The 71634-nt window shown below is 33.9% G+C and overlaps 1 protein-coding gene across 1 annotated transcript; it reads right to left on the reverse strand.

Annotated features, from left to right (window-relative positions):
- Positions 1-3418: 3418 nt before the first annotated feature.
- On the reverse strand, positions 3419-60227 carry eepd1 (endonuclease/exonuclease/phosphatase family domain containing 1). The gene is made up of 7 exons (XM_073822133.1): positions 59154-60227; positions 34999-35050; positions 14990-15100; positions 10867-11001; positions 9187-9322; positions 8765-8959; positions 3419-3917 (listed from the first exon to the last, which is right to left on the reverse strand). Exons 1-7 carry the CDS (start codon positions 59984-59986, stop codon positions 3721-3723), a joined length of 1659 nt encoding a protein of 552 aa, XP_073678234.1. The 5' UTR covers positions 59987-60227; the 3' UTR covers positions 3419-3720.
- Between the last annotated feature and the right edge of the window lie 11407 nt (positions 60228-71634).

Here is a 71634-nt window from a genome sequence, read left to right on the forward strand (position 1 = left end):
CACACATATATATATATATATATATATATATATATATATATATATATACACTATATAGATATATTTTAAAAAACTATAATAAAAACTAACATTACTAAAGTTTAACTAAAATTAAATCAGAAAATACAAAAATAAAAATTCTAAATCAGTATCTCAGTGAAAACCCCAGTTTTATTTTTAAAAGTTTACCTTCGCACAGTTCTTACTATAAGAAACATTCTTGTCAGATTATAAAACAAAATGTAACCAGAGTGAAAGAATCATCTCTCGAAAAAAGGAAATACAGGTTTGGCAGCCAGTACTTGTATTAAAAGGGGAAGCATTCAGTTTACACAAATCCAGGATCTTCCTATAAAATGCAAACATATTGATCAGACGCATGTAGTTAGAGTCAAAAGTTCACACTACGCTCTTAAAAATAAAGCTGCTTTAAAATGTTCTTCACTGCGATGCCATAGAAGAACCATTTTTGGTTCCAGAGAGAACCATCTCGTTCTTACCTTTTTATAATCTGAAGAACCTTCTTTCACCACAAAGAACCTTTTGTGAAACAGAAAGGTTTTTCAGATGTTAAAGGTTCTTAATGGAACCATTTAGACAAACAAGTTCTTCTATGGCATCGTGAAGCACCTTTATTTTTAAGAGTGTAGGGCTGTCACTAACGTTTATTTTGATAATCACGTAATCTGTTGATTATTCTGATTAATCGAGTAATTGGATTGGATTTATGTTGTTGTGGCAATAAAAATAGACCTAAGCAAACAATAGCCTTTAAAATGACTTACATACATAATAGCAATGAGGCAATAATAATTAGTTCAAATTAGGGGTGGAACGGTTCACAGAAGTCACGGTTCGGTTCGTACCTCGGTTCAGACGTCACGGTTCGGTATGATTTCGGTACAGTGGAGGGAAAAGCAAAACAAAAATGCAGAAGGCAATTAGATGTATTTCCACTCACATACCCAACAACCGCTGAACAACGGCAACACACAGTCCTCGTCTTTTCCACCACTCTCTCGCCTGTACTACTGTAACTGACTGGAAAAGCGAAGTTTTCCCAAACTTGCGATCTAAGGGGCCGTTCACATGTCGCGCCTAAAAACGCGTGAAAAACGCTAGGCGCGCCGCTTTCTTCCTGATCAGCTTGCGCTCCGGAAGCGTCTGCCGTTTCTAAGCAACCATCAGCTGCGCTCTAGCTCCAAGCCTATGCGTCTCCATGCATTGTTTCTTCTATTAGCGTCAAAATAATGGGGGCTTGACAAATCATAAAGTTCAGGAAATCCCTGGACCACAATGATGGACCGTTGTGACAGCTGACAAAAAATTGCTGAGTGCCAGAGAATGTAGACGGGCTCTGATAGACCGCATACATAGGCGGAGCTCGGCTGCATCGACGCCAATCAGAGCTTCAGAGCTAAAGCGGGGCTAAATATTAGCTGTCCCTAAAGAACCCGCGTATCTAACAGTAGTTCCGCATTACATTAATTATTTTGCAGGCAAGTTTTTTTTTTTTTTTTTTCATACCGTGTATTCTCCGTTTAAATTCATGCACCGAACCGTGACCCCCGTACCGATTCGGTTCGAAACGAATACATGTACCGTTCCACCCCTAGTTCAAATAAAGAATCAAAAGCAAGTAGTCATATGGTTTTATTTAACAAAACTGTTAAAATACATAATGTATTGTAAACAATAGAGCTAATGTCCTTTAGGCATTATTGCAAATGACTGCATAGGGTGTCAACGGCCTGATTATTGTTTTACAGTTTATTGCGAGATCTATTCCTTGTTTAACACTGACTAAACAACATTTCATTGTAATTGCATTCAGGAACACCTTTACTGTGTGTTGATCAGACACACCACATGATTGTGCTCTGACTGATTTCACTGGGACTATTTTTAGTGTGGACCTATTTTTATTACATATTTTTTGTAAACCAATTAGTAAATGCATATCTATGGAAGCCCGTTACCACCACAAAATTTTTTTTTTTAAATTTATTGCGACTTCTCACAAATCAGAATTTTTTCACAGAGTTGTAAGATACATGCAATTGCGAGCAATAAAGTCATAGCGAAATATATACTTGCAAATTTGAGAAATGAAATCACAATTCTGACTTTTTTCCTCAGAATTCAGAATAAACTCACAATTCTAAGTTATAAAGTCAAAATTGCGTGATATAAACTCACAATTGCCAGGTATAAAGTCAAAATTTAGAGATAAAAACTTGTAATTCTGACTTTTTTCACATTATTGTGAGATATAAACTCACAACTGCAAGTTATAAAGTTGTAATTTCAAGATATAAACTTGTAATTCTGTGAAATTACATCAGAATTGTGATATAAACTCACAATTGTGAGTTATAAAGTCATAATTTTAAGATATAAACTTGCAATTCTGAGAAATTACGTCAGAATTGTGATATAAACTCGCAATTGCGAGTTATAAAGTCAAAATTTAGAAATATTAACTTGTAATTCTGACTTTTTGTTCACAGAATTGTGATATAAACTCACAATTGTGAGTTATAAAGTCATAATTTTAAGATATAAACTTGCAATTCTGAGAAATTACGTCAGAATTGTGATATAAAATCGCAATTCTGACTTTTTTCCTCAGAATTTAGAATAAACTTGCAATTGCAAGTTATAAATTCTGAATTTAGAGATATAAACTTATAATTCTGACTTTTTCACATTATTGTGAGATATAAACTCACAATTGCAAGTTACAAAGTTGTAATTTCAAGATATAAACTTGTTATTCTGTGAAATTACATCAGAATTGTGATATAAACTTGCAACTGTGAGTTATAAAGTCAGAATTTAGAGATATAAACCTGTAATTCAGATTTTTTCACAGAACTGTGATATAAACTCACAATTGCCAGTTATAAAGTCAAAATTTAGAAATATTAACTTTTAATTCTGACTTTTTTCACAGAATTGTGATATAAACTCACAATTGTGAGTTAAAAAATCGTAACTACAAGATATAAACTTATATATGCCAGAAATCATTAGGATATTAAGTGAAGATATGTTCCATGAAGATATTTTGTAAATTTCATACTGTAAATTTATCAAAACTTAATTTTTGATTAGTGATATGCATTGCTAAGAACTTCATTTGGACAACTTTAAAGGTGATTTTCTCAATATTTTGATTTTTTGCACCCTCAGATTTCAGATTTTCCAGATCTCCATCAAATATTGTCCTATCCTAACAAACCATACATCAATGAAAGCTTATTTATTCAGTTTTCATATTTTTTTTTTTTGTGGTCCAGGGTCACATATTATTATAAATGTCTTTACTGTCACTTCTGATCAATTTAATGCATCCTTACTTAATAAAAGTATTAATTTCTTTAAAAAAAAAAATCAAATAAATAAATCACTCAGGTTGTAAATATTCATTTATTGTTTAAAAAGTTTTGGCACACGTCATTTGTTTCTTCATTTCACTTCATTGTATTTACATGTTTGATAAATCTGTGTTTAAATATATCTGTCATTATATTGCTCTATTATATTAAAATCATCTATTTCTTGCTATAGAATCTCTACTGTACACTGAACAGACAAAACCAAGGCAATCACGGTGCGCTTCTCGCTCTCTTCATCTGTATTCAGACAGTCATTGTGCATTGGGTCAGTCCAGACATGTGTGACCTTTTCCACGGTGACCATGCAAAAGGTCAAAGGTCATCGCTCGTGTTTGGACATAGTGTCTCCTCTCTCCACCACCGCCACTCGGTTCCCATTGCACAGGTGCTCCTTCAGCATGACGTCCACGAAGAACTCGGCCACGATAGGACAGTGTTCGGATGCCACCCCGCCCCACGACCAGTTGTCAGGAATCCAGGGATTGGTCAGGCCTTCACGCACTACCCAGCAATGACCTGAAGGGGGCAGAACAAACACATGCAGATATAAGCAACAGTGCTGGCCATAAAGCTTGGAATTATTAGGAGTAGTAAAAGTCTCTTATTTTTTTATTTTTTTTACCAAGGCTTTATTTATTAGATCAAAAGTATGTTAATATTGTGAAATATTTTTACTATTCAAAATAACTGTTTTCTATTGTAATTTACTTTAATATGCAATCTATTTCTGTGATGCAATGCTGAATTTTCAGCATCATTACTCCAGTCTTTAGAGTCACATGATCCTTCAGAAATCATTCTAATATGCTGATTTTCTGCTCAATAATCGTTTCTTACTATCCATGTTGAAAACAGTTGTGCTGCTTCATACTTTATTTCAGGATCTTTGATGAAATAAATATTTATTAAAAATAGAAATCTTTTGTAACATTAAAAATGCCTTAACTGTCATTTTTGATCACATTAAGCACCCTTATTATTATTAGCAGTAGTATTAAATGTCTTAATGACAACTTAACTTCAAACTTTTAAGTGATAGTGTATTAGTTTCCACAAATATATGAAGCAGCACAACTGTTTTTAACACTGATAATAATAATAATAATAATAATAATAAATGTTTCTTGAGCAGCCAATCAGAACATTAGAATCATTTATGAAGGATCATGTGACACTTGAAGACTGGAGTAATGATGCTGAAAATTTTGCTTTGATCACAAGAATAAATTACATGTTAGAATAAAGCTGCAAGCAGCGATTACCAGTTCAAGTGCTTTAAGGCGTTTAAGCTCATATGAAAAAAGACATTTAGCAAGCCTAATTCATCCACCTAAAGCAATGATTAAAAAAGGCATTTTTGGCAAATCCAGGTATTAATCACAGAAATATTATGTTCTGTAACATTTATGACTGTTATAACGCCAGCTGTGGTCTGTTCATCTTAAATCTTTGCATGCTTGTTTAGGATCTGTTGCATGTGCTCAGCAGGTTTCGTGAAGTTTTGAGCTTTCATTTAGGCTTTATAAGATTTGGGTTAAATCTGAACAGGCCCCTTTTCTAAACGACCCGTTACAGCTTCCCAAGGGATACATTTCAACATTTTTATCTCTAGGTATTATTGACCTAGAGAGTCCAGAGAGTTGTACTGCAGTGTTTTTTTTTTTTACAGATTGAGCAGAAACGCTGAAACTAGTTTGCAAAAGTAGGTTTTTCACATCATCTCAATCATTTAACACACAATTTGACTGACAGCATTGGTTCTAGAGGCAAAGTTGTCCAGAATGAGAAGCTCTATCGTTTGATACAAATATTATGCGTATGTGCAAAAAAACACGCAACGTTCAGTCATTGACACTCTTGAATAATGCATTATTGCCCCCCAGTGGCTGATTTCCTTCAAATTTCTCTCCGATTTTTGAGGCTGTGAGTCAAACAGGCCCAACGAGTTTTATTCCGATTGGCCTCTGTTAACCATGTCTAATAGGTGCTCAAACTTTGTCGGCCTATGGCAGCCATGTTCCTTGAGATGCTCAAATGTCCTTGTAGACACTTGTGGCACTTCGGACCAAGACCGTGCACAGTGATTTTCATGTTGATAGGACAACTGGTTGTGTAGATATAGCCATTTTTTATGTTTTTTTCCTCTTATAGCACCACCAATTAGCCAAGCTCCAAGATTTTTTTCCTGTGACCTCAGATTAATGTTCATATCTATCTGCAAATTCCTGATTTTGGTTAATAGCAACCTGTATAACATGTTCATCTATTTGTACATTTCTAATTATAGTTAATAGCACCTATAAATTATGCTCACAGTACATTCATTTGTAAACATTATCCATAGTCTCCCCCTGCACATATCTCCTATAAGTGCACTTATAACTTATACCTTAAAATAATATCCTGCACTTGCTGCTTATTGCACTCCTGATTAGACCTAAACTGCATTTCGTTGCCTTGTACTTGTACATGTGTAATGACAATAAAGTTGAATCTAATCTAATCTAATCAAGCTCTTACAAAATTATTCTGAGTTTGGAGAAGATATCTCATTCCCTTCAGAAGTTATAGGCATTTTACTAAAAGTGGCCCTGCCCCTTTAAAAAGTTTTGGCGTCCCTTTGCGACGGTGAGTCAAAAGTTCAACTTTTTTTTTGATAATTATGGATATTCACTCTCCAGAGAATCTTTCTGCACTGCTGGTTCTGATCGGGCGAAAAAAACTAGGACTACTTCGCAAAAGTAGGATTTTCAAAAAATCCTTAATACAATAAGACACTTGAGCCTGCGACTGACAGTTTAGGAGTTATGAGTGATTTCGTACTTTTGATCGCTGTAGCGCCCCCGTTGGGCCGATTGGGGTGTGCATTGGTGACGTTGTTGGTGGTGTGAGTACTACCATCCCTCCAAGTTTCAAGTCTCTACGACTTACGGTTTGGTCTTCACGATCAGTTTTACGTGAAATTTGCTGATCCTTGGCCATTCTAACAATTACAACAGGGTTTCAGTGCTACAAGCTTGAACCCAGGGCCGGAGTGGGACTCCTTTTCAGCCCTGGAGTTTCAAGCCTTAGACCGGCCCACTTTAGTTCACGACTGACTATATTAAAATGACGTCATTTCCAATTCAGTGCAAATACAGTAGCCTAAGTGTTGCTTCACAGTGAAGATTTATTTGAACAGTTAACACAATATAATGTTTAACAGTATCAGTATCTATTTTCTGTTAGAATTAATGCTCATAAATATCCAAACCTTGAAATGAAAAAATATCAAATAAATACAAATGTATATTAAGCTATATGTATAAAATAAAGATTAAAAGAAAATGTATTAAACTTTCTAATGACACTATCATGTCTTTTTCAAGTAAACCGCTGCTTTATAAGTTCAAATATTTTTCATAAATGAGAACATTAAAGGGTAAATGTCTAACACTATTCTTTTAAACATCACAATGTCCTTTTCTGCAATATCTGAATATATATTCTGTGCAAAATTGTTCAGTCCTTAAACACAAATAAAGAATAGAACAAGTATTGCACTGTCCTACCTGCCCATTCTAGTGTGTTGGGCTCATGACTGGTGCTTGTTAATGTTACGGGGCCTGGCTCTTCACTCTTAGCAGCAAACTGGACTAGAGGCTGCTGCTGCTGAAGAGCAACAGTACAAGAAAAGGTTTGATACATAAACATGAACGGTGATTTGCAGACATCGTTGTTTTGCACTGCTCCTAACTAGCTTGACGTTAACCAGGGGCGGACTGAGACAAAATTTCAGGCCGGGAAATCTCACACTTATCCAGGCCATCCCACACCAAAATTTGAAACCCTGGACAACAATATTTTTCATCATCACATAAAGAAAAGTTGAAATCAACTGGGTAAAATAATTAAATGCTATCTCTTGAACTTCCAATTTGCCTTTTAATCTCTTTTAATCTCTCTGTCTCTCATGTGTGTTTACTTTTTAAACAAATTTTCTTGTATCTTGTGTCGCTTTTTTCATAAACACATCTCGACCTTTACAACCACCTATACAGTGCAGATCTAAGGTTGGTCTTTTTTAAAGAAGACAATCAGCAGATTATTGCAGAAATACTGAGACCTTTTTAAAGACATGTTTTTGTCAAGATTGTAAAAAGTTGTGATTTTGTAAAATGACACTTGACATTGCTGCTAAGGGGGAGGAGACAGCCACCAGGATGGTTCTTGAGCTTCTAAGCTTTCAAAATTATATATAATTTATGATTAGTACTAAAACATTTGATAGAAAAAAGGGCAACAGAAAAAAGAGGGCCACTACATTAGGACCATGTGTTATTGTCGTAATGTTAAAATTAAAACAACAAAAATTAGCTACATCTTGAATATATCTTTATTAAAAAATCTTAAAACTAAACATGTTTTGCATTATCATGGGTCATGTTTGGCCCTAAGGAAAATTAACCATGATATTATTGAACCTATGGTAAACATAGTAACCATGCTTTTTTTGGGGTTTTTTTTAGGATTGATTCCCATTAGTATAATCATAATTTTATACCATGGTGAAAGTATAGTGTAGCAAAACCATTGTATATTGTATAATTATTGTATACCTATAGTAAACATGTTTTGTAAAACCACAGTTAATTTTTATAAGGGTAGCTCCCTAAACCTGTTTTAAAACGATATTTTTTATAGATTAACATTTGTTAGCAGTTCAATACTTAAGTAAACAAAGACAAAACTACAATAGTCTGTTTACAGATGTAACAGACCTGCGCTTTAGGTCCTAAACAGGACAGATTTGTCTCTCTGCTCCACCTGGGCACTTCTACTTCAGTCTCGCGTCGTTTTGGCGGACGGCGGACGCGCGGATGCGCGGAGCGCACGCGAGACGAAACGCGTGCCAGTCAAGACTAACCGATTTATGATTTACTAGAGTTTTATTATTGAATGGCTAATTCTGAAATAACCACTTTAGTACATTAGGCCGGCAACAAAAACAACAACAACAATATTAAATAATAATAATAAAAATTGGAGGGTAGCGGGCCAAAAATTCTCCCGATGGACAGTCAGCCCCTGGCGACTGCTGTGAGTGCAGGCAGCTAGGGACACCGGCCCTCGCGGCCAAAAAAACGGACCGGCCCACCGGGAATTCTCCCGGTCCTCCCGATTAGCCAATCCGGGCCTGCTTGAACCCCTAAATATATGACAACAATTTTAAATTGTAATAATATTTCAAAATTTTACTGTATTATTGATTAAGTAAATAAAGTCTTGGTGAGCACACAAGTCTTCTTTCAAAAATATCACAACAATCTTAATGTTCCCAGGTGTTTCTACACAATTAGTGTATTAAATTCTAAACCACCCACCTGTGTAGATCTTTTTGAGGGAGCGACTGGTCCAGATGTTGTCCAGACAGCGGGAGCCCTGCGGTGTTCGGGTGCTGATGTTCGTAAAGACGGATGGCGCGAGGAGGGTGGATAGTTTTTCCTTCCTCAGGCACTCCATCTCAGGGCTGTCGGGACCCATGCCAAAGTGTCCCAGCACCAGCAGCTCTCTCTCACCTGCATCAGCAACACCAACACATAAATCATGAGGGGTGTTGTATTCATTTCCGGTGTTACTTAATTTCCGTCCCTGCACTAGAACACACAGTATCAGTCAATATACAACACAAACATGACCATAAAGAGCACGCTTGCACCTGATAGCAGCATGCAGCTTGCTGACACAGAACAGATAAGAGTGAGTCCTGCATTGATGATGCACGAAGTGTCATGTTGGAACAGACCTTTGAGAGTTTCCTGGATACCAGCACTCAGTCGCTGAGCCTTGAGCTCATCACACATGCTTTTTCTCTTCTGCTCTGGAGGCGACGCCGTTGCCGTCAGGTGCAAATTGACCAGCGTGAGCTCAGACGATCCAATCTGGTTATAGAGAGGAATGAGTGAGATTTGTCATTTGAATGATCAATTATGAATTGAATTATCAAGATAATGTATGTAAACACATTATCAGTTAAACAATTAGCTGAGATAAGAGACAGTATATTTAATTACACGTATGATGAAATGCTTTTCATAGAAGTCTCTTTTGCTCACCAAGGCTGCATTCATTTAATTAAAAATAAAGTAAAATTTTGTATTATTATTAAAAATGAAAATGGCTGTTTTTATGTGAATATTTTTTACAAAATATTCCAGTCAAAGCTGAATTTTCAGCATCTTCAGTGTCACATGATCCTTCAGAAATCATTCTAATATGCTGATTTATTACAGTTGATGTCAAAAGTTTAGAATCTGCAAAATGTTGATTATTTTACCAAAATAAGGGATCATACAAAATGCATGAATATCTGAATACAATATTTCACATAAAAGATGTTTACATACAGTCCACAAGAGAAAATAATAGCTGAATTTGTAAAAATGATTCCCTTGTTTGTCCTGAACAGTTAAACTGCTGTTCTTCAGAAAAATCCTTCAGGTCCCACAATTTTTTTGGTTTTCCAGCCTTTTGTGTATTTGAACCCTTTCCAACAATGACTGTTTGATTTTGAGATCCATCTTTTCACACTGAGGACAACTGAGGGACTCATATGCAACTATTACAGAGGTTTAAACGCTCACTGATGCTTCAGAAGAAAAAAAACATGCTTTAAGAGCCGGGGGTTGAAAACTTTTGAACAGAATGAGGATGTGTAAATTTTTCTTATTTTGCCTAAATATCATATTTGTTCCATTTAGTAATGCCCTTAAGAAAATACAGAAGACAAAATAAGTTCAATTAACCCTGATTAAGCCCTTCTGGAGCATCAGTGAGCGTTTGCAACTTCTGTAATAGTTGTCCTCAGTGTAAAAAGAGGGATCTTAAAATCATATAGTCATTGTTGGAAAGGGTTCAAATACACAAAAATGCTGGAGAAACCAAAGAATTTGTGGGAACTAAAGGATTTTTCTGAAGAACAACGAGCAGTTTAACTGTTCAGGACAAACAAGGGACTCACGAACAACCATCACTAAACAAAAAACAGCTGTGGAACATTCAGGTAACAACACAGTATAAAGAATTAAGAAATATCTTATTCAGGTACTAAATAAAAGAATGAACACACATTTTGCATGATCCCTCTTATTTTGGTAATATAATTAACATTTTGCAGATTCTGCATGGGGGATGTAAACTTTTGACCTCAACTGTATTATTATCAATATTAAAAACATTCCTTATTTTTGTGGCAACATTTTTTCATTCTTTATGAATAGAAAGTTCAAGTTCACTGTCTGTTTTTATCAGTTTAATGAATCCTTGATACATAAAATGACCAATTCCTTTAAATAAATGACTCCAAATGTTTCAACAGTAGTGTTTGGGTAACTTAAACAGCTCAAATAAACCATCTGAGGGTTACCATGAAACAAATCGCTTGGCATCAATACCACATAAAGAGCTGTATTGCAGGTTTACTTACATAAAAATGTCCCAGGTACGGCTGAGGGTGAGGATGTTTCCCATTCCCATTAGTGGCAGAATTTTCCAAGACAGTGGCATCCTTCATTTCGATCCCAGAAGAGCAGTCCCACAGGAAACCAGAGTACTCAGCAACCTACAGAATTACAATACAGTCTCAATAGTGACCAGAATCTGACAAATAACATTTATAACCCAACAACCATCCTACTATACAACAGAAATAGCACATTAGAGCACCATATAAGGATCCTGGACAACTTTTGCACATTTAGTTGTGTCCATGCAGGGTCAGAAAGCTCTCAGATTTAATTAAAAATATCTGAATTTGTGTTGTGAAGATGAACGAAGGTCTTACAGGTTTGGAACGACATGAGGGTGAGTAATTAATGACAGAATTTTCATTTTTGGGTGAACTATCCCTTTAAAGTCAGGATGGATTCTGATTGGCTATCAATATTTTCATGGAACAAATCAGTTTAAAAGTGATCCCTATCATCTGTGTCATTATTGTTCAGTTGTGGTGTTAACTCAGAATGATTTTTTTTTTATCTTTATTGTTATAATTATCATTCTTGGTTTGAACAAGCCTCCCCTGAGAACACAAGTATGAAAAAGTACATTCAAGACATTATCTTGTATTCTTGAAGACATTAAATATTTCCTGGGTTCTAGGGAATAAAAAAAAAGATACAGGTTTGAAGAAAGAATTTTAATCAATCAAGTACAGTGTCATTATATAAAAACTATTATTACTATTTTTTTATGAAAGTTATTTTTATATATAAAACTTATAACATTTTAATTAGTTAAAATAAAGCTGAAATAAAAAATATAAAGATTAGATAAAAAACAGATAGATATCAAAACATTGTAATAAAGCTATTAATTTTTTTTTGCATTAGCAATTCGTTTTTTTACACTGAAATTAATACAACTAAAATAAAGATCATTTAAGAGATAAAAGAAAATCTAATTAAAAATGACAAATGCACATAACAAAATTACCAAAACTACAATTAAAATAACAAAAAATGTACAAATAAAAGTGAATTCTAAATATTAATAAGTACTATAATAGTGAATAACCATACTAAAATAGTTATAAGAGATTATATTTACTTTAAGTTTGGGCTCAGTAAGATTTTAAAATATTTTCTAAAGAAGTGTCTTATGCTCTCCAAGGCTACATTTATTTAATGTAAATTCAGAAAGAAAAAAAAATCAGTAAAAAAAACAGTAATATTGTGAAGTAATATTACAATTTAAATGTTTAAAATTAAAATGAGAACTGAAAATATCAAAAATAAAAGCTAAAATATTAAATAAAAAAAATATAATATATAAAATAATTTACTCATCCCGATGTCATCCTAGATGTTCATGTCTTTTTTCCCTTATTTAATTATTTCCGTATTTATCATTAAGAATTAAATTCTTTAAATTGAATTTATTTTTAAATTTTCAGTTCTCATTTTAATTGTAGTTCTAGTAATTGTGTTATGTGCATTTGTCATTTTTATTTGTTGTTACGTTTAGCTTTTGAATCTTTATTTTAGCTCTATTCATTTTTTTTTTTACATTTCAGCTTAATTTTAACTAACTAAAACAAGTTGCTTTAGTTTTATATATAAATATTTTTATATATAAATTATATAAATATATATAATTTTCATATAAAAATTATACCACTGTACTTGATTCATTCAATTCTAAAAAATTCTTTCTTCATTTTCCTTCAAACCTGTATATTTTTTTATTCCCTAGAACCCAGGAAAATCCTGGAATGTTTTCCTCAAAAAATTTATTTTCGAAGAAGAAAGACATGAACATCTTGGATGACACAGGGTGAATAAATTAAGCAAACTTCTCCTTTAATAAACAGTATAGTTGTAAATTACAACAAATACAATAACTTTTGCTCCAATACCCTTCAAAACAGTGTCCGCCAGACAAGACAAGTGAAGTGTTTCCCGTCAGCACAACAAGACACGGATCCCGCAGATTTGCATAGATAGTGAGTGTATGAATTGTGAATTGTTCATGTGACTGTGCGTGTTTAGCTAAAGGCCAGAGGATCCTCGTGTGTCAGTTTGGTTTTTACATGTCTTTGTGTCTGATGTCCCATCTATATGCACAGAGAAAGCGCAGATAAGAGATCAGGGGAAAAGTACACATCGCTCGCGTGCATCACAACACATCTCTATTGAGAGTGTCAACGGGTGCGGGTTTAACAGAGTTTGTATTGAAAATGAATGGTGATGGTGCTCATTGAGGTGGAAATGAGAAGCAGGATTCGGTCAACACAAACAAAAAACAGGAACTGGAATTATTAGAAGACTTACAGACACTTTCTTTCTCTGAAAGCACATTGAGGTAATCAGATATCACACATAACTCAACTAGAGGAAAATATCCGGAATAATACATCCCAGAGCACTTTGATTTATAATATTTACAGTAATGCTTTGTGATGAAGAGCAGATTTTATATTCTCCTGCGAAATGTCTTGCATTTATCCTACATGAAGTAGTTTCAGTGGAGTTTATATCTGCCACATGTTTCCTGTGTGGGTAAACAGCACTATCCAGAGAACATCTTGAGTTTGGCCAGACACATCCAGAGATGCTCGAGATCTATTGTGTTATGACTTTATTTGTGACCCTGGAGCACAAAACCAGTCTCAAGTATCACGGGTATATTTGTAGCAATAGCCAAAAATACACTGTATGGATCAAAATGATCGATTTTTCTTTTATGGCAAAAATCTTTAGGATATTAAGTAAAGATCATGTTCCATGAAGATATTTTATATATTTCATATCATAAATATATCAAAACTTAATTTTTGATTAGTGATATGCATTGCTAAGAACTTCATTTGGACAACTTTAAAGGTGATTTTTCTCAATATTTAGATTTTTTTGCACCCTCAGATTTCAGATTTTCAAAAAGTTGTATCTCAGCCAATATATAACATATTGTCCTATCCTAACAAACCATACATCAATGTTCTGAAAATTGTTTTTATATATAAAACTATTACAACCGGTTTTAATAAGTAAAAAAAAAAGCTGAATTAAAAAAAAAAATGTCCAAATTTTTAGACTTAAATTAATTAAAACGAAAATAAAGACAAATGCATATAAATGCACAAATTACTAAAAAAAACTGGAAAATGTAAAAATATAAGTGAATAAATAAAAATAATATATATTAATAAGCACTATAATATATATATATATATATATTATAGTGCTTATTAATATATATTATTTTATGAAATATATATATTCTATGAAAAAAAAAACAAATGCATTTCTAATTTTTGCAATTAGTTTTTTTAAACACTACAATTACTAAACCTAAAATAAAGACAAAAATTTTTAAAGGATAACTATTGCCAAAATGCAACCTGGGCTGTTTTTTTTTTTTTTACTGTAAACAGGACAAACTTATATCTAAGAGCATAATTACGACAAACGAGCCGTTTTTGAGATTGACCGTGATTTCGTTTTGTGGTCAATGGCCGGTGAATGGGAGTACTAGGGGCATAACTTTGAGCGCATCAATCGATATTTTTACAACACTAAGAAGGCTCGACACACCATGAAACTTTGCTCGAAGTATCGCCTGGGTCTCTACACATGAACTCGAGCATTGAGAACATTGTTTGTGTACACCGAGTTTACTAAAAAGAAAGGTTTTGAACATCTCACTTTCACTGTTTGAGTTTCCGCTCGCGGCCGTCTTGCCAGTCAAGAGGTGTCGATCTCCGAATGCGAGTGAATGGACTCCATAGGACGAAATATTAGGCTTATATGAGGCTCTTTTTACAACTAGAAGGTTAATATTGTTTTTCACTTGCGACAAAACAACGAATTAGCCGTGCATTTATATGGAAATATGCTTTAGGAGCTATCCATCTTTACTCTCCGCACATTCGGAGATCGACGTTCTATCCTAACTTTGTCCCTAAAAGGCAAGTGTAGCTTAAACCCTGTATTTTATTAACTTTCAGTGTGCTGTAGCAGCAGATATTTGCTAGTTAAACATTAAGTTTGTATATATACTGTATGTGTGTGTATACTGTGTATATATGTGTTAGAGGGAACTAAGCTTACGTTACTGGACTGTCCGGTGGGTTTCTCTGAAACGGCACATTTCCACAGGCCTCTGGCACTCTTCCACTTGCGTACGCTGCAGAGAGTGGGCTGATTCAGCTCTGCACAAAACTGACACAAACAAACACAAAGTACAGCTGATTAGCAGTAAAAAAAATTATAATGAAAAAAAAAATGAGGATGAGAGTTACACTTCCTTATGGGGACTCCCCTTGTAAGCAGTAATAAAAAAAGGTCAATAAATGCGGTCTGATTTTGCATTATTTTTTTCATGATCCAACATATCTGCAAAACGTCCTGAAATTGAAGTCTTTGTTATTTGCATATGCATTTTTCTTGGGTCAAAGGAGAAAAGCCAAATAAAATATGAAATATTATCACACAAAAATCTTACATTTGATTTTCTTAGAAGATTTAACACAGTATAACTGTAATTCAGTGCTTCCTATAGGCCTCAATGACACCCCTAATACAAATAAATAAGAAACATTGGTTTCTGCTAATCTTAAAGGAATAGTTCACCCAAAAATGCAAATTTTGTCATTAATTACTCCTCATCCTCATGTCGTTCCAAAGCTGTAAGGCCTTCATCTTCACGCACATGGACTATAGTAACGATGCAGGTCAGAAAGCTCTCAGATTTGATCAAAAATATCTGAATTTTTTGTTCTAAAGAACCTGAGGGTGAATAATTAATGACAGAATTTTCATTCTTGTGTGAACGATCCCTTTAAGGTGCCTTTACATAGCCAAGTTAAGGTTGCTTTGTGACTCCTCAAAGTTCAGTGTAAAGATGCAAAGCCAGGCTAAATTATGGCTGTTCAGCCACACCTCAAATCCTATTATTAAAGTGTATAGTTATTAGTGGTGGGCATAGATTAATTTTTTTTAATCTAGATTAATCTCACTGTAATCTTGGAATTAATCTAGATTAATCTAGATTAAAATGGCTAATTTGAATTCTGCCGAAGGCATTCAGAATATGTGTGCTACCCAAATAATGACTAAAAGTAAGTCTTTGAGAAGGGGTTTCTCAAGCCAGGTGGCGCATTAGACCAGGGGCTCATCTCCTTGTTTCCAAAATGCATCACAAACTGCTTGACAATTGCATTTACAACACAATTAACTATACAAACTTGTGTAACCAACTATTCCTACACTGCATGTACTTCTGCGTAAAAGGCTGCGCGACGTGCGCGTTGCAGTTCAATACACAGACGCGCACGGGCATGGATATCTGCGTGCATAGTCTTCGGTTAAACTGCGTTGCTTTTAGAAGCGTCAATTCAGTTGTTGCATACAGTTTAATGTCTTTATTTCAGGATTATCAAAGTACATTATAACTCATTATAACCCAACCCAACTTTGAGAATAGATTAACGGCGATATTTTTTTTTATCGCCCGATAAGAGTCTCACGTTAACGCCGATAACGGCCCACCACTAATAGTTATAATTGCTTTGTAAATGCATTCATGCCACATTTGAGCAGCATTAAATAGTCTGTGCCACCTTTGCAATGTAAATTTGCCATTATAGAGTGCAACTGTCAGGCTTTAGAATGAATTCTCCATTAATTTTCTCCAAACGGGAATTAATTTGTTGATAAATTTGAAACAGACCTGCTGTGAGCTACAAGGTTGTTATTTGATAGTATATAGATTTAGTGTTTTTAGGACTGCCCCCTAATAGTCAACAAGTAGAGGCTCAGTTGACCAAATTTTTATTAGTGGCTTAGTCGCAGAAAAAAAATCCGCAGAATGTGGCGAAGTCACGCAGTCTGTGACGGACCAATCGTTATTGGCTGGTCTATGTGGTAATATACAGTAGTCAACATTTGAAGTGGATCAAAAAAGTTAATCAAAGTTGTCCTAAGACAAGAATGGGTATTCGTTTTTGTTTTAGGACAAATTTGATGAATAATTTGTCCTAAAACAAAAACGAATACCCATACTTTTTTGATCCACTTCAAATGTTGACTACTGTATATTACCACATAGACCAGCCAATAACGATTGGTCCGTCACAGACTGCGTGACTTCGCCACATTCTGCGGATTTTTTTTCTGCGACTAAGCCACTAATAAAAATTTGGTCGACTGAGCCTCTACTTGTTGACTCAAATATGGCTTTGTAGTAGAAACTTTACATGGCTGCTCAATCTAATGTTAACCTAGAAAAATGTGAGCTAAGTGTCTTTTGGAAGTGTGTAAGCTTACAGATGGCAGGCTCTTAAAATACTCTGTCATTTTTGGTCATACAGATAAAAGTAGTAAATCTTTTAAATCTGTAAAGACTCTACATTTATTTATGTGCACTCAGAATAACAACCCAACATTGCGCTTTTGTAAAATAATGAAAGCAAACATGATGCGCTTTCTGCCGTCACGGTCTCTGTGAACTTGAGCGTGAAACTTGGAAACTCTGTGTATACTTCCCATACAGACATGAAAAATATATCTATAGAGAGTGAAATGTTCACTTTCAAATGAACCAATTCAAATATTCTCCAATTATGTATTCCGTATGAAACATGCATAAAGGCGCATTACTGCGAAGATGACGAGCCAGTGTCACCGACTTCATCTCTTAAACCTAAAACAAAGAAAGCACTGGTTTATGAAATTATTAAAACGTTAATGCAGTCTCCTAGCTGTTTTTCCCTGACAGATTCATAATTATTATATCTGCCGGTGCACTGTGGCAAGCTTTTTTGCGTGCACTTGAGTGCTTATGTAGGCAACTAAAGGCTCATTATTATGATGTACAGTGGTGTGAAAAAGTGTTGGCCCCCCTTCCTGATTTTTTATTTTTTTGCATGTTTGTCACACTTTAATGTTTCAGATCATCAAACTAATTTAAATATTAATCAAAGATAACACAAGTAAACACAACATGCAGTTTTTAAATGAAGGTTTTTATTATAAAGGGAAAACAAAATCTAAAACCCTCCAAAGTGGCTGAATTACAACAATTCTGCCAAAATAAGTGGGCCAAATTTCCTGCACAGCGCTGTAACAGACTCACTGTAAGTTATAGCAAACGCTTGATTGCAGTTGTTGCTGCTAAGGGTGGCCCAACCAGTCATTAAGTTTAGGGGACAAACACTTTTTCACACAGGGCCATGTGGGTTTAGATTTTGTTTTCCCTTTATAATAAAAAACTTCATTCAAAAACTGCATGTTGTGTTTACCTGTGTTATCTTTGATTAATATTTAAGTTAGTTTGATGATCTGAAACATTAAAGTGTGACAAACTTGCAAAAATAAAAATAAAAATCAGGAAGGGGGCCAACACATTTTCACACCACTGTATATGGTTTATTAACAAACATGCAACTAAAAGTTGGCTAATACTTAAAATTAACGACTACTAGTTAACCAGAAAAATCTTTAGTCGAGGATACCTGGAGGATAATGCATAACTCAGGTCTTTAGCGACCTGGGACGTCATTTACTACCCTCTCCCTCCTTCATTTTTTTTAAGTTTGGCATCAGCTTTCTTAGTATTCCTCAATCTATTCATTATGAACAGTGAAACAAGAAAAAAATAATAAAATATTTTTAAAAATGTCTATTTTATAATTATTTTTTTGTAAAAAGTGTATAGTGTCGCTAGACCCGAGGTGTGTAATAGTGTAAGTATATTTTACACTATCATTTGATGGTTGATGTGGTGAATAAGCTGCCAGTGATCAAAATAATTATTTTGAAGTCATTGAAAAAACAATAGTTTTGCTAATATGGTTGAGATCGCAAATATGAGCCAGATGCTTAATGTACTGTGGAAGTGCGCTCTGAGGATGATGGCGATGGTACAATCATATGCTCAAATTGAACCCTTCGAGGTAACAAAATATGCTCTTTTATTCTTCTGTAATGGTTCTTAAAATATCAAGAGAGTTTTTTACTATTGCAGCAGTCAGAGATCCATCCGTGCTTGATATATATGTCCAGTTGCTAAAGACCCGATTGGCAAAACAGTCATGCACTTAAGGGTTAATCTTATTTTTAAAATAATCATGTTTAACAGCTGGATTTGTGTTTAAAAAATACAGTACAATTACCCATTAAGCATTATAGAAAATTCCACCAATCAGAGAGCTGCGACAACTAAATCAGGCCAAAGGAAACCACAGTCTCGCTATCCTGTCAAAATACTTAATACATATTTATCAAAATTTTACAATAAACCTAAAATATATTACTTCTATAATTAATACATTTAAATGTATTGTTTAAAATCACATTATAAACAACTGTGAAATACCATTTTTTGGTTATTGTCATCAACAATGTTTTGTGGGACTGTAGTTCTTTTATTCGCTAAAGCCTTAAGTCTTGTACCTTTGACTTTTATTTGATTTTTAAATAATTTTTTGCTTCAAATAAAAGTTTGTAATGTACCTTGTGATTCACCTCATATCTGGTAGTTAGGTGCAACCAACCAGCAAGTAATTCATAACCAAATAGAAGTACTTCCACTTGCCATTGTGTGCTACCCTGGAAATCCAGAGGTCTCGCGAGAGCACAATTTAAATTGTCTCTGCAAGACACTCTGGCATCGAGCAATGATGCAGGTTACTGCAATACGTAAGCAATAGTGGGAACCAATCAAATCGGTGTATCTGATGTAGGCGGGCCAGAGGCGAGCTAAGCTCATGATGACAGCACTGCGACGTCCGAATCATATAGTAAACTTTGAAAGATCGCTGTCGCTACAGATGAACAACAAGTTGTTTGAAACGGCTTTGGCCGCTACAATGAACGAGTTAGACTTGGCTTTCCATATAAAAGAGGAACAGAAAACAGAAAACTCGAATCGTTCCTTTGCAAGAAGGACGTTTTTGCTGTTTTGCCGACTGGATACGGCAAGAGTTTAATCTATCAGTTCACGAGTTCACGCTTACATATAATTAGCCGGAGAATAGTAGTGCATGTTTGGCGTGCTGTCCGGTGAAGGGCTCCGAGCTCGGGAGTGGCCCGAACCCAGAGTACGTTACCCCCCAATAGGAGTAGCGAGAACTCGGAGTGATGAGATGGGGTGGTGGAGGGTTACTGATAAACCATCGAGTGAATTGAGGTGAGTCAGCTGTATTTAAACCTATGGCGCTGATTGACTTGTGATGTTTACGCTAAGCATCTGACGCGCTTCTCCCGAACTTTGTTAATGAAACATCATTTAGCTCTGCTGGTAGCTATGCCTGTATTGTTGTGATTGGTCGTGGCGTTATCCAATTGCATGCAGTTAGAGTTTCAAATGCATGCTTGGTGCTGCCCCTCGAGTTAGGCAGTTTTCATTGCTCGATCCCAGACCCTTAATCTTAATAGATTAGGGTCTGGATTTTTCCAGGCTAATTGTGTGCCATTCTTCTTATTTTCAGGTCTATCGATTTATATGTACAGGAATAATTTATTGTTTTAAAAAAGAAAATTCTGCCAACATTTACTGACTCTCATGTTGTTACAAATCCATAAAAGCTTTGTTCATCTTCGAAAACTCAAATAAAGATATGTTTAATGCAAGCAGTGAGATTTCTGTCCTAGAATTTTCATAAAGAACCTAAAAAAAAACATAAAACAATCATGTCTGTTCAGAAGACTTGGATTAAATGGGCTTATTCATAAAATAAGATTTAAATGTAGCCTTTTATTGACATATATACATCCTGCAAGTAAAGCAACCATGTTTGACCATGGTTTACCATATTTGATGAGCTCTATGTGCTCTGATGTGCATTAAATAATGTTTATATGCGAACCTAAATTAAATCTGTTTTATCTCCCGATATGTTTTTAAGGCGAGACACTGCAGGTGAATAGAGTAAAAAAAAATTAACAAATAGTTATCACCTTACTTACCCAGGTAACTGATTACATTGATAAATGCAATGTATTTTTTTGAACACTTTTGGGGGAATAAAATGTTGTATAAAATCAAGAAAATTATATATGTACAATTCCCTCTGTAAAAACCTTCAGGATATAGACAGGAATAAAAATGTAGTTTGGTGTGTGTAAGTGCTACTGAAGTGGAGATTTATGGCTCGGTGTAGGAGAAAACTGCCTTTAAAAATATGTATTGTAATGGAAATCTATTGACAAATAGATGAAGTGCTATAAAAGAAACACTTAACAGTGTCTTTTGGGTGTTTTCTTTCCACTAGTCTGAAAAAACACTTTATGAAACACCAAAATCTTAAACTTGAAAGGTGCATGAAAAAACTGTGTGTCTCCCCTTAAGTTTAAAACAACATGAGGTTGACTAATTGACGACAGAATTATCATTTTTGTGTGAACTAACCTTTTCAGTAGGATTTAGATTTGCAATTGTTGCTGAACAATCAAATGATCAGTCAAATGATTTTGAATCATTCCTTTGTGCTTTTCAAAGAATTTAAGGACATTTCCCTACTGGAGAAACTCGAAGCAGCTTTCTGATGGAGGGTTTTACATTTTGATCATCTCACATCAAAGAAGCCAAAGCCTTGGTAAGTTTGCAAATCGATCTGCGAATCTTCTAGCAAACCCAACCTGGCATTATTCTAGCAAAGAGTACGTGCCGAGTGCGTCCGCAGGAGCTGGGAAATCTGATAAGTACATCTGACATTCCCATTACCTCCGACCCCCCCGGTCCTGCTCTATAATTAACCAGGAGAGTTTCCTGCAGGGTACCAGGGGACAGAGCCAGAGCTTCAACAGAAACAACACTATCATCAGCTGATCTGTAAAGAGCGCCGGAGGAATGTAGGCTCAACAAACCTCTCCACTGAGGTCAAAACAAACCAAAACGAATCCTTTAAAAAAAGTGCCAAACATGTGTCTGCTCTGGATCTTGTCGTGCGGGTTCTGGAGAACTTGTTTTCCAGTAAATCTGTAAATAGCACAATGAGGGCCAGGTGTCCAGAAGTTACTGTAACTGAAGACAGGTGATGACGCCAAACAGGGCTTTGGCATTGTGCTCGACAATGGATTGGCTAAGGCAGGTACAATCTCATTTACACTGAGAGCTTGGTTATCGCTCAATTAACCAGTGGATTCCCACACATTATGATGGGGATGATGAACACTAGTGAACATGAACCATTACGGACATCACTGTTTACACTGGCAGCTGTCACTCTTCATCTCTGACCATTGCATAAATAACAGTACTAGCTATAAAATGTGTTTAAATAGCAAAAGTATTGGTGAAAAACTACATTTTGTAAAATTCCTGAAGTGAGATCCACAAGAGAAACAGTGTTATTATAGTATTATTTATGAATATGTATATATTTTCAAAATATAAATGTAGTATAAAAAAGAATGTAGTATTCATAAATATTTCGAATTGGCTAGTTCATTTCAATCGTTTTTCTTCTGATCTGAGTTAGTTTTAGCTGAAATTAGTTTTAGCCTTAATTTTATTTTATTTCAGTTTGAATGATATTAGTGCTCATTTAATGCTTTAGTACTCACTTACAACAAACATATTTCGGTTCGTTCCAAAGGTGACATAAAAAAAGGTTTATTTTTTCATTTAATACATCTATTTTGTTTTGTAAAAAAACTGTGAACTTTAACAGTACTGAAGAGAAGCTAAGTTATAACTTAATAATAATAAAATAAAATAACTTAAAATAAAATGAAAATAATAAAACAAAACAAAACACAATAAACAGTAATAAAATGGAATAACTTAAAATAAAATGAAAATAATAAAACAAAATAAAATACAATAAATAGTAATAAAATAAAATAGCAATAAAATGGAATAACTTAAAATAAAATATGAAATAAAATAATAATAAAATCAAATAACTTAATATAAAATGAAAATAATAAAACAAAATAAAATAAATAGCAATACAGTTAAATTAAATGGAATAACTTAAAATAAAATATAAAATAAATAATAATAAAATCAAATAACTTAAAATAAAATACAAATAATAATAAAATAAAATAAATAGTAATAATATAAAATTAAACAGAATAACTTAAAATAAAATATAAAATAATATAAAAATAAAATGAAATATTTTTTTTAGTTTGTCATTCTAAACATTTAATGAAATTAGTAGTTTTTTCATATATAATATGTATTTTAATGCAAAATTTTGTTTGGCTGTTATTCATCTCAGAATAATTATTTTTTAGATCATTTTAATTAGTTTTAGCTAAAATTAGCTTTATCTTTAATTTAGTTTTATTTCCGTTTTAATTAATTTTAGTCAATGATTTTAGTACTCAAACTTCGTTCAGTTAGTTGCAAAGGTGACTTTTTTTTAAGTTTAAGTTTTTTTTTTTTAAATCAAATACATCTCATTTTTAATAAAAACAAAAAAAGTGAGTAACAGGTAAAAAAACCAGTGAACATTAACAGTACTGAAGAGGGTTAGGCTGATGTTAAATAAAATAAAATGAAATAATTTAAACAAATAAATATAAATATATAAAGAATATTAACATTAACAGTACTGCAGAGAAGTTGTTACAAATAAAATATAATAAAATACATTACTTTTTTTAAATAGTGAACATTAGCAATACTGCATTCTAATGCTAAAAAATAAAATAACATATATTTTTTAATATTTAAATATATTTTATATTTTACTTCAGTTTTAATGATTTTATCATCCAGTGCTTTAGTACTCACAACAAACTTATTTCAGTTACTTTAGTTTAAGTTTTTTTTTTTTTTTTTTTGGTAAAAATAGTGAACATTAACAGTACTGCAGAGTTGTTTATGTTAAAAATAAAATAAAATTAAATTAAATATATTTTAAATATATACATTTTTATTTTGGTAAAAAAAATTGTGCTTTAAAAATTTAGCTTTTACTCGCAACAAACTTATTTCAGTTAGTTTAGTTTAAGTTTTTTATCTTTTTTTTTTGGGTAAAGAACTGTGAACATTAACAGTACTGCAGATAAGCTAATGTTACCAATAAAATAATACAATAAAATGAACGAATGCTCTTTAGAGTTTTATTTAACTATTTATACCAATCATTTACGTACTGCATGAAATATATAACCTTTATAACCTAGAAAACCTTTGACATATGGATCAACTAACATGGATGCATGAGAGTGATTCACAGTTATATTTGTAGATATTTTGTATAAGTTTTCTGATAACAATTTATAGACTAGGATCATAATATTTACATATTACTCAGTGAGAAAATGCAATAACAGTCTAAATATGAAAATATTTATGGCATCTCTTGAGTCATTTGTTCCTCATGCCACCCACATATCGACCTCAACCAGGATACAAGGATCGATACTGTTTTCAAACCCTTTAGAAAGACAGAGAAAGATCTACAACAACAGATATGAAGCAAATGCAAAGAACGCTCAGCTTCACTACACAGCTGACTGACAGTTTCCATGAGAGCATGCAGTGCACTATTGTGATCCAACTGAGAGAAACACACACAAACGGAAAGACTGAGTAAGATGAAGAGAAAGACAGAAGCGTGAGTGCTGTTCTTTCGAGGGCTTTGTTAGCGAGAGCTCCAATGTGCCCTCTAATAAACTCACAGTTGAGCCGATGACTCAGTTCTGAGGGAAGTCGCTTTGGTCATGAGGAGTTTGCTGGAAATATGCATTTATAGCTAAGAAACAGCTAAACCACAAACTCTATGGAAACCAAGACAAGCTATAAACAAACAGACCAAGAGTCCAAGATCTATACGCCAGTGTACTCTAGACTACATAAACAGACCTACACATATAAAATCAGCATGCAATGACAATTCACCCGATTTTATAAATGCACAACCAGCCAAAAGTTTTTGGACAGTAAGATTTTTTTTCTTTTTTTTTTTTTTTTTAAGGCGGCTTACCAGGCCTGCATTTATTTGATTCAAAGTACATTTTGAAATATGTTTTACTATTTAAAATAACTGCTTTGTATTTGAATATATTTTAAAATGTAATTTATTCCTGTGATTAAAGATGCATTTTCTGCATCATTACTTTAGTCTTCAGTGTCACATGATCCTTCAGAAATCATTCTAATATGCTCATCTGATGCTTAGGAAACATCTTTTTTATTATATCAATATTTAAAACAGCTGAGTAAATTTTTTTCAGGATTCTTTGGTGAATAGAAATATCCAATGATTAACATTTATCTGAAATAAAAAGCTTTTGTAACATCATACACTATACCATTCAAAAGCATGGAGTCAGTTTTTTGGGGGGGAAAGAAATGATAGAAATTAATACTATTATTTAGCAAGGATGCTTTAAATTAAGTGACGATAAAGACATTTCTAATGTTACAAAAGCTTTTTATTTCAGACAAATGCCGTTTTTCTAACTTTATATTCATCAAAGAAACCTGAAAAAATTCTATAATATTAATATTAAATTTTTTTGGAGCAGCAAATCAGTATATTAGAATGATTTCTGAAGGATCATGTGACACTGAAGACTGGAGTAATGATGTTGAAATTATAGCTTTGAAATCACAGGAATAAATTACATTTTTAATATATTCTAATAGGAAACAGTTATTTTAAATAGTAAAAATATTCTAAAATTTTACTGTGCTTTGGATCAAATCAATGCAGGCTTGGTGAGCAGAGGAGACTTCTTTAAAAAACATTTAAAAATCTAGTGTATATTTACTTTTATTACTTTTTAAATTAAACTATCGCGTATGCTGAACGTTTCTTACAACTGAACTCAAGCTCACATTCGGATCTGCCTCGATCCAATCTACAACATCACGATTCTTCCAGGAAAACAGACCAAAAATACTGACGAATCTCTTGCTGGAGCACATATAAAATGCACTTAAAATAAGAAAATGTAAGTAACTAAAGTAGTAGGGATGCACCAAAATGAAAATTATTGGCCGAATCTGAACAAAATTACACACTGGGCCGAAGGCCAATTACAGAACACGTTTTTTTGAGTTTTACCAATGTATTTTCCACCACTGCATAAACTAAATAGCCAATATTTGCTTTTTACAATTTTGTTTAGCTTTTCAAAGAAAAAAATCTATTACAAAACAACAATTTAAAATATTTAACACTGAACATTTGTAACATTCTAGTAGACATTATAGTCTACCAACAAAGCACAATTTAACCTAAAATTAATACGTTAGTAAAATAATATTCTTTAGCCATTTTAAAGACCCCCTTCTTGAACCAGGCATGTGTTTTCTATTGTACAAATAAATGCAGCCTTGCTGAGCAAAGGAGAATGTTATAATAAAAGTATTTATAGAGCTGTTGTTATCATTGTTTTTTGTCTTCATTTTATTTTACAGAACAATAAAATTACAATACCAACAATTATGAATGTTGACTTTTATTTTGGCGGAAACCCGCAAGAAGACCTACTTTTTGCTGACAGCAGCAGATTTATGAATGATTCTCATCACACAGATTTTCCTCGCGCTTTCAACTTTGAACCCTGGCTAAGGAGCTCATGCAGAGCTGTCAGACTAAATACAATTTGTGCGTGTATTAGACAACATAACAGTTTATTTACTAATGGTTTAAGGCCATTTCGCGATTTCAGTCATCATACAGTAACTAGCAACAACCAGCCATTTCTCTTCTCATGGAAGACATGCGAAGCGATACTAAACAGTCTCTCGCTGTCGGTGCTTGTAATGATTTTTGCATCTTTCTCAAACAGTTTTAGGTGCTTCCACACTGCCAACATGTTTGCTGCATTAATGCGCTCTTTCAACACTAAAGAGCTTTTTTGCTATTTTCGGTCGAATTATTTTGGTTGCCGAACATTTGGTGCATCACTAAAAAGTAGCTGTAAGATGATGGTTTTGCTGGGCTGTGGCCTAAAACTAGGCTACAGACTATCAAAAAAATGAGGCCTTCATTATGTCCCAACTTCTTGTTTCAACATGACATATATGGTGAAATATAAATCATTTCCCGTCTTAGCAGTTCTAACATTAATCAGAAGTGTCAGCATTCCATAAACACTGTCTGTAATTCCATTATTTCCCAAAAGATTTCTAAACAGAGTTCATGTCAGACTACAGCAGGAGTCCAGAGAGACATTCAGAAGCCCACGCCATCCCATTCTGGGCAAGAAGTCAGAGAAGTGTGCCTTTCCATCTCTGTCCGTCCAGTCAGCATTTGCAAAAGCAGTGTAGAGGAAAGAACATCACATCGGGTTCACTGCGGCATAACAACAGCAGACAGCAGTGCTGTTAAAATCACTCATTCATGCCCGCCATGACTCGCGGCTACACCATAATGGCATCCAGAAGAAAAATAAACAAAGAGAAGGAATAAACAAACACTGCAACAGAGGATAGTTAATTGTTCATTGTCAGACACTTTTATTCAAAGCATTCAGTATAAAAAAAGTAAGTATTTAAATTAATGACATTATGTAGCCAGCCTTTTTTTTTTTTTTGCAAATACAGGTAATTTAACATATTATGTTTTGTAATGTTTATGACTGTTAAAGCCCTAACTGTGGCCCAAAGCCCCATCTCCTTAAAACTTTGCATGCCTGTTTAGAATCACTTGTCGCATGTGCTCAGCAGGTTTCGTGATGTTTTGAGTTTTCCTTTAGGCTTTATAGGATTTTGTGTGAATTTGGACAGGTCCCTTTTCTAAAAGCCCCACCGTTATAGCTTTCCAAAGGGTAAATTTCAATGTTTTTTTATAATCATTTATCTAGAGCAGTGTTTCTCAACTCCAGTCCTCGGGACCCACTGCTCTGCACATTTTGTATGTCTTCCTCATTTAAGGCACCTGATTTTGATCATCAGCTCATTAGTAGAAAGATTCATGAACTGAACTGAGTGTGTCAGACTCAGAAACATACAAAATGTGCAGAGCAGTGGGTCCCGAGGACTGGAGTTGAGAAACACTGATCTAGAGAGTCCAGAGAATTGTACTGCAGTGCAGTGCAATGCAGATTGAGCAGAAAACCTAGAACTAGTTCGCAAAAGTAGGTTTTTGACATCTTTTCAATCATTTAACAAACAATCTGATTGACAGCAGTGGTTCTAGAGACAAACTCAATATCAACCCCAGTGCAGGGCTCTACGCTTACTTTTCTTGTTAGGAGCACTTAAAAAATTTAGGAGCACAGTCAAAATTTTAGGAGCACAAAATTTTAGGAGCACACTCTAAACAATAATCAAAAAAATCTGATAAAAAATTAGCCTTCCCATTATTCGATAGCAATCTTTCCTTCGAAAGCCACATTTCTAGCATTTGCAAAACCGCATTTTTTCATCTAAAAAATATATCGAAATTACGACCTATGCTCATGATGTCAAATGCAGAAACTTTAATCCATGCGTTCATGACCTCAAGGATAGATTATTGTAATGCTTTATTGGGTGGTTGTTCTGCACGCTTAATAAACAAACTCCAGCTGGTCCAAAATGCAGCAGCTAGAGTTCTTACTAGAACCAGAAAGTATGACCATATTAGCCTGGTTCTGTCCGCACTGCACTGGCTCCCTATAAAACATCGTATAGATTTCAAAATCTTGCTAATAACTTATAAAGCCCTGAATGGTTTAGCTCCTCAGTACTTGAGCGAGCTCTTATCGTATTATAGTCCCTCACGTCCGCTGCGTTCTCAAAATTCCGGCAATTTGATAGTACCTAGAATATCAAAATTAACTGCGGGCGGCAGATCTTTTTCACATTTAGCGCCCAAACTCTGGAACAATCTACCCAACACTGTTCGGGAGGCAGACACACTCTGTCAGTTTAAATCTAGATTAAAGACCTATCTCTTTAACCTGGCCTACACTTAATACATTTCATAATCCAAATCCGTTAAAGGATTGTTAGGCTGCATTATTTAGGTCAACCGGAACCAGGGACACTTCCTATAACACCTGATGTACTCGTTGCATCAGAAGAAGAATGGCATCTACGCTAATATTAGTATCTTTCCTTCTTATTCCGAGGTCACCGTAGCCACCTGTATCCAGATCAGACGGTCACTGCAGTCTCCCGGATCTAGTCCGTGCCCATCAGCACCCAGAGATATCCTCTACAGCCCTGAATGTCAGCAGAGACCAGATCAACTAGATGAGCCCCAGAGACAGATCATCAGTGAAGACCTCATCACCTAGACAGCCATCGCAAGACAGCGAAAACCAGATGAGTCCTCTCCAATCTGATTTTGTGGCAACTTGGAACTCTTGCATCTACATTAATATTAGTCTGTTTGTTTCTTATTCCCAGGTCACCATAGCCACCAGATCCAGTCCGTATCCAGATCAGATGGTCACTGCAGTCCCCCGGATCCAGTCCGTACCAAGAGCAGATGGTGGATCAACACCTACATCCGAATGTCAGTGGATACCGTGTCAACTAGATGAGCCCCAGAGACAGATCATCAAGAAAGAACTCCTACCCTAAACGGCCACCGGCACAAGGCCATGGGAACCAGATGACTCCTCCCCAATTTGACTTTGTTGCAATATGGAACTCTTGCATTACTATTGACATTTTGTATAAATAATCTTGACTTGACATTACGAGGTGATATTTGACTCCTTAAGGTGATTTACAAGGGAAATCAGTTTTTAGCCTTTGTTTTTATCTTTTTACCATATGTTTAACGAGGCGGCATGAGTGCAATGAAATTCATAAATTCATGTTGAGATTAATGTTTTAAATATAAAATTTTGAATACAGAAATATTAAAGATTTAAATATCTGAAAAGATCTGCCACCAGGTAGCGGCAAGACACTGATTTAATTACTGAACCATATCATTCATTTGATTTGTTCGAATGGATGGTTCGTTCAGGAATAAAGCAAGTGACTGTCTTTATGAATGGGAAATTTAATTATTTCACTAGATTTGTTTAAAAACAAACATTTAATCCATAAACAAAACACTGCTGTGTTTGAATGGAGATGCGCAGCGGCTCAGTTGTGACTTGTTTCAAACTACTTTGGACGATGAAATAGAGCAAAATCAGACAGTAGTGTTATAGTCAGACAATGTAAGTCACTTAAATAATAACTTCTTGTTTATTTAACTGCTGTAGTAAACCAATATCTCATTTACAAACTCCCTTAAAAATTATCAAAAGCTGTCACTCATCTTAGTTCGCGATATTACAAAGCTCTATTATAATCAACGACGCTCACTACACTGCACAATCAGTCTCTTATTTACACTCTCTCTACACTTTGTTTATAAAATGACTCGTGAGATATGTCTGTGATGCTCAACGTTGCAAAAACGTTGCAAAAACACATAGAAACCTTTGAAGCTCCCCTGAGCGCAAACACAAATATGCTGATAGGGTCAGTCGCACATGGTGCTCCGAAATATTTTTTCACAGTCGCACGTAGTAATTTTTAGTCGCGAATGCGAGTGAAATGGTCGCACTGTAGAGCCCCACAGTGGCTGATTGCTTTCAAATTTCTCTCAGACCTTTGAGGCCATGAGTCAAATAGGCTTACCAAGTTTCGTTATGATCGGCCTCCATTAACCATGTCTAATAGGTGCTCGAACTTCATCAGCCAATGGGATAACGCAATTGTTCTTATAGACACTTGTGGCGCTTTGGACCAAGACCATGCACAGTGATTTTCATGTTAATAGGACAAATGGTTGCATAGTTATAGCCATTTTTATGCTTTTTCCCTCTTAATGCCCACCAAGTGGCCAAGCTGATTTTTGCCCTGTGACCTCAGATTGAGCTCTTACATATGTGTTCTGAGTTTGGCAACGATATCTTATTCAGTTCAGGAGTTATAGGCATTTTAATAAAAGTGGCCCTGCCCCTTTTGAATCTTTTGGCATCCCTTTGCGACTGTGAGTCGAAAGTTTAACTTCTTTTGATAATTATTGAGATTCACTCCCCGGAGTATCTTTCTGCACTGGTTTGGTTAAGATTGGATGAAAAACCTAGGAAAAGTTTGCAGAAGTAGGTTTTGTAAAAAAAAAATCCAAAATACCCAAAAATTCAAATACCGAATCTGATTAGTGATGGGTCGTTCTTGAACGATTCGTTCATTTTGAACGAATCTTTAATGTGACTCGGGAAGAACGAGTCGTCTCGGGGAGTGATTCGTTCAGTCGCGTATGCGCAATTGCGCAACTATGAACGAACGACTCAAACCCAAAGGCTCGAGAAATGAACTAATCAATTCTGTTTCCGGCTCAGGCAGCATAGTTAAAGCGTATGAGGCTGACACGTGATGAACGAACGACTCAAACCCATACAGATAGAGGTGAGGGAGCTAATCATAGACTGAAGACCCAGGTAAACAATGAATTAACCTTTTCTTTTTCTAATAGTATTATAGTTTTGTCTTGTTTGTAGTGTAATCAACGTTTGTACAAGCAGTACACATGTGTTATGGAAGTAACACGTAGCTTTTTACACTGTAAAAAGTTTGCACCAGTTTCAACTTAAAAACTTAAGTTTAGCAGCTGCATTAAAATTTTAAGTTAAATCAACTTTAAAGTATGAGTAATTTTAACTCATAAGTTAAATCAACTTAAAAGTACAAGTCATTTTAACTAATTTTATTGTCGTGAGTTGAAATGAATAGTAGTTTTAAGTTGATTTAACTTAAATTTTTAAGGCAGCTGCTGAACTTACGTTTTTAAGTTGAAACTGGTAAAAACTTTTTAAAGTGTAATTATATTTTGGTAAAATGAACGAAATGAACGAAATGACTCGAAAAAAGATTCGTTCATTTTGCTGAATGAGACTCAAAGATCCGAGTCGGTAAAATGATCCGAACTTCCCATCACTAAATCTGATGCATTTTGCATGCATTTTGTCAGGCGTGAGCCAAGGATTCCAATGACATAAGACACTTGAGCCTGCGACTGATGGAGTTATGATTTTGTACTTTTGATCGCTGTAGCATCCCCATCAGGCCGAATGGGAAGAGCTTTGGTGACTTCGGTGTGAGTACTACCATCCCTCAAAGTGTCAAGCCTCTACAACTTACAGTTTGGTCTGCACAATCAGTTTTACATGGAGATTGCTAATCCATGACCATTCTAAAAAACTTAAATACATGAAAGTTGCCCTCAGCTTAGTGTCATTGATAACAGTTGCTCATGTCGCCTTAAATAGCTTATTCTCATTAAAATGTAATTATTTTAGGTCACACTGTCATTGATAATCACTGTCAGTGCATATGCCACTTCACAGGGATAATTGCCCTGGACCTCAAGGACCCGATGGTGATCAGGTTCATGGCTCGCACACTGCAGGGATTGAACCAGCAACCTTCTAAATCCCCAACCCCTAAGTTTAAACCACTATGCCACTCTAAATCAACAAGGTGTGTCCCAGAAAGACAAGCAGGAGAGCTCTCTACTCTGCAGCGAGGGAAACAGAACAGAAATAGAGTGCGAGTGAAAGAGGAGATATATGGGTTGACTTTGCCCTAGTCCTCTTACTGACAAACTGCTGCTCTGCTAACCTACTTTACCAGTCTATTCCCAGCATCAGGCAGCACGGAGAAGACCTCAAACGCAACACGCACACAGCACATACACGCTTTGTGTACATATTTAAAAAAAACACACCTTAAAATAGAAGAGAATCATGATTTTTAGTAGGTTAGGTTGAAAATAGAAGAGAGGAAGGTTGAAAGTAAAAAAAACACACTTCACTCTTTGTACTCTCAAGATTGTAAACTCTGAGATTACATTTGTATTTGCATATTTGTTAGGTTATTAACACTGACCGGAGGAGTATGAAGTGAGCATGTTACCTGATATTAACTCAGCTTAACTTTGGTGCATTGACCTGTCACTAATGTCACCTCAAATGTCAGTAGAGTTCAACAGCGCTGCTGGCACACATTTTCATTGGTGTTGGTACAGGAAATATATATTTTTGGCTATAGAGATTTAAGGGCGATGAACCATTTACCGACCCAGTGTTTACAAAGCAAAAGAAAAGACAGTTAAATGTCCCTTTCAAAAAAAGGTAAAACAATGATATCGGATGTTTTTGAAGTTGGAGGAGAAAATGAGATGGAGTTTTTCACCCAACCTTCTTGAACCGAAGTACACAGATAAAGAACTAACCACGCATGACCTTTCTAATGTGATTAACTAATGTGTGAAGACACACATCTGTGAGATGAGCATTTGTGGTTAAAAAGAATAGAATAGAAATAGAAATTTGTAATTTCTTTTAGAAAATGACTGACCATTTAAAAATAAACGTGCTTCATGATGCTATAGAAGAGCCTTTTTTGTCCAAATGGTTCCATAAAGAACCTCTAACATCTAAAGAACTTTTCTGTTTTACAAAAGGTTCTTTGTGGTGAAAGAAGGTTCTTCAGATTATAAAAAGGTAAGAAAGAGATGGTTCTTTGTGGAACCAAAAGTGGTTCTTCTATGGCATCGTTTTTTTTGTTTTTTTTTTACTATGAATTGTGCATGACTATTTAAAACATACGTTGAACTGTGGGCTTATTGATTCAATAAAAGCACATACCCTACGCAAAACCCACCTTCCTTAGTTACTGTTGACATGTCCAATAAACAATGCAACTCTCACACTACACAACATGTTCTCACGCAGTGAAAAATACATTGTGGAGCAAAGAGGAAACTGACAACATGCTGATAGACAAAACAGAGCAGGTCACTTCTGGTATGTAAGAAGGTCTTAGCTTTAAAATGCCTAGTTTTGCCATGAAACTCTAATTGATGATATCACACAGTTATACGACTTGGCACAAGCTGATTGGTTCACATTGCATACGCAACCAATGAGCTTGCAGCCTTACGTTTAAATGGCTGGTAGCAATCACTTGGGCATTTTGCAGAGCACATTCAGAGTTTCTCTAAAAAAAAAAAAACCTTCACCTCCCCAGCTCCACCTGTATGGATCTGCTATGAGTTATTTTATGCCATTTGTGCAGCAGCAGTATGTCTTAAATACTCACAGCACCAAAATAAATGAAATAAGTCTGCTTTTTACGGTTTATAAGTTATTGCTAAAAATCAATTCCCCAGTGGAGAACATTTATGGGATATTTACCTCCAGAAACATACAGTTGCACTCTGTTTTGACATTTAGTCTATGTAATTGTCAATTTGAACATTTTTAACAGCTGGCATGAAGCTTTCTGAACATAGCAGTCGGCATTTACTCCCAACATCTGAGCTGCTGAAGATGCAGAGGATTAAGGTTACTTTCGTTTTTGAAAGGAAAGTGCCGATCCCGATCTACATATGCATTTTATGTTTTTTTTTTATGCATCTTTGCAAATGGCCTATTTTAATAATGTGCTTGTTAGCAAGTTTTGCAGATAAACACTGTTAAACATGCTAAAGAAAACATTACGGCTCATTAACCCATGGCAGAGAGGGGCGGGGCGAGCAGAGCTCATTAGCATTGGGTGGAAACTGTGCGTGTTATGCCTCCTTTAAAAAACTAAATAAACATGAACATCAGGATGGGTTTTATTTCAAACGCAGAAAGATGTCAATACACACAATTTTTTCAAGTTTAAGTCCAGCGAAGTTGATCTACTATCCCGTCTGATTTGTCGGAGAAAATGGCAGATTCTGTGTTATGATTGGTCAGATCACCTGTCAATCAAGCTGTTCGCGAAGGGTCAATTAACAACCTCATAGATCACAGTAAGTCTGCTTTTAACGGTTCATGAATAAAGTTTATGGGATTTTTACCTCCGGAAACATACAGTTGCACTCTGTTCTGACATTTGGTCTATGTAATTGTCAGTTTGAACATTTTTAACAGCTGGCATGAAGTTTTCTGTAACGTTCGGACTGCCAAACTGTGCCAAACCACCAAAACTCCAAAACACTGTTCTTTTCCAGAATTAGTTTGAAATTATGTTACATCCATTCATTCTTTGATTTGAAATATACTGGGGCTTTTTAACCACTAAACTGCACAAATTTAACAAGGCGGTTCAGATGGCTCTTTATAAAGACTCAGTGTACTAGTACATGATGTGAAACACCAGGCTAGTGTAACGGTGCTGAAGGGAAGAGGTGTGTGTAGAAATGTAACACTACCTTGTCTAGAGCCTCCCGATCGACCAAGTCTTGAACGGCTAGCAGCTTAATGCTGGAGAAAGAGAGAGAGAGAGAGAAAACAAAGCATGTGATATTCAGTCATAATACCACTAGCACATAAATGTACAGTAATTGGATATTAAATCAATTAAATTAACATTAATAATAGATGCCATGTATTCAAGGTACAAACGGATCAATGTTCAACAAACAATCGTCAGCTGCCTCCTTTAAATCATCCTGCCAGCACTTTCACCTCCTGCCGTGTGGCGGATCCCTTTGGCATAAATTATATATTATATCTTGCAAACATAATATGAAACAGGTAATGACAATGCTCTGGAAGCAGTGTTGATGTTTTCAGCCTTAATAACCGTTGAGCTGTTTGTTTTGGAAAGTAATTCTCTACAAACAATATGATACAGCAAACAGCAGATGGTTCTGTGAACATTACAGTAATAATTTTTAAACACAAACACCTAAGCAGAAAAGTCAAAGCTGTGCTTTTCATTAAATGAGTGTAAAGTAAAGATGACATCTTAAGAATCTGGCATTGCAAAACCCACACTGATCAAACCCTAATCTGTATATGATCTCATTGCCAATGGCAATTACACCTAGGTCCTCTGTGAGTAATGCTAACAAAATGATCAGGAAGGTCAGCTTCATTACCGGACAGACAGACACACCTTTGACAAAGTCAAGAACTGCCTTTCCTCAAGATCCGCCAAATGTCTCTGCCCTGACAAAATGGGAACAACATGCCCAGGTTTTGTTTCATGCCATATAGACTACATAAAACTTTGCAGAACAAACTTCGGCTGGTTCACATCTTTTGTTATTTGTGACCCTGGACCACAAAACCTTAAGTAAAGCAAACCTTAAGCAATGTCTTAAGTAGCACGGGTATATTTGTAGCAACAGCCACAATTACATTGTATTTGTTTATTTGTATTGTATTTGTCACTCTTAAACCTACCCATACCACCAAACCTGTCCCTAACCTTACCCATATCCCACCTAAATAGAAGCAAAAGTGTTTTACAATGCAATATTACCACATTAAGTACATTGTACTCATTTTTAAATTTAAGTACATAATAGTTAAGGCCACCTAATATGAAGTGTATATAATTAATCTAATTAAACTGTACAACTGTCCATTTTTTGTCTAGGTTAGCTCAGATCCATTAAATAATACTAACAAATACAACTTTTTTTCATAATCTATTAGTAAATGTATTCAAGACCTTGAACTAAAGAGAACATTGAATGCAAAATTTACTTTTACATGGTGTTTGCGTATAAATAGCTTAGCAGTGTTTGGACAACCACTCTACAGCGATAAAAATCCATTCACTCCTTTTTTTAATCCCAAAAAACCTAAACAGTCTCAATAGAGAGAGAGCAACACGCGTCATAATCTGAAAACCACGCCCACCGGAGGGGAAAACAATCCAACGCTCTCCATTGACTTCATATTGAGGAAAGCTGCCTCCTTGTAATTTCTGACTTATAACAAAAGCCAGAACAATGTCTAAAAGTTGCTATGTGACAAGGTGTACAGTTAACAAGCTAAAAAACACAGAACTACTTTTTTATAAGCTGTCGACCTAAAAATGAGTGTTTAAGACAAAAGTAGAGCACAACGTACTCTAAGAACAACGCCGCTGGAGGGAAATTTAACAGCAACAGTAAACATTCATTATTTTTAGCCATGTCAAAGGATTATTTCACCACCTTGAAAGGAGGAGATATATTGAGAAACTAAATTGTATTGGTCTATGTCAGTGCTCCTTTTCCTTACCTTCCTTTTGTTGGAGAAATGATCTGAGAACTGAATGCCCAACGTGAAATATCCTTACATTTACAACTTATTGTGTCCTTAAACACTCGTTTTTTGGGTCAGCAGCTTATAAAAACGTAGTTTAGTGTTTTTTAGCTTGTTTACTGTACACCTTGTCACATAGCAGCTTTTAGACATTGTTCTGTTTTTTGTTATGAGTCAGAAATGACAAGGAGGCAGCTTCCCGCGAATACAAAGTCAATGGAGAGCGATTAGTTTTTTTTTTGTTTTTTTTTTGATGGGTATGCGCCACCAAATACACAAAAACAGAAGAGAGGGATGGAGTGAGCAGAAGCTCATTATCATTTAAAGAGACATGCACTGAAACAGCTCGCTGTAAACAGCTGTTTTTGACAAGGTAAAAAGGGTGTTGTTTTACACGACCATTGAGGAATTTTTATAGGGATCCACCGAATGTTCGACAACCGAAATTATTGATAATGCGAAAAGGCCGAATAAATTATACCGAACAATGACATGATGTGATCAAATTGTGGTGCAAAGTCCAAAGCGCAAGGGAAATCTGTGTGATGAGAAACATTCATAAATCTGCTGCTGTCAGCAAAAAGTAGTACTGAGGTCTTCTTGTGGGTTTCTGACAAAATAAAAGTCAACATTCATAAATGTTAGTATTGTAATTTTACTGTTGTTCTGTAAAATATACAAAAGTGAGACAAAAGTAATAATCATTACAGCTCTTTTAATACATTTATTATATCATTCTCCTTTGCTCAGTAAAGGTGCATTTATTTGTACATTAAAACACATGCCTGATTCAAGAAGGGGGTCTTAAAAATGGCCAAAGAATATTATTTTACTAACTTATTCATTTTAAGTTAAAATTGTGCTTTGTTGGTAGGCTATAATGTCTACTAGAATGTTACAAATGTTCAGTGATAAGGAATTATTTTTAAATTGTTGTTTTGCAATTGATTATTTTCTTTAAAAAGCAAGATAAAACTTTAAAAAGCACATTTTGGTTATTTACTGTATGCAATAATAAAACAAACTGGCAAAATACATCGGAGGAAAAACACAAAAAACCAAGTTCGGTAATCTGCCTTCTGCCCAGTGTTTAATTTTATTCGGCTTTGGCCAAGAATTTTCATTTTGGTGCATCCTTAAATTTCAACCAAAGTATGTTGCAGACATTTCATGAAGACCTTAAACATACCAACTTGTGAAAAATGGCCATCCGTTGTCTCCTTTAAAGATGTTTTTTGAGTGTCTCAGAATATTAACAACTCAACATAATGAGCGGTTTTCTCAATATTTCAAGACACTCTTTATAGACGTCTGTAGAAAGACCTACTAAACTCCCATTCTCACCCCAGCATTCAGTGCAACTGCTTTGCTCATCGCTCATGAATATTCAAGAGCAGACGGCACGACTAACCGGATTTCTGCTCACTATGAATGACTGGAAATGCTTAGGATTCAGGCATGCTGACGCAGTTCAGTTCCACTGATGCCCAAATCACAATATGAATGACATGCTGATAAGTGACCGAGCGTAAAAGGCATAACACTGCATATTCCAAAGGACATTAGTGCAATGTAAAATGTCATTTTGACCTCTTGTGAGGTGAACTGGATGTAAGCCATCCTCTCTACAGGGATGTTTATCTACACTGGCGCTTTACAACTTTAATCTGGAGCCACAAACCAGACGTGAAATAGAAGAGCTCAGACAGCAACTATAAACACAAATCAATTATACTGTACTGTCAGAAGGAACAGAACAGTCCCGCAGGCTTTCCCAGAGTTCACTGTACACTGCCACAGCACTTCATTACACAGCTAATGCAGTCCTTCATCCACCTTATTTTTCAATGTGCAAGTAAGCTGTTCAAAAGGCGCCAGAGAGAAATAATGAGACGAATAACAGAGTGCAGTAAGTGGTAAAACCTTTTCACTACAAACTAATGTGTTCATAATTAAGATAATACATTAAAATAATATGATAAGACACTCAAATTTGCAATATCAAGCATCAAAGCTGTTTTGTACAGCTAAAAATATCTGGATGTGGATGAGACCGGAAGCCAGGCGCATTAAATTTACAAATGGCAGCGCTAAATGAGTGCTGAAGAAATTATGTATTTTTGTAGTCTAAAATGCAGAAACAAAATGCATTTTAGCACTTCTGGTTTCATCGTATTGAATTCAATGGGTTTTTTTTTTTGAATGGGTATTTGGTTAAAGGTGCCATAGAATGCATTGATACAATATTTTAAATTGTTCTCTGATATCTACATCAAAGGTATATGGCTTCGGAAAGGGCAAAAATTCTCCAGAAACGGTTTAACAGGTCCATTTACAACCCTAGGATTTGTCCCTAGAATGAAATGCTCTGTTATTGCCTTATTTGGAAGGTTCATGAATAATAATGATGAGCTCTGCTCTGATTGGCTGCTTCACAGAGCGGCTCATTTAGCTCTCACAGCAGTAAGGAAACACATGGAGGAAAATATATATTTAATTACGGAACTCAAGCCGCTATTAATATGCGGGGCACTGAAACTGCCGTTTTGAATGCACGATAATTTTTTACTGTAACCGTGTCCCTTTAGTGGCTCGCCTTATTTTATTAGAACGTGTTATTTGTTTTCCGCACCTTTTTGAGTACAGACACCAACCCATCCCTTCACTTAATATCTCCTGCACAACTATGACATTTCCATGATCTGCATTTTCGCTATTGTCCTCTCTCAGTTGTTTTTTCACAATAGCCTACCCGCAGAACTTCTGATGATTGGGCGATGCAAATGTTGGGGTCGTGGCTATTAATGATACCGAGACTATTACGTCATTATGTTGGAATTGGCCTATTTTTCAGTGGTCTTTTGCAAACACCAGATTTATATAAGAAGGAGGAAAGGATGGTGTTTAAGACTCACGGTGTGTCATGTCCATGTACAGTATTGTTATTATTCAACTATGCCAAGGTAAATACAGTTTTTCATTCTATGGCACCTTTAAATGCCTGAAATAAGGTCTGTAAGGTTTTATTGGCTTTTTGTTGAGTAAATCAGGCTCATATGAATTTAATGAGTTGATGTACAAAATTACATCATCCAGTGCTCCAGTTCCAGTCAATCTGTGTATTTTGCCCAATACTAAACATAGTTCCAAGTGAAACCAGTCAGAGCAAAATCATGTTGTGTATCTCTGAGCAACACACAGTAATGACGTTCCTTAATGAGTCAATGTTTTGAGCGAATCGGTTGAGTGAATCAATCAATGACTCATAAAGACTCTTACTTCTACCTTATGATGTTACAATGTAGAAACCTGCAGAAAAACTCATCGGAAAATTCAGTCTTATGGGTTTAAAAACATACATCATGTCCTCTCCCTTACCAAAAATATAAAATATATTTTTAAGTATACTTCATGTGGTAAGTATACAAATATCAGTGTATTAGTACTACACTTTTAAGTGTACCATTTCAGTACTCCTTGGGACTAAATTGGCCTACTTTCTAGTATATACTTTTAACTATACTTTAAGTATAACAGTAGTAAACTTTGAGTACACTACTAGTTTACATCTGTGTTTTTAGTTAGTACTGCAAGTATACTAAAAGTGAACTTATAGGTATACTGATAGTTTACTAATTAAATACTTTTTTATGCATTTTTAGTACACTTTAAAGTATAGTCTCAGTAAAGTACTAGTTTAGTATTTTTATACCGCATGTATACTCATTAAGTTTTCTTTAAGTTAACTTCACATATTACTTTAAGTATACTCCTATGTCCCTATGTAGCGATTTATTTGTTTATACTTTGTTTCTATGATTATCTGAACATACAAAACATCAAAAGAAAAAACAGGGTCTGCATGTAAAAAAACAAAAAACAAAAAACAAAAAAAAAACATTTGATTCTAGCTTCATGCATTTTTATTTAAACACTTGAATGTGCAAGTTTCACAAAAAAATAAGAAGAATAAATAAATAAACAACATTTTGAACAAAAAGCGAAAAAAAGACAAATTATGATCAACACCTCAACACCTCAAAGCTTGACAGTCATTATTACATCTTCATTGGTCCACAATTTATTTCATAATGTTATACAGTTTTACAAATCTATGGTTTTGATGCTGTTTTATGTCTGACACTTGTGTTAGATTACATGTGGACGCATCCATTGTTTCGGTTTCTTCTGCACTTGTATTTTGTAAATTCTCTACAGAGGATGTGTAATAGCGCCCTTAGCGTATAACAATGAAAATACAGATTCAAGTATAGCTCAAATTTATTTAGACTTTTTCTAAGTATAAGTCAAGTATACTTAAATGTCGTTTGAAGTATATTTCTGAAAAGTATATAAAGACTACCTGTTTTTAGACCAATAGGAGACAAGAGGAGGGTTCATAAAGCCTGACTGAATTGATATGTTTGCAATTCTGATGCTACTGGTGCAGAAATTAGACTCTTCACTTTATTTCTGATAATAGAACCTTCTTGGTTTGGGGTCACAAGTCGAGTTACAGTGAAAGAGAAACGGTTCAAGATAGAAAAACAGAAAGATAGAAAGCAAAATGCAGGGGAAAATCCATCCTTATTTTTTTACAGCCAATGCTGAAACTGATTACACAGAGCATGTTTAGAGAACAAACAGTCAGGCAGACAACACCCTGTTCCCTCATAGGTTAGCACACACTCTGTGTGTGTTTGTGTGTTCATTTGATTATTTGGTATTAGTGTGTGTTATAAAAACTCACTGATGTTTGCAAACCTTGACCAGTTATCAAACTCGGGATCAATAAACTTGAATATTGAAAACCAAGCAGCTGCTAACTCACAAAAATATAATAATAAAATCTCATAAACATTAATAGACATTAAACACAGTCAAATGATTACATAAGCACCACATACACCATTCTCAATGATCATGGAGCATGCAGTAACAAACAGCTTTAACTTTTCTGTCTATACAAATCTGATTCACAAGGGATTGAATACCTACATTTTTTATTTTATAAAATTTATTTTTGATTTAGTAAACTTGATTACATTTTTTTTTTGCATGACTTAACTTCATTGTATCATAACTTCCCTAATGATATAATATGACTGGCATAGCTTTTAAGAAGGGGAGTTTTCTCAAAGGAGGCAAGGGAGGCCTCCTCAAAATACTACTACAAAAATTAAACAACAGCAACATAACGAAATACAACATTAAAAATAGGGATGCACCAAAATTAATATTCTTGGCCGAAGCCGAAGCCAAACAAAATTACACACTGGGCCGAAGGCCGATTACCGAACACATTTTTTTTTTTTGTGTGTTATTTTGCAAAAATGTTTTACCATTGCATAAATTAAAAAGGCAATATTAGCTTTTTACAGTTTTGTCTTGCTTTTTAAAGAAAAAAATAAATTACAAAACAACAATTTAAAAATATTTTTTTAACATTCTAGTAGACATTATAGTCTACCAACAAAACACAATTTAACTTAAAATTAATAAGTTAGTAAAATAATATTCTTTGGCCATTTTAAAGACCCCCTTCATGAATCAGGCATGTGTTTTTAATATACAAATAACTGCAGCCTTGCTGAGCAAAGGAGAATGTTATAATAAATATATTAATAGAGTTGTTGTAATGATTGTTATCATTATTTTTGTCTCATTTTTTTTTTTTTTTTTTACAGAACAACAGTAAAATTACAATACTAACATTTATGAATGTTCACTTTTATTTTGGCGGAAACCCGCAAGAAGACCTCAGTACTACTTTTTGCTGATAGCAGCAGATTTATAAATGATTCTCATTACTCAGATTTTCCTCACGCTTTGATCTTTGAACCCTGGCTAAGGAGCTTGTGCAGTGCTGTCAGAATAAATACAGTTTGTGTGTGTATTAGACAACATAACGTTCTGTAGTTTTTTTTACTAAGGGTTTAAGGCCGTTTCGTGATTTCAGTCATCATACAGTAACCAGCATCTCTCTCGCTTCCCCTGAGCCCATTGAGTTTTAACAGAAACCTCTAAAGTGTGCGGTGGGTTTGGTGGGGGGTAATTGAGAATGAATAAGGGAAAGTCACATGAGAGGAGGCAATGCCTCCATCGCGACATGATTGGTTATGACTGGTTATGTTCGGCTGTGATTGGTTCATGCTAGGGCTGGGCAATTTGGCTTAGAATCAAAATCTCGATTAATTGAACATTTTAACCCGATTACGATTAATGAACGATTATTTTATTTATTAATAAAATTATATTTAATTATATTTATATAATATTTATTTTTTTGCCCTCATAGTTCACTGACAAGTTTTGTACAGTAAATATGTTCACATATTACAAGCGAGAGATTTTTGGATGAAGGGTGCATTACTTGATTTTAAAATAATTGAAGGAAACACACTATCTACGATCTATGATTATTAATTGAACATCAGTGTTGAACAACTGAAATTAAAGCAAGCATTGCTTAAAACGAAAAGTCACATTTTTCTTAAATTAGTGAAAATAAATAACTTGCACTATTGGAAACAAAATAAATAATTTTCAATGTTTTTCATATTAAAAGTAGAAAATAAGTAGTATCTCCTCTAAATAAAATTACCCTTGTATATCCTGTAAATACTTTTTACTGTATAAATACTGTTTAAGCTCTCCATCGACATGTCGGCGGAATATCGGAACGGAGCGCTAGTGTTTTTTAAAGGGAAAGTAATTGAAATAATCTTCCTGGAAAAATTTTAACGATTATAGGTTCTGAATGTCGATTTCGATTATTTTTCGATTAATCTCCCAGCCCTAGTTCATGCGATAAATCTCTTGTGTTTGTGCACGTTCCGTGTCTGTGAATCAGTCTTAAGGAATATAATGCTGTTAATGGAAAGATAAATTTTAAAAAGCAAGTAAACAACTCACACATATTTAGATATAACCACTTTGTTACGTCAAAATAAGACTTAAAATGGCCTAAAAACATGATCTGTGAAAGTTTTCAGTGAGTAATCAGCTTGGTGAAATTTAAAGTAAATCTCTGTGTCTGTGATCATTATTTACTGAGCTTTGATGACTGATGATCCAAAAGTTCAAAAATAGTGTAAAGTTAACTATTAAAAAGAATAGCTGAACATAAGATCACAAATAAAATAGATTGTTTAAATTGTTACTGCAAAATAAGACTGAAGTGGCATGAAAACATTGATCTGTGTTTTTAGTAATCAGCTTGGTGAAATTTACAGTAAATCTGTGTCTGTTTACAGAGCTTTGATGACTAGTAATGTTTAAAATGTTTAACAACATACTTGGGTTTAATAAATAGAATATTGATTACACTGCTAATATAAAAATATAAAATATATAGATTTTTTTTCTTTTATTTCTGATAAGTAATGTTTAACCAAGGTAATGTGACTGGGACATTAATTTACATTTGAAAGAAAAAAAAATGCCTCCTCATTTCAGAACAACACTGCGCACCTCTGCTTTTTAGCCAAACATTTACGTATACCTTGCAGTTTGTTTTTTTGTTTAGTGATAGTTGGTCGTGAGTCCCTTGTTTGTGCTGAACAGTTAAACTGGCCACTGTTCTCCAGAAAAAAATCCTTCAGGTCCTTCAGGTGATTTTGAGATCCATCTTTTCACACTGAGGACAACTGAGGGACTCATATGCAACTATTACAGAAGGTTCAAACGCTCACTGATGCTTCAGAAGGACAAGCCATGCATTAAGAGCCAGGGGGTGAAAACTTTTGAACATAATGAAGATGTGTACATTTTTCTTATTTTGCCTAGATATCATATTTTTTCATTTAGTACTTCCCTTCAGAAGCTACAAAAGATATTTACATGTTTCCCAAAAGACAAAATAAGTGAAATTTACCATGATCTTCAAAATCAAAAGTTTTCACCCCTCAGCTCCTAATGCATTGTGTTTCCTTCTGGAGCATCAGTGAGCATTTGAACCTTCTGTGGTAGTTACAAATGAGTCCCTCAGTTGTCCTCAGTGTAAAAAGATGGATCTCAAAACCATTCAGTCATTGTTGGAAAGGGTCCAAATACACAAAAATGCTGAAAAACCAAAGAGCTTGTGGGACATGAAGGATTTTTCTGAAGAACAGCGAGCAGTTTAACTGTTCAGGACAAACAAGGGACTCATGAACAACATCACTAAATGAAAAAACACCTTTTTTGCACATCAACTGTAGCTTGTTCAAAATACATTAATGTGAATTTACACAACACGAAATGTTACAAAAGTATTCGAATGTATAAATGAACCTTAACAAATATTAACAAATGGTGTAAAGATATGTCCATTGTTAGTTCACGTCAGATAATGCATTAATATGTGTTCATGTAAAGAACGTCATTCCTAAGTGCTTCCATGGCAATGTTCCTTTAACCTAAGAGAGTCTTAATGTAGTTATACATGGCCATGTGTCACCGGCTCCCTGACCTTTTAATTAAATGAATGCGTTTCACTTCTGTGCCGTCTATGTAAACACCTTCTTTGCATGTGAAATGAGAAACAATGCTTACTGAACTTCCAGTTTCCTCTTCTATCACTTCACTCTGACTGAAAGGCCTGCTGAAGTTGCAGGCATTGTACACTGCCAAAAAACCCAATCCAACTTTGGAACAAGATGCAAAAGCATACCCGAGTCTAAAAACAGCATTAGAGCTTTTGCTTTTAAAAGAACTAATGCTGTTTTTAGACTCAATAATATGTAAAAAGAATATAAAAGTATGTGAATTATTTTGTTATGCAGGTGTCCAATTACATTGACAGAGAAGGACTCTGTCTCTGCATTTATTATTTAATTATATATTTTATTTGCTTAAAATGGATAGTTTAGCATTAATCATGTGCTTTGTGTGTCATGATGTCAAACACCTGTAAATCTAAGCTGTCTAACTCCATACGAGTTTCCTAGAAGGAAATCCAACGTCAAGTGGCTCTCCATTGCACTCTTCCAAGAAGGAAATTGGAAATTCTGAATCGGTGTTCAATAGAAAGCAGCATTTGATCTGAAAGTATACAATAAAACCACAAACATGATGAACGAATATGTTAATGAGGAAGTATGTGGCATGGAAAGAGAATCTACTGTAGAAAGTTAACCAGAGGAGGAATATGAATCAGTATGACTGGTGTGTGACCTGAAACAGACTATTCAGCAATCAAATAACACCAAGTTCTCCATTATCTGGATACAATCTCCTCGCATCTAATCAGTAATCTGTTTGGCATTGTGATGTGATTACACTGAATGAGAGGCACGGTAGCATAACTCAATCAAACTCAACTGTCTTACAAGCCAAATAAAAAACACTGTTCTTCAATTTAGCTGATGTAGTTTTTTTATATTATAGTATTCTAGATTCCTTTCACTGAAATAAAAATTAAATATAAAAAATTATATTCTACGCCAGAGCGCGTACACATGTAACGAACTGGATGCTAAACTCGTGCTCAGGACAGATGGACGTGGCTGTGTATCAAAGGTAAAAAAATGATATAAATACTGTTCAGTTTCTCGCAAAAAATGATCGTTTCAAGTCTTAGGACATCAGTGTATTGTCACGAGTCGCAGGGTGTAATTTGGATTTGTCTGTGCATGTTTTTGTTTACTTTTAAAGGTCTGGTGCCCATCCACTCCCATTATTTGACTGACAGACTGCACCGGTTTTCGTTAAAAATCTTCGTTTGTGTTCTGCTGAGGAAACAAAGTCACCTACATCTTGGATGCCCTGGGGGTAAGTAGATAAACATCAAATTTTCATTTTTGGGTGAACTATCCCTTTAACTCAAAATTGCGACTTTATATCACAATTCTGAGAAAAAAGTTAGAATTGTGAGATTGTATCTCGGAATTCTGACTTTATAACTCGCAATTGTGAGTTTATATTTCACAATTCTGAGAAAAAAAGTCAGAATTGTAAGTTTATATCACGCAATTTTCTGAAAAAAGTCCTTTTTTATTATTTTTATTCAGTGGCGGAAATGGGCTTCCATACTGAAGTGATTAATAGACCTTTCTCACAACTTCCGTATTTTACACCGGAAATACGTAATTGCTGTGTAAACCTATTTCCGCCCCGGTATGCCGGTAACCAGTTAAATAACAAATATGGCACAAACATCGAGCAAAAGTTGTTGTAGCGTACTGGGCTGTTCTTGTAATGCCCAAAAGCAGCCTTATTTATATTTCCACTCCTTCCCTGCTAACGAAAATGGGTTCAAGCTATTCGAAAATAAAATGTTAACTGATGATGACAGCATTCGGCTAATGTTAATATTAGGCTATCGTCGCTAGCTGCTACTCACAAGACGTTCACTTAGACCAAAGGCAGACAGTGAATGTCATATTGTTTGTAACATCACGACTATATTGCTTTAATAAAGTTGTACATGTCCTCTATACTATCCATACATAACCTTATAACCCTAGTCCTGGGTCTAAGTGTACACACTAGTAATTTGTTAGCCTGATTGCTCTCTAACGTTAGCTACGTTACTTACCTTGAAAGTTATGGATAAACGGGACGTTCTAAAACACTTAACGTGGCTTAATGTATGTAAAAAACGACCAGGAAACCCCAAGTTTCTGTCAAACCTTACTTGGAACAAACACTACTACTATCAAAAGAACGAGTCCTTATTCCACAGATAAAGTGAATAATATCACGTTAAGCGTTTTCTCCCCCGTAGAAGCCCATTATAAGGAAACAGCTTAACGTGGTTTAACTTACCTCAACAGCGACCAGGGAAGACCAAACTTCTGTTACATTTTACTTATAATAAATACTTGCTGCTCTCAAAAGAACGAGCTCTTATTCAGCATATATAAAGTGATCGCCCCCATAGAAGTCCATTATAACAAACCATGTTAAGCTTTTTCCTGAATGGAGTTCTATAGGGAGAAAAAGCTTAACGTGATATTATTCACTTTATATGCTGAATGAGATCTCATTCTTTTGACAGCAGCAAGTACTTTTATATAAGTATTTTTTGACAGAAATTTGTTTTTTTCCCAGTCGTTGTTAAGATACGTTAAACCACGTTAAGCTGTTTCCTTATTGATTTCTATGGGGGACGCTTAACGTGATATTATTCACTTTATATGCTGAATAAGAGCTCATTCTTTTGACAGCAGAAAGTGTTTATTATAAGTAAAATTTTAAGCCACGTTAAGCTTTTTTTTTTGTATAATCGACTTCTATGGGGGCGATCACTTTATATGCTGAATAAGAGCTCGTTCTTTTGAGAGCAGCAAGTGTTTATTATAAGTGAAATTTAACAGAAAATTGGTCTTCCCTGGTCGCTGTTGAGGTAAGTTAAATCACGTTAAGCAGTTTCCTTATAATGGGCTTCTATGGGGGAGAAAACGCTTAACGTGATATTATTCACTTTATCTGTGGAATAAGGGTTTGTTCTTTTGATAGTAGTTAGTGTTTGTTCCAAGTAAGGTTTGACAGAAATTTGGGGTTTCCTGGTCATTTTTTACGTACGTTAAGCCACGTTACGCGTTTTTCACGTTAAGCGTTTTAGAACGTCCCAGATAAACTTCGTGGAAAAATGTATATCCTTTATCCAATTTGTTCCTCTTTGTGACGGAGTTTTCCTCCACGACTCTTATCACGTCGGCAAAAGTTATCTTTGGCAAGAGTGAGGGAAGTTGTGTAGACTCTCTCCATTTTAATTTTAAATTACCCGGCTTTCTGCTGTGTTGACATTACACAGGAAGTCTGCATACCCTGCGATTGCGTATTTCCGGTTTCTGTGAAAAAGGTCTATTCAAACCAAAAAAAAAATCTCCATGTCTAACTGAGGATTCAAGTGAAAATTTTGAGAAGAATGGCAATGCTTACACTGGCTTTTAGATTCTCCAAGTATTATAAACCTTTCTAAAGACTACAAGTATAAAACAAACTGCAAATAAGCTCAGTGCTAATACAGCTGTAGTGATGGTTCAATCAATAAGAGCATGACTCTTGAAAAAACACAGACAAGGTTCAACTCTGTCAAAATGTAACCAGTGAGTCTGCAGTTCTGCATGTGTTTGGCAGTTCATTACAGCGCTAAAGGAAAAGGATGGAAAAATATCCTATAGACACACACACACACACACACACACATATACACATTTCAACAAACAGGTCTACACATCCTGTCACATTGTGCCGCTTCCAGCACTTGTTTTTCTAATAACTCGGCAATGCCGTGTTGTGTCAGCAGAAAAGGAAAGGTTTCCAGAGAATTGAAAGCGATGACTTTGATCCAGCCGCGTCTGTGACCCTGAGGTCAGTCTTGGGAATAAATCAACAACAACTGCCTCCGTCTCACAGTCTCTAATTCGTGTCGAAAAACAACCCAAACATGTCAACACCTTAACTGTCGCTGCAAGGAAACCTTTCGAAATCCAATTTTGCAATAAAAATGAAAGCTCTTGCAAAACGACTGTGACCCTCGACATCCTATGTAGGCCAATATTACTCATGTTTTCTGAGGAATCACTATAAGTAGCGCTCATACTTTGGTTGAAGATACAGAGAAACTCCTAATGCTGAGGAAAGTTCAATGCAGTATTTGTGCTATACATATTAGGTCTCATGCAGCATCATCTGTGTGAAATCTGTGTATGATTTTATGAATCATGAATAACTTTTTTACTAAAATGTTTTCCAAATTTACAAAAATATGTAGGCCTTTTAAATGTGTTTAGATACAATTTTACACAGATATTTGATCTTATATTAGACCAATATAGACATATATTAAATATAGATGCTGTGTGTCTTTAGAGAGCATCATATGTTTAATGTGAATGATGAAAGCCTGTGAAGAAAAAGGTTGTGTGGGCATTTTTTGTGAGAAGCGTTTCTGATTAAACCACTGATTTAATTGGTAACTTTATTCTCAAAACATTTCGACTTTTTAAATGTTTTTATTCTCGAAACATTGTGACTTTATTCTCGAAACATTTCGACTTACTTTGTTCTCAAAACAATTCGACTTTATTCTCGTAGTATTTCGACTTCATTCTCAAAATATTATGACTTTAATCTTGTAATCATTAGTTTTATTTTGTTCTTTTTAACGTGGCACTAAAACGCCACGAAAAGTCCACCAGACTAATATCTAAATAGTATTTTATGGCTTAAAATTCTCATAAACTAGTCCATATCACATTTTGATTTAAGTACACTGACCTACTTTTGATTTATTCATCCAAAGTTTGGCGAATTCCGTGACATTCTACATTATACTGTAAATTCCATTTTTATGACTGGATTCCGCGATTCCCTCTGTCTTTTCCACATCGCGGAAATCATAGATCCCTAACAGTCTGTGAATATTAAACAGTAAAAAGGATTTTCCTATTTTGAAATAGAAAGAGATTGGTTATGCTGAAAATGTGCTGGTTCTGTTTATCTGCCCGTCTCTGTGTGAAGAAGCAGTGCAGTTTGAATTCAAATTAAAAATTTTAAAGTAGAATGTTGAAAACATGGATTTTTGAGAAAAAATAAAACTGTCTGTGAAATTATTTCAAGTGATAATCTTTTTGCTTAAATCTAATTCAGATCTACTATTTTGCTCCAGAAAATGTCAAATATCATTTCAGTAATTTCAAGCAAAACCAGAAGATGATACATTCATGATGTGCAGACAGTGATCTGAAACTGTCTTTCTGCAGATGGGTCATCATAATGTAGTAGCACCATGGAGACTCAACACGTGTGCAGCTCTCATAAACCGAGCTGAAGTTGACAGATATGGAGATGAGTCAGATTGTTTGGCTGTGTGCACGCGTGTGTGTGTGTGTGTGTGTGTGTGTGTGTGTGTGTGTGTGTGTGTGTGTGTGTATGCAGTGAGGTTACTAGAGGCGGTCTCTGCGTACACTTCTTCTTTTCTCCTCAGTGAACTACAGTAACCTCTGATCATGCCGTCTGGTGGTTTTCTCCACCCAGACGAGATTTGTCGCAGCATTTTAAGCAAACATCACAAGGTCTGTGGGTTTTAATGTGTGCTTTTACACCGATAAAAGATCAGACATCAACCAGACTTTAATTTAGCAAGAAAAACCAAAACTGACACCTAATCAGTAGTCTGTTGTGTGGCGAGTTTCATGGCTGCTGACTCAGTAGTGGTGACGGGAGACAGGCGGCTTTTAAGTGACCTGCAGTGACGCCTAGATTGAAATGTTTGTCTGGGATGTTTACCCATAGCTTAAAGTATTTAAACATGAATGATACTGAAAAGCATGTGGCTTGTTTATGAGAGTTAAGCTATTATTTTTTCTGCATGAGCACGTTAAAAAAAATCTAAGATTACAAATTTAAAGTCATAATATTTTGAGAATAAACATGATAATATGACGTTTATTAACAGACTGAACAGGAACAACTTTTTATCTTAACATTAGACATTCCTTTGGGGGGCGCCGTAGCTCTCTTGTTTAACCCTTTTTAATACACCACAAATATATGTGGGATTATTATTATAAATCATACCATGTGTTATACTAACAGGGACAGTAAGCTTTGAAATAATATTTCATGTCTTCGACTGCATTTGTTGGTTGTAGCGTGCCAGCCCCCCAATAGCAATAAGCTTTGTGCTTTTGGTAGGCCTACTTTTAATATAAAACAAAGTCTCAGCTTTCAAAATCAGTTTTATAGCGAAACACAAACTAATACAAATGAAATACAAACGTCTGTGGCGTCCAACCTTTCATTCCTCACATGTATTTAATTAAAAACAACAATAAAACATTCTAAAGGTTGAAGTGGACTCCAACTCCATAACATACGATATATTGTTGTCTTTTTTTTTTTTTTTGAGGTATATAAGTGACTATTCACAAGCTGATAATAATAATACTGTAAATGACTGGAAATAATATTTAACATCTTCCATTCATTATTTGTAGTGCACCAGACACCATGTAATTGCAATAATTTTGTGCTTTTTTGCTTTTTACAGCTCAGCTTTCAAATTCTGTCAGTTTTTATTACAAAATACAAATTATAAATGTGTTTTTCCTCTTTATTTCAAGTTTATATCAAGATATAAAAGTGAAGGAACATCAGAAGGCATGAAAAAAATCTGTATAGCCTTATTTAATGAAACGAATGTCTCATGTAATTGGAAAGCTGATTGACTCACATGCCGCTTAAAGTGAAGTGAATACAGCGATCTGTCATGCCACATTAAGGAGCGTGAAAAACACATTATTGTAAGACACATTATTTGTATTTCGCTATAAAACAAACAGAATTTAAAAGCTGAGACTATTGTAACTTTAATTTCATAATTGCTACGAATTAATTTACATTGCGACTTTGTTCTCGAAACATTCCGACTTTGTTCTTGAACCATTCTGACTTTGTTCTCGACCATTCCGACTTTTTTCTCAAAAAAATTCCGATTTTATTCTCAAAACATTTTGACTATATTTTCAAAACATTCCCATTTTATTCTCAAAACATTCCCATTTTATTCTCAAAACATTTATACTATATTCTCGAAACATTTCAACTTTTTCAAAACATCCCGACTTAATTCTCAAAACATTCCGACTTTATTCCCGAAACATTGCGACTTTATTCCCAAAACATTCCGACTTTATTCCCAAAACATTTCGACTTTACTCTCAAAACATTTCGCTTTTATTCCCAAAACATTCCGACAAATTAATTTTTATAATTCCGACTTTGTTCTGGTAACATTCCGACTTTTTTCTCCAAACATTCTGATTTTATTCCCAAAACATTCCGACTTTATTCCCAAAACATTCCGACTTTTTTCTCCATTCTGATTTTATTCCCAAAACATTCCGACTTTATTCCCAAAACATTCCGATTTTATTCTCAAAACATTTTTACTATATTCTCGAAACATTTCAACTTTTTCAAAACATCCCGACTTAATTCTCAAAACATTCCGACTTTATTCCCGAAACATTGCGACTTTATTCCCAAAACATTCCGACTTTATTCCCAAAACATTTCGACTTTACTCTCAAAACATTTCGCTTTTATTCCCAAAACATTCCGACAAATTAATTTTTATAATTCCGACTTTGTTCTGGTAACATTCCGACTTTGTTCTCGAAACATTCCGACTTTTTTTCTCCAAACATTCTGATTTTATTCCCAAAACATTCCGACTTTATTCCCAAAACAATTCGACTTTACTCTCAAAACATTTCGTCTTTATTCCCAAAACATTCCGACTTTATTCCCAAAACATTCCGACTTTATTCCCAAAACATTCCGACTTTATTCCCAAAACATTCCGACTTTATTCTTAAAACATTTATTCAACTTTATTCTCAAAATATTTCAACTTTATTCTTGTAATCTTTTTTTTATTTTTTAACATGCCACTAAAACGCCATCATAAAAATTGACGAAATATCACATTTGTGTATTGTAGGTAACATTTTGGAGAAAACCAATTCTCTTCTGTAGACCTTCACTCACTAAATCCAATCAGTTGGTTAAGTGAATTTTCATGGTTATCTAGTTAAAAGGTCAAAGCATCACAGAGGCTGTATTGATTCTAGGGTTTCTCAAGGGTTGTCACACACTAGACTGCATTCATCAACAGATAATGGCATTTTTGTTGTAAATCATTACTGTTTGTATCAATATTTACTAGCATTTCGAATTAAATCTCACGTTTTCTCCCCTTGACCAAAGTTGTATCACTAGAGCCCTGGATTCAGAGCAGATGCAGAAGAGAGGCCGATCTCCGGTTCACCCACAGTCATGTGAGCAGAAGTACAATGGAGGCAGCTGGAGGGAACAGTTCGAGAAATAAACATCTGATGGCACGTTTGATTTAGGGTTTCCAGAAATTAGCCATTTCCAGATAAAGGTTTGTTTTGAGATGACTGAATGTGATACAGTTTAATTTACTTTAACAACTCATGTGAGTTTTCTAAAAACAGAGTTAGTTTGTCAAGTTGGTAAACCGTGATAAAGAGGCCTTGAGAGACGCTTGCTGCGGTTTTTTTTTTTTTTTAAAGCTGACTTGAGTTTTTGAAGGCTGCAGTATGCTGGTGTGTCAAAATTAGTATTTCTAGCACAGCAATATTAGTTGAGCATCTGCATATGACCTTGTGTTTTAGAATGAAGGATCAGGGGCCAGATTCACAGATTCACTTCTTAAGAAATAAGTTAATTGAATTGAATTGATTTAAATCCCAAGTAGTTCGTAAGAACGCTACTTAGTGCAATTCTTGAAATATTCTTAAGAAGTTCTCAAATATATTTTTAAGTATGTTGAAGAAAGAAGAAAATTGCAGTCTTTATCTAATTGAATAAATGACTGCTCTTGCTGAAGACTCACTGATAAACTCAATTAAAAACATTTCTAGGCAGTTCCCTAACAATCTTAAAGAATTTTAAAGAATATCTTAAGAATGTTTTTCTTAAGAATGTTTTGTGAATCTGGCCTGAGGTTCTTTAAAACAGTGATTCCCAAACCTCCAAACTTTACAGCCCTATCCGTTAGGCACAATTCCCTAATCATCACTTTTTTTAGTATTATTCAGATTATTATTATTGTAGTATGTATTAATAGCTTAAATTAGCTTTTATTCTTATATGTTCAGTTTTCACTTTAATTTTTGTTTAGGTTTTATTATTTATACTTTTGTCATTTTTTTATTTTCTTTTTTTCTTTCTATTTAGATTTAATGTATTTTTTTTCATTTTTTGTAATACTTCAGCTTGTTTCAGTAAGTTGTCAAAGTTTCAAATTTCTAAAGCTTTTTTAAGCTACATTTTTGAATATAATATTTTAGATTCAGATATATTTATTTTATTTTATTCTAATATGACTTCATTTCAGCTTAATTTTTTATGACTGAAACTGATTTTTTAAAAGGTTTCAGTCAATTAATGCTGCTTCATCAACACAAAACCAGATTTTTATTAAACTTATTTTACACTGGATATCATTTATCATTATTATGTGTGACGCTGGACCCTAATTGAGATTTATACACCTGAATAAATAAGCTTTTCATTGATGTATGGTTTGTTATTACAATATCTGGCCAAGATACAACTAAAATCTGGAATCTGAGGGTGCAAAAAAAGCAAAACATTGAGAAAATTGCCTTTAAAGTTGTCCAAATAAAGTTCTTAGCAATGCATATTACTAATCAAAAAATAAGTTTTGATATACCTACAGTAGAAAATTTACAAAATATCTTCACAGAGCATGATCTTTACTTAACATCCTGATGATTTCTGGCATAAAAGAAAAATCTATAATTTTGACCCATACCATGTATTTTTGGCTATTGCTACAAATATACCCGCGCTACTTAAGACTAGTTCTGTGTTCCAGGGTCACATTTATCACCTTTATGTAGTCAAACAGCACATATATTCTGCTACTATTACCATCTTTGGTCATTTCTAAACAATAACAACTAGCTATTTTAATTTATTCTAATTTCTGCTTAATTAAGTTAAATCAAAATCAAAATCTTTCCAAACGCTCCATGAAGATATTACATGAGCCTCTTGGTTGGGAATTGCTGCTTCATAGGGACGGTTGCATTACATGCCTTGCTGTTACATAGTGTACAGTGTTTAGCGCTGATGTCATTCATAACACTTTATTCTCTCTGCCAATGAGAAGAGTCGTCTTACTACTATTTCAATTCTCCTTCAACACACACACACACTTATATAACAACCCTCCCTGAGTCATGACAAGAATGAAGGCACGTACCTCAGCAACACCCTGAGCGAATTACTGTATGTGTGTGCGTCCATGTGTGTGTAGACCATAAAACAACCAGCAGTATAAACATTTATTTTAGGATCTATGAAGAAAATAAATCATGGGCAGGGATTCTGCTGCAATCTGATAACGTGCCTTTATAATGAACATCCACTGAAGATCACAGCACACTGCGACACAAGTCTGCTCGAGTCCCTATATCACCTACACCAATGACCAACCAGTGCACAAACATCTTAAAAGCTACCAAAAACAATGTGTGTGTAATTGAAAATCGTGTAATTAAAGGGATAGTTCACCCAAAAATGAAAATAACCCCATGATTTACTCATCCTCAAGCCATCCTAGGTGCATAAGACTTTTTTCTTCTTTCAGACAAATACAATCAGAGTTATATATATAAAAAAAAATGTCCTGGCTCCTCCAGGCTTTATAATGGCAGTGAATGGGTGTTGAGATTTTTAAAACCAATAAAGTGCATCCATCCATCGTAAAAAAGTGTGTGTGAACTCAGAATGTGGAAACACAGAGGAGAGAGTAAAACAGAGCAAAACAAAACACTAGTAGTCACAAATTAGAAGAACAAAATGAGGATTTGTAGGAAAAAATGATCTAAGAGGAGACTGGTTTTCCTTTGTTGTAAACTCAGTTTGGTTCTTGCAAGACTAGCATATTCTCACCAGAGATTATGTTATGTCTACATCCTACATTATCCGCTGGAATGCCACTCTGAACACGTTTACAACAGTTAGTGGAAGCTAAAGAATATGGTTTATAAAGTTTCAAATATGGATATTTTTCTTGCACAAATGCATCAATTTACTTCAGAAGGCCTTTATTAAAGGATTAGTTCTCTTTCAGAACAAAAATGTACAGATAGTGTACTCACCCCATGTTCATGTCTTTCTTTCTTCAGTCGTGAAGTAATTATGTTTTTTGAGGAAAACATTTCAGGATTGTTCTCCATGTAGTGGACTTTAATGGTGCCCCGAGTTTGAACGTCCAAAATGCAGTTTAAATACGGCTTCAAACAATCCCAAATGTGGTTATAAACGATTCCAGTCGGAAAAGGGTCTTCTCTAGCAAAAAAAAAAAAGTTTTTGTTTTTTTATTATTATTATATTTTGTTTACTTTTTAACCTCAAACGCTCGTCTTGTCTTGCTTTGCAAAAACTTTTTTTTTCTGGTTTAAGACAGTTAGGGCATGTTGAAAAACTCCCATCTTATTTTCTCCCTCAGCTTCAAAAATCATTTCAAAACCATCCTACATCGCTGCAGATGTACCGACCCAGTGTTTGCAAAGCGATGACGCAAAGAACATCAAACAACCTTAACAAAAAGGGCAAAACAGCAATGTAGGATGATTTTGAAGTTGAGGGACAAAATAAGATGGGAGTTTTTCGACATACCCTAAACTTGAGTCTTGAACTGGAAAAGAGTTCAGGCAGAGTAAGACAAGATGAGTGTTTGAGGTTAAAAAGAATATAAATTGTAATAAAAAAATGGTAGTTTCGCTAGATAGGACCCTTCTACCTCAGCTGGGATTGTTTATAACCACATTTGTGATCGTTTAAAGCTGCATTTAAACTGCATTTTGGAAGTTCAAACTCGGGGCACCATAGAAGTCCACTATATGGAGAAACATCCTGAAATTTTTTTTTTTTTTTTCACTTCCAGAACAAAAATTTTTGTTCTGGAAGTGAACTTCTCTTTAACCCCCCGGAGCTGTGTGGAGGACTTTTTATGATGGATGGATGCACTTTATTGGACTTAAGAATCTCAACAGCCATTCACTGCCATTATAAAGCTTTGAAGAGCCAGGACATTTTTTAATATAACTCCAATTGCATTCGCCTGAAAGTAGAAAGTCATATACACCTAGTATGGCTTGATGGTGAGGAAATCATGGGGTCATTATTATTTTTGGGTGAACTGTGCCTTTAATAATTAGAAACAATGCATTTTTTTAAAGGAATGCTGATAGAATTTCTCTGACAGAATTTCTGCAGAATTTGAAAACTACATAGAATCAAACAAGAACTCACTAAAATATCCTGTTGGATAAAATGAAAATAAAGCAATAATCCGTGGTTTACAGTGAATTTATAACAGCTAAGGGCATTGCATGACACAAAGCGGAGTGCCTAAAACCCACTTAGCTGTTACAAGTTCACTGTAAACCACTGCCTCACAAGGCTTATTGCTTTTTTAAAACAGTTATGCCATATACGTAGTAATGTTTCACAAAATAAAACAGAGCAAATAAAGTTTAATGATATTAATAAAAACATTATTCTTCCGCCAAACAACGTAGTTCCTCAAAAACAGTAGTGGTTGCAAGAAAGTGGTTGCCGCGCAAAACACAAAACATAAACAAAGGTGTATATTTGTGAAGTAAGAGGACTATTTTTCTTAGAGGACTATTTTTTATTTTTTTTTGCTTGTAATTTATTTAGGGTATTTTATATATTTTGGGCTATTTTGCTTGCAAAACATCCTTCAAACTAGCAAAAAGGAAACATCGACACAAACACAATCACGTGTTTGCTTTATTACACTTTATCTATTTGGGTCAGTTGCACTTACACCAAACTTTCCAGAATATAGATACAGGAATAAACAAACTTTGTATTCCTACCTATATTCTGAAAGTTTGTTCATATATCATTCACCAGATTTATATAACAATTTAATCCTAAAATCAGACTGCTTTCAGTATTTTGTTTTACTGAATGATAAAATTAGAGATCTAAAATCCCCTCTAATACGTGACCCTGAACCACAAAACCAGCCATAAGTGTCAGTTTTTTGAAATTGAGATTTACACAATGCTGAAAGCTGAATAAATAAGCTTTCCACTTATGTATGGTTTGTTTGTAGGGCAATATTTGGCCCGATATACAACTATTTGAACATCCATAATCTGAGAGTGCAAAAAAATCTAAATATTGAAAGATTATCTTTAAAGTTGTCCAGATGAAGTTCTAAGCAATGCATATTACTAATAGTTACGTTTTGATATATTTATGGTATGAAATTTATGAAACATGATCTTTAATTAATATCCTAATGATTTTTGGCATAAAAGAAAAATTTATAATTTTGACCCATACAATGTATTTTCGGCTATTGCTACAAATATACCCGTACTACTTAAGACTGGTTTTGTGGTCCAGGGTCACATACTGCATGTAAACTAAATGAAGAACACATTTGAATCTGTCTTTATCTAATGTTCAGATTTCTTTTTTTTTTTTTTTAGGAAATGTAAGCAAATTAGTGCATATTTAAACGGATAAAGTTCGTTTGCATATTAAACATTCAAAAAAATAGAAATTCTTATGTGCATGCCTAAAAACATGATATAGAGTACTCCAAGCTACTCCAGAAACATGGTATTACCATGGTACATGTCCAGAAACCATGATATTGCCATGGAAGATTGTCAAAAGCATGGTACAACCATGGCACACTTCAAAAAAATAGTACCAAACATGGTCCAAAAAGCATTATTATTATAAAACATGCTTTGTTAGTTCTGTAATAGAGTTTACTCACTCATTTTCTAGTAGGGTCATACAGACGACCTCTTTGACCCCGGGGTTGTTGGCTTTCTCACTGGAGCAGCGCTGCAGGTTCCAGGTGGCCACTCGCACCACGGGCTTCCCATCGCGCGTACCCGTCGGAGGCTCCACACAGGGCCGCACAGAGGTGACGAGCGTCGGCCCCCCGAGCGGAACGTCCAGGTCTTCGCTGCCAACGCTGAAGGATGTGGGGCTCGGGTGCGTGAACCCTCCGTTCGTGTTCGTTGAAGGAGTCCTGGAGCGCTCCACGAACACCTGGAAGCGGATGCGGTCCAGCAAGGACGAGTTGATGTTGGGCACTTTGACCAGGTCTTCGATGCTTCGGAACGGACCGTGCACGGAGCGGAATTCCACGATGTTCTTGGCGATCTTCTCGGTGATGCCGCGGACGCTCATGAGCTGCGGCGGCGTGGCCGTGTTTATGTTGACGCCGGTGCACGGCAGGTGCTCGTGATCTTTGCGCAGAGACGAGGGCGAGTGATTAGACGAGCTGTTCTTGCTCGAGACGCAGATTTCTAGTTTAATAGCCTCTAGTTTCGTGGCACCGACCCCGCTGACCAGCGCCAGGTCTTCGACTTTCTTGAACCCGCCGATGCATTCCCGGTACTCCACGATGTTCTGAGCCACTCCGCGGTTCACGCCAGGCAGAGTCATGAGCTCCTCCTCGGTGGCGGTGTTGATGTTCAGCCGCTCCTGGTTCACCAGTATGTTGCTGAAGTTGCACGCCGCGCTGAACTTGCGCTTGCCCTGACAGAAATCCGTGGGGTCCTTGGGAATGGACCGGTGGCATCCGAGATTCCCACCCATGTGTCCCGGTGATTCCGTTTGCGAAATGAGAATGAAACCCGCTACACACTGCGTGGAAGATCCTGGTGGCACATAGACTGACGTTAGTCTTGATATTTCAAGCTAATGATTCTTCAAAGACCTCTCGTTAAACATGACACGTTATAATCCCCGTCGGTTCTCGCAAAAGTCGCGCTTTCCCTGTGTCGGAGCAGAACAGCGTCCATATCAACGCTCTGCCAAGCAGACTGAACTGAAGTGAACTCCAGCGCGGTTTCTATGTCGAGGTATCCGATTCGCGAACGAATCATTCTTGTGAACCGACTCTTTTGAATGATCCGATCAAATCAACTCCTTGAGCGTTTCTGAATCACGACTCTAGTGGAGAGCTGTCTGTGAGAAAACTGTAAAGGCTGGTGATAGGCTGGACCAATAAACAGGATAATATCTGAAAGATAAGAAGATAAGATATTCTGCAAAAAAAAAAAAAAAAAAAAAAAAACACAATTAGCGTCTCAAATAGCGCGATACACTCAAACTATATAGGCTACTAAACACAAAATATACTCATCTAAAACAGTGATAACAAGCATATTAAGTTAAGTGCAAAAAATAAAAATAAAAAATGACCCGCGTGGAATTCAAAGTACTTTTAAGCGATAACTCAAACGAACCGGTTGTCTGAACTGAACTGAAGTGAACTCTTGCACGGTTTCTATGTCGACGTATACGATTCGCGAACGAATCGTTCTTATGAGCCGACTCTTTTGAGTGATCATATCGAATCAGTTCCCTGAGCATTTCTGAATCACGACTCTAGTGGAAAGCTATCTGTGAGAAAATTGTAGAAAGCTATCTGTGAGAAAATTGTAAGGTTGGTGATAGGTTGGACCCATAAACAGCATAAGATTTGAAAGATAAGACAAAAAAAAAAAACACACAATTAGCATCTCAAATAGCATAATACACTCAAACTAGAATATAGGTTACTAAACACAAAATATACACATCAAAAACAGTGATAACATACAAAGATATTAAGTGTAGTTTAAAAAAAATGATCGGCATGGAATTCAGGCTATGTTTGAGTGGGTGATAATAACTCAAACGAACCAATCCGTTCGAAGGAATCGACTCATTTGAATGATTCGATCGAATTCCTTTAGCGTTCTATCTGTGAAAAAATGAGAAGATAGGATAATTTTTTATTTAGCAAAAAAAAAAATAATAATAATAATCAGTGTCTAAAACAGGGAGACACACTCAAACTAGAATATATAGGCTAATAAACACAAAATATACTCATCTAAAACATAGTGATAACAGAAAAATATATTAAGTTAAGTGCAAAAAATGACCAGCATGAATTTCAAGGTACTTTTTTGAGCGATAACTCAAACGAACCAGTCCGTTCGAAGGAATCGACTCCCTTAAACGAATCGGATCAAACGTCAGTCGACGGGGGCGTGGCCTCCTGTCATTATTCCGGCCATTGTCTGTGGACTCTCCCCAATATGACACTTGACAGAAACACAGAGCTTTTGTGATTATTTGATCGCTCATGAACATCGTGTTCCCAGTTATTGATCCATGCAGTAATAGGAGTGTAACAGTAAGTAGCTTACAAATCTGACCTTAAATGTCTTTCTGGAAGGCTTGTTCATCTCATTTGAAAACAGTCGCTGTGAAAGGAAATTCAGTTTTAGAATTAGAAGAATTTTAATTTCACTTTTCCCACATTATTTATTTATTTATTTATTATTATTATTTTAAATAAATATATCCATATAGTTTTAGTTTCAACTTAAGCTGAGGAAATAAGAAGTGCCTTGGCAACAGCTGAAATAAAAGTTTTTTGTTTTGTTTTATTTTATAATTTGATTTTATTTATTTTTTTATTTATTTTTATATTTTACTATATTGTATTTTTATTTATTTATTTAATTTTTTATTTTAGGTTTATGTTATTTATTTTATTATTTTGTTTTATTTGTTTTATTTTATGATTTATTTTATTATTGTTTCTGTTTTACTTTATTTTTATTTTATTTAAGTTTTATTTCATGTTTTATTATTTATTGTATTGTTTTTATTTTAGTTTTATTTCAGTTTTATTTTATTATTTAATATTTTATTTAATGTTTTATTATTTATTGTATTATTTTATTTTATGTCAGTTTATTGTATTATTTTTATTTTAGTTTTTATTTCAGTTTTATTTAATGTTATATTACTTATTTTATTATTTTATTTTATGTCAGTTTTATCTTATAATCTATTGTATTTTATTTAAGTTTGTTTTATTTTTATTTGATTATTTTATTTTAGTTACAGTTTTATTTTATTATTTATTTCAGTTTGATTTTAGTTTGATTTTATACTATTTTATTATTTTATTTTGTTTCAGTTTTATTTTATTATTTATTTCAGTTTTATTTAATGTTTTATTATTTATTGTATTATTTTCATTTTACTTTTTCATTTTTAGTTAAATTTTATTATTTCATATTTTATTACAGTTTTAATGTTTTATTTCTTATTTTTTATTTTATTTTATGTCAGTTTTAATTTATAATCTATTGTGTTTTATTTAAGTTTTGTTTTATTTTTATTTTATTATTTTATTTTTGTTTCAGTTTTATTTTGTTTTTATTTTAAGTTTTATTTTCTACTATTTTATTATTTTATTTTTTAAGTTTTATTTTATTATTTATTTCAGTTTTATTTCATTTTATTATTTATTTTATTTTATTTCAATTTTATTTCATTTTTGTTTCAGTTTTATTTTAATGTCATGTTTAATTCATGTACTAAATACCTTCCCATGAGTAGGCTACCAGTATTTCTTTGATAGGAAAGTGTTTACAGATATTCACATCAGAACTGTTTCTTGTTACAGACTAAGTTTGAGAAAGAAGCCTGGCCTCGACTCTGATATATTTTTTCAATTATACCCTGAATAGTCTGTGCAAGCGTCTCAGGGGAGATGAGGACACGTTTATATAACTCTAAAACTTCTGTCAAACTAATTATCACAATGTGCTTTGAGCTGCTGTCAAATGAATGCCACTATAGCATTTGATCTGGACGCTAGATGATTGGTCTTGGTTTTGACTGCAGCTATTGCTATTGCAGCTATGCAAATTCACCATAAGAATTAAAAAAGGATTTATTTTGCAAGGAGACCACAAGTTGCCTGTTGGGTTTATATGTTCCCAGCTAAACTATTTCTGAAACAAGGTGTGCTCATGGATTGATTGACATTCCTGTGTTCAGTTCACATATCTGCCATTCATACAGGATGTTGACTAGTTAAGGTAATGTGGCAATGATCCAGTTGCTGAGAAAATGTATATAAAGAGGCCAAACACGTGGCAGAAATTCACACAAGATAATCTGCCATTATCAAAGCCACATACTTCAATCAATATCTCAATAAACAAGAAGATAACAATGAGTAACTTATATTTTAAACACAATACTGCCTGTGTCTGTTTTTGTGTCTTCATCAATTAAAATACAGCAGTTTCAAATAAAGCCGTATTCAACTGTCACGCATCTCTGAGCAACACTTCCTCATTTATTTATTTTAATTTTACATTCAATATAATTAATTATTAGAATGTCAGAATCCACAGTATTTATAAAACAGTAAACCTGGATAGATTAAACGCTAATAATTAATTTTATTGAACGTAAAAGATACATAAATAAATGAGGCTGCACAGTAATTGTTTAGCTTATTTTGATAATCAAATGCTTATTTAATTAAATAATTATATTAGATATCACTGATTATTATAGTTTTTTCAGAATATTTTAAAATCAGATTTTTCTCAACCCACTGAAGAGGAGATGCAACCAAAAATCAAGTTTGTCTCAGTTGAAAACTATTTAGAAATAGAAAACTAGAAATGAGATTTTTTATTATATTTTTTTACTTTATTTTTTATTTATTAATTTATTTATAATAAACATATCTATTTAGTTTCATTTCAGTTTATTTACTTTTACTTATTTTATTACTAGGAACAAATGCCTTGGCAACTAGCTGAAATAAAATAAGTTTTATTTTATTTTTTACTTCACTTTACTTTTATTTATTTTATTGTTATTTTACTTTATATTGTTTTTATTTTACTTTATTTTTATTTATTTTTTATTTCATTTTATTTTAGTTTACTTTATTGTTTCGCTTTATTTGACTTTTTATTTTATTTTTATTTACATTTTTATTTTATTTTATTTCATTTTTTTAGTTATTTTAGTTTTATTTTATATTATATTGTTTTTATTGGACTTTATTTAGTTTTTTATTTAATTGTATTGTTTTATTTTACTTTATTTTTTTTGTTTTATTTTATTTAGTTTTATTTAAATATCTATTTTACTTTATTTCTTGTAGTTTAATTTTATTTTTATTTTTTATTTTATGTTATTTTATTTAATTTAGTTGTATTTATTTTAAAAATATATTTTTTATTTAATTTAATTTAGTTTTATTTCATGTATTTTATATTATTCTATTGATTTTGTTTATTTTATTTAAGTTAATTTTATTTATTTTATATTATTTGTTTTTTTATTTTATGAAATTTCATTGAAATTAATTTTATTTCACTTTAATGTTATGTTATTTTATTTCGAATCGTTTTATTTTATTTCTTATCTTTTGTTTAATTTAATTTATTTTTTATCTAATATTTTATTTCAGTTTTGTTTTCTTTATTTTTTCTTTATTTCTTTTACTTTCTTTTATTTTTTTTATTTAGATTTTTTTTGTTTTATTTTATTTAGATTTATTTTATTATTTCATTATTTTATTTTATTTTATTTTTTATTTTATTTTATTTTATTTTATTTAGCTTTTATTTAGTTGTATTTTTTATTTTATTTAGTTAAGTTTAGTTATTTTATTTTACTTTATTTTTGTTAATGATAACCCTGAAGATTGCTCTCTAGTTCCACAGTAAATGCAGTGAATCTCTGCATGTGCTGTGAGTTTAACAAGCATTTGGCAACGCAAGTTTACAGTATTTCACCAGAATAAATAAATAAAACCTTGAGAATTTGAAATGTTTGAATGTTTCAAACAATATTATACATGTCTTTATTTTCACAATTATATTATAAATAACAATAACATAACAATAATAACGTTTGCAAACCCCTGTCATAGACTATCACCCACTCCATACGTGTGTCGACAGCAGATGTTTGCAAACTAAAGCCTTGTTGTAGACTCCCAAGTGTACTTGAGTGTTGCACGGCTAAAAGAAGTTCTCAAAAGAACTCAAGAGATCGCAGACTATCATTTGAGTTCAATGAGTTCAGGAACAAGTGAAATGAATGGAGCTAGGTGATGTAATGATATTTCTTGCTAACAAAAGAGCTGTATCCATGGTGAGAGACCACAGGTGGTGCAACCTAATTCAGAAAGGCATGAATACAACCTCACTGATGCTTTAGGACCCAGAGTTTTGGACATCAGGGTGTAGCATATTATATGATGAATTATACAGATTTAAGTTTAAGTTTTTCATTTTAGTTTATTCACTTTTACTTATTTTAGTACTTCAGGTTAAGCTGAGGGAATAAGAAATGCCTCGGCAACTATCTGAAATAAAATGTTTTATTTTATTTTATTTTTATTATTTATAATTTTACTATATTGTATTATTATTTTTATTTTTTATTATTATTTTACTTTTATTTCAGGTTTATGTTAGTTTTTATTTTATTTTTACTTCAGGTTCATTGTTATTATTTATTTTATTTGTATTTCAGTTTTATTTTATTATTTCATTTTTTATTTCAGTTTTATTTTATTTTACAATTTTATTTTTGTCTAATTTTATTTCATTATTTGTATTTCAGTTTTATTTAATTATTTCACTTTTTATTTAAGTTTTTAAATATAATTTTTAATTTAATTTTTTTTCAGTTTTAATTTTTAATTTTATTATTTTTTTTTTAGTTTTATGTTATTTTTTTACTTTTATTTTATTTTTTAATTTGTTTTTCAGTTTTATTTTATTATTTCGCTTTTTATTTCAGTTTTTTTTTATTTTATTTCATTTATATTTTTATTTATTTTATTTTTGTTTCAGTTTTATTTTATTTTATTTTTTTACTTGTATTTCAGTTTCATTTAATTATTTGCTTTTTATTTAAATTTTTATTAAATTTTTATTTTTTATTTATTTTTATTTTTTATTTATTATTTTAGATTTTTATTTTTGTTTCAGTTTAAAAAAAACTTTTCATTTGTATTTCAGTTTTATTTTATTATTTCGCTTTTTATCTTAGTTTTTTATTTAGTTTTTTATTTAATTTCAATTTTATTTATTGATTTATTTTTATTTATTTATTTATTTTTGTTTCAGTTTTATTTTATTTTTTATTTGTATTTCACTTTTATTTTATTATTTCGCTTTTATTTCAGTTTTTATTTAATTTTATTTTTTATTTCCGTTTTTTAATTTATTTTATTTTACTTTTGTTTCAGTTTTATTTTATTGTTTATTGTTTATTTCAGTTTTATCTTATTTTTTACTTTTATTTTATTATTTAATAAAGAGACAACAGGTGGCGCGACCTAATTTAGAAAGGCAACCTCACTGATCCTTTAGGACCCAGAGTTTTGGACATTAGGGTGTATCATATTATATGATGGAGTTAATATGCAAATACTGACTTCTGATGAATCTACAGATTGCCTGATGAGAAAGAGGTCTCCATAGTCCAGGCCACAGCGGCAGGCAGAAGCTATTGTCCGTCCTGCTCAATCAGATGTCACAGTAAGGCCTTGTGTTTGGCAGGACGTGCCCAGCTTTGGCATGGAATCAAGAGCGTCCTGTCTGTTACATAACAGTGTCCTCTGACCAGCCAAAGAGCCCCATTAACAGCCTCTCACACACTACAGCCTCCAGCCAACACGGACACCGGCCCAATCAGACATTAAACTCAACTTCATAGAGAGTATTACCACATACTCTGTGTACAAGAGGCGAACAGGGGTCACCTAATGATCATTTTTTTATTGGTGTAGCTGTTTAAATGCAGTTTACGGTGGGTCATAATCAGGACACGGTGCCATTTGTCTCTATGACCGAATCCACTGCAACTTACATTGCATTCAAGGTGTACGTCTTATCAGTTTCTGCATTCCCTGGAATCTAAAGGTCCACTGAAGTGCCTTGAAACACGCAGCATTATTCTATGTGGTGACGCAATTGACCATTTCATTTAAAGGGGTCATCGGATGCAAAACTAACTTTTACATGTTGTTTGAACAATCATAAAAATCCACCCAGTGGTATTTTTTAAACCTTCAAAAGTAATATCCACTTTTTATAATCAGTTCATTCTTAGCTTCTTGTCGTTGTGACGAAACACATTTGATTGACATGAGCGCCTTACCTTAGACCCTACCCGAAAATACCTGCATTGTTGTACATTTAAATGCTGACAGCTAAACACTATCATAACATGTTCAGGTTAACGTTAGCTAGCTAGCGATACTTCTCTTCAACGACATCTTAATTATATTCTTTACAATCAGTAACTTGCCTTCATAGTCATGAACACATTTTTAAAATCTTGTAATATAAGCCTTTATTATTTTTCAACTCTACAGCTGTGCAATAAAATTAAAATTAGTTTTAAAAATGTCTTTTCACGGAAAACAATGTCTTTTTAAGATGAAAATGACATGAAATGACCCATATAACCAGAAGATGGCAGCAGAGGATCAATCATTGGCTGCAGCTGCCATTTCAACTCCCTAGTTTTTCAAGACGTCTTGCTTTTCAATTTATTATAAAATTACTAGTATAATAAATTGTAGTACTTTTACCACAAAGTACTTCTTTTACTGAAGTATATAGTATAGCAAGTGAAGAAATCATTAAAATATATAAACTAGCTTAGACACAAACAGCCTGTAAGGGTGAATTATTGATATACTTACACTACCGGTCAAAAGTTTGGGGTCAGTAAGAGTTGTAATGTTTTTAAAGAAAGTCTCTTATGCTCATCAGTGCTGCATTTATTTAATCAAAAATACAGAAAAAAAACTGTAATATAATGTATTCCTGTGATGCAAAGCTGAATTTTCATCAGCCATTACTTCAGTCTTAAGTGTCACATGATACTGATTTATTATTAGAATGATCTATATTGGATCTATATTGGATTATATATTGCAACAGTTGCCCTGCAGAGTATTTATTTAGAAATTGTGATATTTTTTTCAGGATTCTTTGATGAATAAAAAGCTCAAAAGAACAGCATTTATTCAAAATATAAATATTTTCTAACAATGTAAGTATTTGCTATCACTTTTTATCAATTTAACACACCCTTGGTGAATAAAAGTATTAATTCCTTTAAAAAAAAAAAAAAAACTTTTTCAAACTTTTGACTGGTAGCGTATATATATAGTTCACTACAAATTAAACAAGTGACCGATCACTTTTTCTTTAATACATTTTAATAAGTGCTGGTCAGAATAAGTGTGTCACTTCATTTATTTACATAATTATATCTGTTACTCTGAATGATTCAGCAATATTTCATCCATATTTTGACATTTTATTTCCACAAATAATATGTGAAACCTTAAAGACGAAACTTAACTTGCATTTAATATCCTTTCTATGTACAAAAAATCACTTTTGTGAAACTTGATGCAGGCACCAAAATGGGATGCCTCGTCTTTATCCCATGTATTTGAATGACAAATTTACAGTCCTGAGGCTCAGCATTTGGTACAAAATGCAAAATAAAACACTTAATTATGAGACAAAACAAAAAACACTAAACCAAAACACACTACAAACAAAACAGCACAACTAAACAAACCAAACCAGCATAACATTATCTTTATAGGCAAATCTGCCCATCTGGACCTAGTACTACATTATAATTGACCAAAATGTGATGTAACCAGTTTTCTTGTTTGCATATCTGGTCTTTTTCTGTATTTACAGTGTCAGTATCCATCCGTAAACTTTTGGCACACTGACTTTTCTTAGAAATCTCCCTCCATGCTTTACTCCAGTCTAGACATCCTATGATGTTAAAAATGAGGGTCAGCGCTGATTGGCTGATGATAACGGTGGGCCAATCAGACGAGACGAGTCTCATCACCCGACTGCATTAGTTCAAAGTCTCCATTTGTTTGACAGTTACACTTAAAATGGGGATAGAGGTTATGTGATAGAAAGACCAAACACACACAAATGTCATGCACTGGTGCAGTTCATCTCACAGCAGACCTGATGAGATCCCATGACTGAAATTAAACCATTTCCAGTTAAACTCTAGAGACGTGATTACCACAGAAAAGTCAGACTCATCCCTTTATATAAACAGCCAAAATTGAGGGGAGGAGGGGTGTTGTTCTACTCCATACTTCCACTGTGAGAGCATTCATGTACATGCATTAAGATTAACTGATGAACAGCATTATTTAGTGTGTCAGTACGCCACAGATGCTGTCCATAACGCTCAATTTGTATTGAACCTGGAAGAGCAGTTTAAGTACCTCTAAGCCAGTATCAATTATTCAGAAACAGACAACAGTGAAAGGCCAAGAAATTAAAGCAATGCAGCAAGTGAGTTAGCCAGATCTACTTTGCTAGATTGGTGGCTGCTGAAAACTAAATAAACAGAAACAGAATATATATACAGTGCCCTCCACTAATATTGGCACCCTTAGTAAATATGAGCAAGGGTGACTGTGAAAACAAAAATGCATTGTTAATCCTTTAGATCTTTCATTCGAAAAATTCACAAAATTCTAACCTTTCATTGAAGCAAAACGATGGAAAATGGGGGGATATCTAATTATGAAATAAATGTTTTTCTCTAGTTCACATTGGCCACAATTATTGGCACCCCTAGAAATTTGTCTAAGTAAAATATCTCTAAAGTATATTCCCATTAATATTATTTTTTTTTTTAGCACACCAGGGTGGCTAGGAGTATAAAATTGTCCAGCCATGACTTTCTGTTCCACAGGATTATAAATATGAGGAACACAAGAACACATCCATCACACATAGTAAAACCAAAGAATGTAGTTCTGATGTGCAGAACAAGTTTGTTGAGCTTCACAAAATAGAAAGTGGCTGTAAGAAAAGAGCTAAAGCATTGAAAATCCCCATTCCCACCATCAGGGCAATAATTAAGAAGTTCCAATCAACTAAAGATGTTTCAAATCTGCCTAGAAGAGGATGTGTGTCTATATCATCCTAATGCACAATAAGGAGGAGAGTTTGAGTGGCTCATAGCTGGAGAATTGCAGAGAATTGTTGAGTCTTGGGGTCAGAAAGCTTAAAATAAAATGATCAAACAGCCCCAACATGTTGTTTAAGAGGGTTTCAAGAAAAATCCTCCTGGCTCACCCAAAAACAAACTCCAGCATATTCACTTGTCAGACATGATTGGAACTTCAAACAGGACTGGCTTCTATGGTCAGATGAAACTAAAAATGAGCTTTTGGCAGCTAACCCTCCAGATGGTTTTGGTGCAGACAGGGATGAAAAAGTACCCCATGCCCACAGTTAAAAATACTGCTGGGTCTATGTTGTGGGCCTATTTTTCTGCCGGAGGTCCTGGATATCTTGTTTAGATACATGGCTTCATGGATTCTATCAAATACCAGCAGATTAAAAATCTAAACCTGACCGCCTCTGTTGGGAATCTTATAATGGGCCACAGTTGTATTTTCCAGCAGGACGATGATACAAAACAAACATCAAAATCAACACAAAAATTGTCACTGAGCACAGAATGAAGCTTCTGCCATGGCCATGTTTTTGTTTAAATATAATTTAGATGTTTTGTTTTTTAGCAGTCACCAAACTAAATGCAAAACAAAAACATTTTAAGGTTGAATTTGTATAGAATTTTTTTCATTCATACATTTTGGGTGGTTGCTGAAAATAAATAAAACAAACAATAAATAAATAAAAACTTTGTATACAACATTTTCAATAATAAGATGTTTTATTTTAGATTAGTGGTTGCTGAAAACACACAAAACACTTTAACTGTGAATTTGTATAAACTGTTTTTATATTGTTTATATATACACTTAATACTGTTTTTAAAGAATCATATTTTTGGTTTTTATACAAATAAAGTGTGTTTGTTTGAGCAAGCACAAAACAAAAATACAAAATAAAAACACACATATATGTGTGTGTGTGTGTGTGTGTGTGTGTGTGTGTGTGTGTGTGTGTGTGTGTGTGTGAGAGAAAACAAAAACCTTATATAGTACTTTTTAAAAATTCTAAATAATTAAAAAAAATAAATATAAGTTTTAAAATTGTTGGTTACTGAAAAACTCAAAACAAAACACACTTTATAAAAGAATCATATTTTAGGCTTTTATACAAATAAAGTGTGTTTGTTTGAGCAAACGCAAAACAAAAATACAAAATAAAAACACTCTAAAGGAGAATTTTTTTTTTTTTTTTTTTTTAATATTATTATCCTTTTATACAAAAATACTAAACAAAAACAGTCCAGGAGATTTAAAAAAACAGATATATATATTACAAAAAAAAATATTTTAGTTTTTTTTTATACAAATAAAGTGTGTGTTTGTGTTTCAGCAATCACCAAACCAAAAATACAAAACCGAAACACTCCAAATG

The sequence above is a fragment of the Garra rufa genome, chromosome 17 (genome assembly GCF_049309525.1).
Source record: "Garra rufa chromosome 17, GarRuf1.0, whole genome shotgun sequence".
Taxonomy (NCBI): Eukaryota; Metazoa; Chordata; class Actinopteri; order Cypriniformes; family Cyprinidae; genus Garra; species Garra rufa.

What these genes read in the sequence shown, in the direction of transcription:
- eepd1 (XM_073822133.1), bottom strand. Translation starts at nt 59,986, where the DNA reads ATGGGTGGGAATCTCGGATGCCACCGGTCCATTCCCAAGGACCCCACG. An exon ending in ATGACCCTACTAGAAAATGA is followed by an intron (nt 35,051 to 59,153) that starts GTGAGTAAACTC and finishes CTCTTTCTCCAG; the next exon opens with CATTAAGCTGCTAGCCGTTC. An exon ending in CCTCAAAAAGATCTACACAG is followed by an intron (nt 3,918 to 8,764) that starts GTGGGTGGTTTA and finishes TGCCCCCTTCAG; the next exon opens with GTCATTGCTGGGTAGTGCGT.